The sequence below is a fragment of the Rhinichthys klamathensis genome, unplaced genomic scaffold, assembly GCF_029890125.1.
Source record: "Rhinichthys klamathensis goyatoka isolate OS25496 unplaced genomic scaffold, OSU_Roscu_1.1 h1tg000454l_1, whole genome shotgun sequence".
Taxonomy (NCBI): domain Eukaryota; kingdom Metazoa; phylum Chordata; class Actinopteri; order Cypriniformes; family Leuciscidae; genus Rhinichthys; species Rhinichthys klamathensis.
In genome coordinates this window covers 107,787-179,875 of record NW_026606946.1, presented here as the reverse complement: position 1 = coordinate 179,875, position 72,089 = coordinate 107,787, and the positions used below count along the sequence as shown (strand labels likewise).

The 72,089-nt window shown below is 40.1% G+C and overlaps 2 protein-coding genes and 2 long non-coding RNA genes across 5 annotated transcripts; 2 read left to right on the top strand and 2 right to left on the bottom strand.

Moving 5' to 3' along the window:
- The first annotated feature begins 5,398 nt into the window (after positions 1-5,398).
- On the top strand, positions 5,399-13,888 carry aimp1b (aminoacyl tRNA synthetase complex interacting multifunctional protein 1b). Of its 2 annotated transcripts, none has more exons than XM_056236592.1 (7): positions 5,399-5,428; positions 6,761-6,845; positions 7,468-7,581; positions 8,386-8,535; positions 10,570-10,781; positions 11,073-11,241; positions 13,703-13,888. In XM_056236592.1, the coding sequence occupies exons 2-7, from the start codon at positions 6,761-6,763 to the stop codon at positions 13,867-13,869; spliced, it is 897 nt and encodes a 298-aa protein (XP_056092567.1). In that variant the 5' UTR covers positions 5,399-5,428; the 3' UTR covers positions 13,870-13,888. The 2 variants fall into 2 exon arrangements, with proteins under 2 accessions (XP_056092567.1, XP_056092566.1); XM_056236591.1 differs by having other exon boundaries at positions 5,405-5,428; positions 6,756-6,845.
- A 1,172-nt stretch (positions 13,889-15,060) lies between these two features.
- sgms2b (sphingomyelin synthase 2b) lies at positions 15,061-27,890 on the top strand. Its single transcript, XM_056236610.1, has 6 exons — positions 15,061-15,140; positions 22,866-23,372; positions 25,036-25,153; positions 26,125-26,278; positions 27,030-27,202; positions 27,545-27,890. The coding sequence occupies exons 2-6, from the start codon at positions 22,876-22,878 to the stop codon at positions 27,728-27,730; spliced, it is 1,128 nt and encodes a 375-aa protein (XP_056092585.1). The 5' UTR covers positions 15,061-15,140; positions 22,866-22,875; the 3' UTR covers positions 27,731-27,890.
- Positions 27,891-38,043: 10,153 nt separating this feature from the next.
- Positions 38,044-38,605, bottom strand: LOC130071752 (uncharacterized). Its single transcript, XR_008804040.1, has 3 exons — positions 38,438-38,605; positions 38,273-38,341; positions 38,044-38,158 (listed from the first exon to the last, which is right to left on the bottom strand). It is a non-coding gene; the product is annotated as an uncharacterized LOC130071752 (long non-coding RNA).
- A 6,435-nt stretch (positions 38,606-45,040) lies between these two features.
- On the bottom strand, positions 45,041-45,602 carry LOC130071750 (uncharacterized). The gene is made up of 3 exons (XR_008804039.1): positions 45,435-45,602; positions 45,270-45,338; positions 45,041-45,155 (listed from the first exon to the last, which is right to left on the bottom strand). It is a non-coding gene; the product is annotated as an uncharacterized LOC130071750 (long non-coding RNA).
- Positions 45,603-72,089: the final 26,487 nt, after the last annotated feature.

Below are 72,089 nucleotides of genomic sequence, written 5' to 3'. Positions count from 1 at the left end.
CCGAACTACAGATGTGAAAGCACTGTTCCTCAGTACCAAGTCTTGCTGGAGGTCTTTTGCAGTCACCGAACCTGCAGTTGATCTGAACCTGCCTTCTCAGAAATCTGGTTGCGAAACCACTGTTCCTTTAACACTGAACTTGCAAACCATGTTTCCAACAGTGTCTCTAGGAACATTTAGTGCCTTCGCTATCTGTTCCTGGTTTGTGAAGAGTGATTAAACTTAACTTTTTAAGATTCTCTTAACTTTTTGGACCATTCTTTTGACATATTTCTAACATGCAGTCAAATGTGACTCCACAAACCTAGTCAGTTCCGATATTTCATGTGTTCTAGCTCAAGCACACCTGATGCAACTAATGAAGCCCTTGATGAGTTGCATCAGGTGTTTTTAAGACAATTTAGCAGATGTTTGCTGTTGTGAGGGATTCTATCCAGGGGGTTGAATCACTTTGAGACTGTGGAAGTCATTAAAAGTTGCATTTTCACTGTAATTTGGGGAAACCACTTGAAACATTTGTTGTGTTGAGCCATTTAAAAAAAAAAAAAAAAAATTGTGAATAAATAAAAATTTAAAATTTGTTCAACTGCTGAAAGTCTGTAAATTTTACCAATAAACCCAATTTGCAATGGGGTTGAATAATTTAGTCAACAACTGTATAAATATATTCTGTATATATTTTTTTATTATTAATTTTTATTTTTATTATTATAGGGAAATTGTGCTTAATTGTCTTTAAAATAATGTCACAAAATCATACATAAATTATTTTATTTGAAGGAATATTCCAAAAGACTATTTCAAAATTCAATATTTGAGGTGAAATGTGACCTGACATGTTCAGTGAGATTCAACAACATACTTACATGTGTTTGTTTCAGTGGTTTGATCAATGTTTATATTTTTATACCTCATTAGATCAGTAATAATTAGTGTTAGTAAATCTGTATTGTCAGGGGCCTTGTCATTTAAATTATTTATAAATAATAATAATAAATATTTTTCCTGTTTTTTTTTTATCTGCTTCTGTTCATGTTCAGATCTTTCTCACTCCTCACCGTGTTATTGCGATCATGAAATGTTTCTGACACTTGTGTGTTGTAAATACATTCTGTTTTTGCTACAATGTTGTGTCTGAGTTTGTATTTAAAGCTTAAAGTTCTTTATAAACTCGAATCAAAACCTCTGTTGTTGATCATTTTGATTAATCTGATCGCTACTGATTTATTAATGTGAATTAGTTGTTCTGCATTTTTAGTGCTTTTGGCAGTGTGTGTGTGTGTGTGTGTGTGTGTGTGTGTGTTTGTGTGTGATGGGTAGGTTTAGGGGTCGGGTTAGTGTGTGTGTGTGTGTGTGTGTGTGTGTGTGTGATGGGTAGGTTTAGGGGTCGGGTTAGTGTGTCTGTGAGTGTGTGTAATGGGTAGGTTTAGGGGTCGGGTTAGTGTGTGTGTGTGTGTGTGTGTGTGTGTGTGTGTGTGTGTGTGTGTGTGTGTGTGTGTGTGTGTGTTTGTGTGTGATGGGTAGGTTTAGGGGTCGGGTTAGTGTGTGTGTGTGTGTGTGTGTGTGTGTGATGGGTAGGTAGGGGTCGGGTTAGTGTGTCTGTGAGTGTGTGTAGCAGACGGGTTTCGTGGTGACGACGCAAATTATATTCTTTGAAAACTGCCACACTTTCTTTACATAAAATACAAACTGCACTTTTTTACACTGAACAAAAAATAATTGTTGGTCCACTGTTCTTTGAAAACTCTGCACTCTCTATCAACTTTTCGTTTAACACTAGCCATTTCGCTGTCCTGAACACTGACAGTACTCTGTGCGTGCGTTGTTGTCTCTGCGCGATCTCGAGCATGTCGGGTGACGAAAATTCGGCAAATATAGTTCATTTTATAACTAAATATAAATTTTTAACTGAAAAAAATCAACAAAATACCAGATGCAGACATGTTATTATTTTCCAAAAAAAAACAGAAAAAAAAGAAAAAAAAAGGGCATGACGACTTTTGGGGATTGCCGATTCAAGTATTGGGGGGCAGAGGGGTTGGGGGGCCAGTCAAAGGGGGGTGGCGGGCCTGATTCGGCCCGCGGGCCTTAGTTTGGTGACCCATGGTGTAAGAGGACAGAATATACAGTTTGTACAGTATAAAAACCATTACGTCTATGGTATGTCCCCATTTAGATAGCTAAAGTAAACGTGTGTGTGTGTGTGTGTGTGATCTGTTTAAACTGAGCGGGACAGACTGAACTAAAGGTGTGTGTGTGTAACATGAAGCAGACCATGACAACATTCATAAACAGTGAGTCTGTCATCAGTCGCGGGTTCATCTCAGTGTCTGTGTCACTCACAGGCGCCATGGAAAAGGGGGCTAGCAAACAAAAACAAACACTAGCATTAATATGGATCATGCCTTTTCTTGAAGTGAAAATGAAAGGGAAAAACCGAAGACGATGTGTCGTGTGTGGAGCAAGTGATACTCATACGCTACATCGTTCGAAAGCCGATTGCGTCTCCAAATGCGTTCTTCATTTCCCGTGACATAAAGGATACAACAGATCATGGATCCTCCATAACACACCCTACCCCAGAATGCATTGCGTGCCAGTGACGACAGGATTTTTTTTTTTTGAGAAATTGAGAAATTACTTTTTTATTGGGTATTTATTTAATGACTGGGTATTGGGTTTCAACTTACACAGATATCTAATGATTTAGATGGGTCATTCTACAGAAACGTCCACTTTTGGTATGGCAAGATGTCTTAAAATGTATTTCTTTTTCTAACATTTAAACTTACACCATATTATTAGATTACCCTTTGACTTTATGAATATGCATAAATGACAGCTTAATGATTTTTTATATTTTTTGTGCATTTATTTAAAGATCGCATGTACCATTTTTTTGTCACTGGTGTTACCTTACTTCTTTGGCAATATTAAATGTTTTTATAAAATATTATTTCAAATTTTTTTCAGCACATGTAGTCAGAGTTACCAAACAATGATAATAATGCAACAAATAAGGGGATTATGTTTTATTTTATTTTAATCAGGTTTGTTAAAAGTGTGCTTGAATGAGGTTAGTTCATTTGTGCAACCTTGTATTTGCTATAACAATGAAAATATTTGAAAACCAGTTAAAATCGAGTAATGATGCAATCCTTTAAATCTTAACTTTTGAGTGTAGCAGAATTAAATGGATGTAAAATTATTATCATGTCACATATGGCATTGTATTTAATGTGACAGAAAAAAAAGACGGTAACACCAGTGACACAATGAATCACTAATGACATGCATAAGACCAAATATCATTATTCTTCAACTATAATTAAGTAGATGAGACTAAATTGTTACATTTGGCATATAATCTAAATGAATAGCTTTGAGTAAAGTTTATCTATAAATGGGAGTCACTGGTGTTACTGGTGTTACCCATAAGAAAGGTCACACCAGTGACAATTTTCATGAAAAATTCATTTTACAAAATGGCTGCTGCAAGGTATCAAACCACATGTTGTCAATCATGGTATACTATCTAAATTAAGTAGTTTAATCCATTTGTATTCTCATTTTTTGTACAATTACCTAACAATAAATTAGGTCATACCAGTGACTTCAACTAAAAGCTTCATATGAAATCATGAGATAAATGAGAATATTTCTGATAACTGAAAAGAGACAGAGGATTTATTATGGGCTTTTCTTCATAGAAATTTAGGAAATTGGAAGAAGGAAGTCAAGTGATGTCATCAGTGTGATTTTTATTTCAAAATAAGAGATTTTTGTTTAACGGTAACACCAGTGACACAACTCAAGGGGACCACTACTTTCATTATAAATGTTATAATATTTATTCTGCATTTCATTTTTTTATGTCATTTACATAATATATTAGATAGTTATGTAAACATTATTGTATTTTAAATGGTGTAAAAACCTGTTATTGGCCTCAAAATAAAGCATTTTCTCTCTGTACATGACTGTGGGGACGAGCACTTTTGTGGTGTTTGGAATTCTATATAATTAATAAAAAATAAAATATTGCCACTTGATGGCTCAAGAAGGTGTAATTGTTCAAATAACATATTGTTTTATTTTAAAATGTAAAGAAATTGTAATTCTAAAGTGTTTTTTTAAGTGTAATATTTCTGTAAAGGCTAGGGACAGAAAAATGGACATTTCCGTAGAATGACCCAGATGTTAAAAAACAAACATACTTTAAAGCGGTTCAAATGTTGACTTATATCATGCTAAGATGCTATTATATCTAGTTATGGACATGATGGTATAAGCATATTTAGACAGTTTTGTTTTCAGAAACTTTCTGAAATGTACAAATGCTTCTGCCACTCAGGTTCTGCGCTCCTGCTGGTGTTTGATGTTAAAGTTGTCGTAGGACAGCGGGACTTCGCCTCAAAACTTCTGACATTTGATTGCGTTAGTATTAATCGCCTGTTGGCGAACATGTCAAACTAGCGAGCAAAGACTTCATTTTTGGTCTAGGATCAGAAGAATCTGTAAAGATTCTTGCGTTAAACCACCAGTGATCTGATGAGGAAAAGCTGCAGTTCTGCGGCGCCATCTAGTGGCCGAGAAGATGCACTACACAACAACAACGCGCGCGTCACATTATGTTATAGTTTCATAATGTTCTATACTGAACACACACATACAAAAAAATCTTCACTTTGGCTGTATTTGGTTTAATAAATCAAATTGGGTTAAAGTTGATATTAAATTCCATTAATAAGTCTTCAGCAAATATAGCCTAATGCATCTTTTTGGATGCATATTAAATAGGCTAATGTTCTGTATGGCATTATAAAGATATTTTATATTTTATATTTCTATTACCTTCGTTGTTGCTTGTCATCTGCTGTTAAAATTAAAACGATTTTACGTTTTTTAAATTTGATTATTATTCTGTTTTTTTGCACAACAGCACGATGTGCTCTAGTTGTGTCGTGGCGCCATCACGTGGTCAACATGTGAACTGAAGTGGGATCTTATAAGAAATGCTTAACACTTTTCCCAACTATTAAATTACATAAGGTATGGACAGTGCCAAACAAATGTGTCCGTTTAAAATTATTCATCATTACCCTTGTAATAATTTAAAATATTCCCGCCCCGCCCACCTCTTCGCCCCGCCCATCGCCCCGCCCCTCCGTCCAGCGTGAAACTCCAGAATAAACTGCAGACCTTCACACAAACAAACGCAGCCTTACACCTGTCCGAGGAGAGACACAAATGTGTACAGCTCAGGAGAATATGATACTACAAATGTGCACATGTGCCGAGAGAGAGAGAGAGAGAGAGAGAGAGAGAGAGAGAGAGAGAGAGAGAGAGAGAGAGAGAGAGACTGAGAGACACTTCAGTCCTTTCCTTCGCTTCTGACCGCCACTGAAACACAGAACTCACTGTGCAGGTGAATATTTATCTTCTTATATCATATTATAAATGACAAATGTTTATTATAGTATCCATATAACTGCTCTGGAATAATATTGTATATGTAGCCTATAAAGGCCTTTCAGTCAAGTCAAGTCACCTTCATTTATACAGCGCTTTTAGCAATATAGACTGTTTCAAAGCAGCTTTACAGTGATAATAGGAGATTACAGTAACAGAGATTGTTTGGCTTTACAGCAGCTCTAGGATAAAGTTATTGTCCAGCTAAAGTTAGTTTTTGATTGATTAATTTCCGTTGCAAAGATCATTAGTTATTAACTAACACGACACCGCTTTAACTGAACAATCATGTAACAATGAGCAATACATCTCTTTTTTAACGTTTAACAACTGTCAGCTCGGGTCCATTAAATAAAATGAACAACTAACAATATCATTGTTATTCATATTATTAATAATATTAACAATAAAATCAACTTTTGATTTAAATAATGCAGAAATTAACATAACATAACAATTTACCAGCTAAAGTCTTTCATTGTTAGTTCATGTTTACCTTCAAGGTAATAATAATGTTCCATTAAGTTATGAAAACGTTATTTATGAATGTTGTCTGAATATTACCACACAAAAAAAAATCGTTTAAAACGCCTAAACCAACGTTCCATTTTCAAACATTATGGGAACGTTACTTTTGAATGTTCTCTGAACGTTCTGAAGCAAGTAGTTACATTTAAAAAAATGTCAGATGAACGTCCAACTGAAACGTTCCTAAAGAACGATATATAAATAATATTTTGAGATCATTATTAAAGACCAGATAATTTGAACAAACATTCTATTAATGTTACCGGAAGAACGTTTGTTCACAACTTTGACATGAGGACGTTCTGTGAAAATTCTGTAACCGTAACATTTAATTGCGTGTTTCTGTTTCTACACACCCACTTTAATAATGTAATTAGTGCACATATAATACTGCATAATCATAATCAACAGCAATGTTCCAACGCTTTTATAGAAGATCTGAACATGTTCTTGCTTGTGTTGTGTGTTGTTGTGTGTCTGTGGTTTGAGAGTGTGTGTTTGTTTTGACATGAACATGACAGAAGTGTTTGGTAGCTTTAGTTTCTGTTTTTGTGTTGTGTTGTGTGTGTTGTGTTCAGTTCAGTGTCTGTACGCTCTTGTACATGTGTGTTAGCGGTAATGAGAAGAGAGAGTTGGTCTTGTGGCTTGAACAAGTGTGTGTGTATTTATAGTAGCTGGACAGTGACAGCTGCTACACACACACACACACACACACACATGAATTCATGAGCGCTGATGTGTGTTTTGTGTCTCAGTGCAGATGTCTGATAAAATATCAGATCCTCAGGATGAAGAAGAGATGGAGTTTTTCACACAGCAGCTCCTGTTACTGCAGGAGAAAGCCAGTGAGACACACACACACACACACACACACACACACACACACACACACACACACACACACACACACACACACACACACACACACGCACACACACACACTAACCTGACCCCTAAACCTACCCACCTACCCATCACACACACACACACACACACACACACACACACACACACACACACACACACACACACACACACACACGCACACACACACACTAACCTGACCCCTAAACCTACCCACCTACCCATCACACACACAGTCACGCATGCACACACACTCTCACACACACATACGCACGCACGCACACGCACACACACACACACACACTCTCACACACACACTAACCTGACCCCTAAACCTACCAACCTACCCATCACATACACACACATACGCAGAGGCACGCACGCACACACACACACTCACGCACGCACACGCACACACACACACACACTCTCACACACTCTCACACACACTAACCTGACCCCTAAACCTACCCACCTACCCATCACACACACACACACGCACGCACACGCACACACACTCTCACACACACACACTAACCTGACCCCTAAACCTATGTTTGTGTGTGTGTGTGTGTGTGTGTGTGTGTGTGTGTGTGTGTGTAGTGCTGCAGAAGTCAGTGAGGGAAGAGAAGAAACTGCTTGTTGAAAATGCCAAACTGAAGAAAGACATCAGTGATCTGAAGAATAACCTGCAGGAAACACAGAAGAGGAAAGCAGGTACTTAACACACACACAAATACATGTGTGTGTGTGTGTATAGGTTTATATTACATTGACCAAAAGGAGAGTAAAACCTGAGGTCACCGAGCCTGGTTTAAACCAGAGCATTCTCAGTTGTAACTGAGTTATGGTCTGGCAAAGCGTCATAGACGCATGACGTATGCAGAGCGGCGGAGACACATCTCCGAGTGTTGTTCTTTGCTCGGTTTTTAACTAAAAGGAAACGTTCAAATTGCTTAAAACAGATGTGATAGCTGATTGGAACGAGTGATGTTCGACGGCGGCATCCATCTTTGTAATGTAGGCTACAAAATCATGTTCAAAATCCCAGCGCTGTCGTCATCGTGTAAAGCCCGCCCCAACGCTTCTGATTGGTGCCTCGATTTCGGCGGATTGGAAATGGGCTTGAATGAGCTCTTTGCCAGACTAACTTTCAGAGCAAATCTAAATTTGCCGGAAGTTGCCTGGGTTTACCCAGGCTAGAGGTCACCTATATTGAGGAGTGTGTGTGTGTGTGTGTGTGTGATGGGTAGGTTCAGGGGTCGGGTTAGTGTGTGTGTGTGTGTGTGATGGGTAGGTTCAGGGGTCGGGTTAGTGTGTGTGTGTGTGTGTGTGTGTGTGTGTGATGGGTAGGTTAAGGGGTACGGTTAGTGTGTGTGTGTGTGTGTGTGATGGGTAGGTTAAGGGGTTTGGTTAGTGTGTGTGTGTGTGTGTGGAGAGAATATACAGTTTGTATAGTATAAAAAACATTACTACCCCACAAAGATAGCGAACCAGACTGTGTGTGTGTGTGTGTTTCAGTGAAGCTGCATCAGGAGCGAGTTCTGACGGCATCAATCGCATCTAAGTCGGCCCTGCTGGGGGAACCGGCCCCGTCGCCGCGCCTCACCGGGGCCCGATCGGACCCGAGCTCGTCTCGCCCTGAGGGCCGGCGCAGGAGAGAGCGCAGAGGTGATCAGCAGCAGCACTGAGTCCAACACTGAGTCTCTAGCATCTCTAGCATCTCTAACATCTCTAGCATCTCTAGCATCTCTAGCATCTCTAACATCTCTAGCATCTCTAGCACCTCTAACATCTCTAACATCGAGTCTCTAGCATCTCTAGCATCTCTAGCACCTCTAGCATCTCTAGCATCTCTAGCACCTCTAGCATCTCCAGCATCTCTAGCACCTCTAGCATCTCTAGCATCTCTAACATCTCTAGCACCTCTAGCATCTCTAGCATCTCTAGCATCTCTAGCATCTCTAGCATCTCTAGCATCTCTAGCACCTCTAACATCTCTAACATCGAGTCTCTAGCATCTCTAGCATCTCTAGCACCTCTAGCATCTCTAGCATCTCTAGCACCTCTAGCATCTCCAGCATCTCTAGCACCTCTAGCACCTCTAGCATCTCTAGCACCTCTAGCATCTCTAACATCTCTAGCATCTCTAGCATCTCTAGCATCTCTAGCATCTCTAGCATCTCTAGCACCTCTAGCATCTCTAACATCTCTAACATCTCTAGCATCTCTAGCATCTCTAGCATCTCTAGCATCTCTAACATCTCTAGCATCTCTAGCATCTCTAGCATCTCTAGCATCTCTAACATCTCTAACATCTCTAGCATCTCTAGCATCTCTAGCATCTCTAGCATCTCTAGCATCTCTAGCATCTCTAGCATCTCTAGCACCTCTAGCATCTCTAGCACCTCTAGCACCTCTATCATCTCTAGCACCTCTAGCATCTCTAGCATCTCTAGCACCTCTAGCATCTCTAGCATCTCTAGCACCTCTAGCATCTCTAGCATCTCTAGCATCTCCAGCATCTCTAGCACCTCTAGCATCTCTAGCATCTCTAGCATCTCTAGCACCTCTAGCACCTCTAGCATCTCTAGCATCTCTAGCATCTCCAGCATCTCTAGCACCTCTAGCATCTCTAGCATCTCTAGCATCTCCAGCATCTCTAGCACCTCTAGCATCTCTAGGGCGTCTCAAGACCTCACGCTGAACGCTTAGACGAATCATGTTTTAGGCGCTTGCAACGGCGAGGTCGTGAGTTCGATTCCCAGTGAATGCATGAGTTGATCAGATGCAAACCTTGAATGCATCGCAAGACTATGGACACAATCCAGTGACACTATTTTACAATTCTGACTTTTTCTAGAGATTTCGAGTTTATAACTCACAATTATGGCTTTTTGCTGGAAATAGACCGTTTATATCTCACAATTTTGTTACTTGCAATTGCAGGTTTATTTCTCACAATTTTTTTTCTTTTTTCTTGCAATTGTGAATATATTTTACAATTATGACTTTCTTACTTGCACTTGCAAGTTTCTCGCAATTCCCAGTTTATAACTCACAATTTTAGCTTTTTCTTGGAATTGCGAGTATATTTTACAATTCTGGGTTTTGTTTCTCACAATTGCGACAAAATTTTACAATTCAAACTTTTTTCTTGCACTTGCGAGTTTATCTCACAATAGTTTGCGCAATTTTGAGTTTATATCATAAAAAAAAATTCTTGCATTTGCGAGATCACACTATACAATTCAGAATTTTGTGTCAATTGCGAGTTTAAATTTACGCAATTGCAAGTTTATATCACAATTTTTTGCTTTTTTCACAATTATTTTTTCTCACATTTGTGAGTTTATATCTTGCAATTCTGACTTTTTTCGCAGAATCGCGAGATTTAAACGCATAATTGCAAGTTATAAGTGAGATATAAAGTTGTAATTGCGAGGAAAAAAAGTCAGAATTGTGAGATATTTTTTATTACATGGCATAAACAACCTTCCATAGCATTTCGCTTTGGACAAATCCATCTGCCAAATGTGAAGTTATGGATAAAGTTATAAAGTTATTATCCGGATCAATATCCGAGTAAACTGCGGCAGCATCTGTTCATGCTGTTTTGTTGTTGTTGACTTGCATATGTTCATTCTGTTGTGTGTGTGTGAGATTGGCTTCTAGTGAGAGATGTGTGTGGTGTGTGTGTCTCAGGTGTGGACGCGGCGCTCCTGAAGACCTCTGAGTCGGGTCTGATGCGCGAGCAGAAACCCGACGTGTCCCGTCTGGACCTGCGGGTCGCTCGGATTCTGGACGTTCGGAAACATCCGGATTCGGCGTCACTGTACGTCCAGGAGGTGGAGTTAGGAGAACCCGCCCCCAGAACCGTGGTCAGCGGACTGGCCAATCACGTGCCTCCAGAACAGGTGAACAACATCACAGTCTTACCGGTACACCCCGTCGAGGTCTAACATGAAAAAAAAAAGTATGATTAATATCAGTGTTGAAAACTGTTCATATTTCTGTGGAAACTGTCATACATTTTATTTTTCATGATTCTTTGATGAATAGAAACTTCAAAAGAACAGCATTTATTTGTAATGTTATAAATCTAATTTTGACCAATTTAATGCATCCTTGCTGAATAAAATTATTAATTTCTTTAAAATAAAAAAATAATAATAATATGGACCCAGTGTGTGTGTGTGTGTGTGCAGCTGGTGGGCTGCCTGGTGGTGTTGTTGTGTAACGTACGGCCAGTGAAGGTTCGAGGTGTTCAGTCGCAGGCCCGCCTCCTCTGCGCTGTCAATCAAGAGAGCATGGAGCCGTTGACTCCGCCCACTTCTGCTCAGCCTGGCGACAGAATCACGTTCCAGAATTACCCCGGTAAGAGCGGATCGCCATAACCCCCGCATTAACAGCCCGTGGTGGGGAAAGGTATTTTTAAAAGTAATGCATTACAATATTGCGTTACTTAGTTACTTTTTATGATAAGTTGCGTTACTTTTTCTCACCTGGGCTGGGCTTGCTTGTTTGTTTTTTTTAAACAACAACAAAAAAGTAATATTTTTGGCAAATGTTAAGGCCCTTACACACCTAAAGTGAAGTGAATAAGCCTCACGCTGAAGGAAATGCAGATTCACTCCTGTACAGGAGAGGGCGCCGCTCAAACACACCTCTCCGCAGCTGCAGATTAAAGAGCAATATACAGGAGAAGAGTTCAACACTCTTATTTCTAAATCTAATCTAAAGTCATTTTTGCGTATTAGTATGGTTTAATTAGATCATTGAAAGATGCACCGCTCTACAGTAATTTGAAAGTGATTGCAGTACCAGTTTTGTCCACAATCTTACATACAGCTCCTTTAATTATAAAAGTTTTGCGTAAAATTCTGAGATTGCATTTTACTGTTTTTATTCATTTTGAGGAATACTGAATGTTTTCGTGCAAGTGAGATGAGCAAACATGTTCACAGGGTTCTCAAGTCTTACGCATTGGCCGTGAGACACACGCAATTCAATCAGTTCACACGCTCACACGCCACACCGTGTATTTCTCACGCTGAAAAGGCAATGCCAACCAAGTTGTCCTGCAAGCTTTATATAACGTTGTATACGAGGCGCAGGCACACAAAGTGAAGTTTCCTGCCGCCAGCGCGTCCGTATCTCGGCCAGATTGCGTTCGTTACTAGGCAACATAGATTCGCGAACACACGGAAGTTGACGGAACATTCTCGGCCACCGTACGTTCGTTACTAGCAGAGGCTCTGGTTACTAGGTAACCAACAATATCGCGCGAACACACGTCGTGATGGGGAAGGTAAGTTGGAAGAAAGCTCGTCTAACATTTTTAGGCTAGAAAATTTAATATATAGCCAATCGTATACACATTATTATTGATGCAGTCAAAAACTCTACAACTACTTTGCAACCAAGCCAGAAGCTTTTGCTAAGGGAAATGTTAGTGGGTATGGGAAGTAATGAAGTTTATTGAAGAATTGAATTTTATTTTAAATTATATATTATACTGTATTAATAGTCTTTCTAGTTACATTAAGGCTACATGTATTAAGGCAGAGTGCTCTGGGTAATATCTTATATCCTGTCAAAACATACATTATAATCATTGCCATTGCATTTGTATTTTTCAAAGATGTCAGGGAAAAATGCAAAAAGATTTGTTTTTCCAAACTGTTGGGAGCAATTTGTTATATTTTAGTAATTTTGAAATATAACATTAAAGAGTATATTTGATGTGATGAATTGCTCTGTCATTTATCAGATTTACCAATTGTTATCATTTTTATTTGTGCTGGTTAATTATGAACAATGGGTAAAATTGGGGGGCAGGGGGGGGGGGGGGGGTCCCCACTGGGGCTCCTCCCCTTGGGCTCCTCCCCTAACCGCATGTGATCTCACTCCAAGCTTTTGATAAAACTTGAGAACCCTGTGTTCACATTTAGACTAGAACTACAATAACCAGCATGTTTACACACACACACACACACACACTACACACTCACACTACACACACACACTACACACTCACACTACACCCACACAGTACACACAGAACACACACACAGTACACACAGAACACACACACACACACACACACACACACACACACACACTACACACTCACACTACACACTCACACTACACACTCACACTACACCCACACAGTACACACAGAACACACACACAGAACACACACACACACACATACACACACACTACACACTCACACTACACACTCACACTACACACTCACACTACACCCACACAGTACACACAGAACACACACACACACACAGTACACACACACACACAGTACACACACAACACACACACACACACAGTACACACACACACACACACACAGTACACACACACACTACACACTCACACTACACACACTACACACTCACACTACACCTACACAGTACACACAGAACACACACACAGTACACACAGAACACACACACACACACATAGCACACACACACACACACAGTACACACACACACACACACACACACACACACATAGTACACACACACACACACACACACACACACACACACACACACACCTCCTCACTTTATTTCTCTCAACATGAGGACATGAGAGCTGTCAGTCAATAAATGTGAAACAGTAACTAGTTAAACAACTTAATTGAAAAAGTAACTTCGATATCTTGTTATAAATTGATAAAGTAATGCGTTACTTTACTAGTTACTTGAATAAGTAATCTGATCACGTAACTCAGGTTGCTTGTAATGCGTTTCCCCAACACTGTAAACAGCCATGAGAGTCGGTGACGGCCTGTGTTTGTGATGTGCAGGTGAACCAGAGAAAGAGCTGAACCCCAAGCAGCGGATCTGGGAGCGCTTGCTGCCCGACCTGTGCACAGATGCGAAGGGCGTGGCCTCCTATAGGGGCGGGGCCTTTGAAGTGCGAGGGAAGGGCCTCTGCCGGGCCCCGAACATCAGCAACGGCGGGATCAAATAACAATAACAGCTCATCAACACAGTCATCCTGTCAATCATGATCAAAATCCCACCAATAAATCAGTAAAAAACTCCAAAAGCCTCGGTGTTCTGCATTAACATGTTTAACACTCAGCTCACATTTATAAAAGATGCTGAAACTATATTTATTGTATTTATGATATAATAAATAAAACTGCAAAAAATGCTTTTCTTACTCAGTATTTTTGTCTTGTTTCCAGTCCAAATATCAAACATTTCTTAAATCAAGATGCATTTACTAGATGAGTAAAATAACATAAGATATTAAGCCCTGTTTTCTGGGGGAATTAATCAAAATTAAGTGAGTTGATGCTTAAAAAAAGCTAAATTATCCACCAATAATTCAACCTTAATTCAAACAGAAAGAAGATTATTTTTTGGCAGATAATTTTGCTTGCGAAATATGGAGATTCATATTTTTTAAATAAAGTGAAAAATGATGTTGTTTTTTCACAAAGCACTCGCATAAATAGAATAATCTATACATCAACATATCATATAATATAATGGTAACACTTTACAATAAGGTTTGTTAGTTAATGTTAATTAATGTATTAACTAACATGAACTAACAATGAGCAATACATTTGTTACTGTATTTATTCATCTTTAATAATGTTAGTTAAAATGCAGCTGTTCATGTTAGTTCACAGTGCATTCACTAATGTTAACAAACACAACCTTTGATTTTAATAACGTAACAGTAAATGTTGAAATTAATATTAACTAAGGCTAATAAATGCTAAAGAAGTATTGTTCATTCTTAGTTCATGTTAACTAATGAACCTTATTGTAAAGTGTTACAAAATTAATAAAATATGCACTATGAAAATGTATTTGCATACAAGAGTACAAGAAAACAAAGGGAGGTTAACAATAAGGTATGGTAAAAGGTAAACAATGTTCAAATAAATATTCAAATATATTCTAAAAGTTTTGAACGTTAATCACTTGTACAAGTTTACAGTTCAGTTGTTGCATTTCTGAAGGAGTTCCAGTCTCATTCCTGAGGCCAATATTGCATAACACGCATTTTTCTGTAATTTGTAAATACGCAATAATGCATGCAGTGGGCGTGGTTCTGAGCCCACGTGGGCGTGGCTGCAGGTGTGGGCGGGGTTAAAGCCCACCCTCCACAAGCGTCGCTCAGCGAGTCTTCCGGTGTTAAACAGGTAACATCACTCGGTCTCGGTGTTGGATCTAGAAACGCTGTTTTATGTGTGTGTCGCGCTGGATTTTAACTGTCATCAGGTATGTAAAGTGATTCTTGTTTGTTTCTATTGTTGCTTTGCCTTGCGTATGAACGCTCAAGTAAAAACTGCGAGGTTCGTACCTGATGTGGTTTTGAATCATAAAGAAATAGCAGAGAATGTCACAGAACCTGGTGAGTTTTCTACCTAGCCTGCATTTTGAGGTGTTTTTGGTGTCTAGTAGACAGCTATAGTGTGTTTCAGACGCATTCTCTGTGTTTGTGTTTATTTCGGGATCTTGAGATGGTTTTACCGGCAGCCACGCGCTGATCCGGATCGATCATAACTCCATTAGGATCCGGATGGTCCGGAACTTTTTTTTTTTTTTTGGCCTCCGATGATGATGATGATGATGATGATGATGCTGAAGTTCTCTGACTTCGGGGGGCGCGCCGCGTGTTGTGTGCGCGTGCACAGGTGTGAGTTCAATGACTTCTGCGGCAGCTCAGCAATGCTGTCAAATCAATCAATTACCTGTCAAACATTTACACGCAATGAGTCAAACATCCTGTGACTTTCACAAGACAGCACTGACTAAAACGTGTCATGGTTTTACCATGTTTTCGAGCATGCACCATAGTGATTCTGTGGTGTGTTTTCTTAAACCTGTTTACTGTCAACCCCTTTTTGAGAACAGATCTGAACTTAAAGGGTTAGTTCACCCAATAATTTAAATTATCCCATTATTTATACACCTTCAAGCCATCTTAGGTGTTTATGACTTTCTTCTTTCAGCCAAACACAGAGTTTAAAAAATGGCTTGGCTCTTCCCAGCTTTATAATGGGAGTAAATAGTAACTGAGATTTTGTATCCCAAAAAAGTGCATCCATCCATCATAAAAGTAATCCATACGACTCCAGGGGTCGATAAAGGCCTTCTGAAGCAAAGCGATGTGTGTTTTTTTAAGAGAAATATCCATATTTATAACTTTATAAATTATCCCAAGACTCGCGTACGGCTGTTACCAGAAGCTATAGTGATAATAGTTTATAAAGTTATAAATATGAATATCTTACAAAAACGCATGGCTTCGCTTCAGAAGGCCTTTATTAACCCCTGGAGTCGTATAGATTACTTTTATGATGGATGGATGCACTTTTTTGGGCTACAAAATCTCAGTTACTATTTACTCCCATTATAAAGCTGGGAAGAGCCAGGATATTTTTTAATATAACTCTGATTGTGTTCGACTGAAAGAAGAAAGTCATATACACCTAGTGAGTAAAATATGGGATAATTTTCATTTTTGAGTGAACTAACCCTTTAAATGTTGTAGTTCATGAATGTTTTGGAGTACAGACCTAAGCACTAGTGTAAAACGGGTATAGAAGTTATCATGAAGTGTCCAACTGAAGTGCATCATCTGTGTATTTGAAGTGCACGTCATGTTGTTGGAATTATCAGTGTGAACTCTATTTACACTACTAAACCGCATAGAATAGTGCATAAAGAATTGGGACACGCCTAAATATTGCATGTGCCTTGATGCCTTCCTACCTTCCTCATTTAGACTGATATGGATATGAAATCTGTAATTCATTTCTGGGGTTCAGCGGGGGATGATCTAGACGGGGGCTTGAGTTTGAGTTTCAAATCCGACGGCACAAACCGGTCAGACTGCTGTAGGGTCAGTCCATAGAGAGATCTGAATGAGAAACCTGAACGTGTGTCACAGGTTTCAGGGTGTGTCTTGGATTTACTCTATCACACACACACACACTGAAACGCCCAAACATCTGTGGACTGAACTAAATCAACACACTACAGCTTCTATGATATTATAACGATACGCATGGAAAGCCATGTCAGAAATTGTTGGAATGCGAGTTTGGTTCGAATACATTGACAATCTTGCTCGTATAATGTTTTTGATTGTTTGTTATTTTCATTTTACACGACTCGCTTAACTTGGTCCTAATTTGTAAGTCGCTTTGGATGAAAGCGTCTGCTAAACGACTAAATGTAAATGATTATATAGCACACACATGCAATTTTTTTTTTTTTTTACAACAGTGCTAAAATTATCCGATTTTTTGTCAGAATTTATTTGAAACAGGGCTATGTAATCAAAATGTAATCTTGACCGTCAGATTTCTGTCTTTCCCCAGTAAAGTAGCTGTACTGGACTAGTTTCCAAGATGACATGCCTTAAAATGACTTGGGGTTAAATCGAGCGAAAACAACCTGTTTGCAGTGTAGGTTTCCGTCATGTTTGCACAATGTCAATTTTACCAAGCTATTTGACTTTAAGGCACAATATGTAAGATTTTTAGATTAAAATATCCAAAAACCACTTGAACAAGGATCTATGTTGTGTTGACTTGTTTACGTACTTTATCCCAAATGTTTCCAACAATGTTTAAATCCAGAGAAATCAGCTATTTTAACCAGTGTAATAATTTTGTAATATTGTAACAATTGTAAGACTGGAAAAACTGGTTGAAGGGAGAGACCTGTCACCTGACCACTGGTCTATGAGACGAAGGACCTTGCTGCAAGTTAACATTTGAACATCTCACACACACACTTCTTCCCCGCATCCCCCACTCTTGCAGAGATCACCCAAACTCACACACGAATCTATATGGTTTTAATTTGAACAACTATCATACAGTTTAGTATTATTTGAAATGTCTCAGTGCTAGGGATGGGACGATTACCGGTTTCACGATAAACCACGATAAAATGTCCTGGCGGTTAGTATTATCGTTTAAAATTTAATTATCATAAAAACCGTGTTTGATTATCGTGATTTTGAAATCTCGCGGTAAATCCTGTCCAGCCAGAATCAGTCTGGCGCAAGCGCGAGCAGGTGCGCAGATGCAATGTTGTTTTTTTGCGCGAGAAGACATGGCGGAAGGCAGTGACAGCGCACAGGAGATTTTTCAGCCATCCAAGAGGACAAAATCGGAGGTATGGTCGTATTTTGGCTATTACAAGAGTCCCGAGGGCAATTTAATCGGGGATGGGCACCCTGTCTGCAAATCTTGCAAGAGGAAAGTCGCTGCAAAAGGGGGAAACACGTCAAATCTGCTAAGTCATCTAAGGTTACGTGACAACCACCCACTGAGTTAATTTTTACCTTAATACCACAACTAACTTGGGCAAATAATTAGACAAAAAATTATTGGAGATGAATTATTTCATTATCTCACTTGTAATTATTGCAAAGCTTCCGCGAAGAGAAAAGTTTTACAGCAAGTGGATTTGAGCCAAGACGAATGAACATATTCAAACTATTAAGGGTGACATTTAAGGGATAATGTATTGTATTCATTCATAGTAAACTTATTACAGTTTTATTTTTTACCACAGAAATAATTTCAGGGACATGAAATATTGAATTGTGATTAACTTAATGTTTTTAAATCTTACCGGTTTATAAATCCATTATACAAGTTACAGTGTCCAAATCAATCGTAAAGTAAATGTGATCACTACAACAATATTGTAGTAGTATTAATACTAAATTACTCTGATTTAATTTTCAATACAATCAAAACTGAGACGCAAGACATACACATTTGAATGAAACCAGAGATTGCGTCCGCGGTGATCCGAGACATGGATGTGCGCTGTGTAGTGCGTTGCTATTTACAACAGTCATAAGTATTCCAGTAGTTTAGTCACCCTGACCCAACCAACATATTTTTTTCATTTAAAGTGTGTGCGTGCGTGTGTGTGTGTGCGTGCGTGTGAGAGAGAGAGAGAGAGAGAGAGAGAGAGAGAGAGAGAGAGAGAGAGAGAGAGAGAGAGAGAGAGAGAGAGAGAGAGAGAGAGAGAGAGAGAGAGAGAGAGAGAGAGAGAGAGAGAGAGAGAGAGAGAGAGAGAGAGAGAGAGAGAGAGAGAGAGAGAGAGAGAGAGAGAGAGAGAGAGAGTGAGTGATTTATTATTTATTAATAATAATAATATTCAGTCATACACACATCCATAATTGTTATTATCATTATTAATGATAGGGTTTAATGACGGGTTCATTAAAACCTGCACTAGGAAAACTTATACCTCTCACTCTCAGGGCTCCATGTTAATGTTAATATAATGTTGATGCTTAAAAAAGTGCATATTACTGCTAATTGTATTTTTTGTTTGTTGATTTTCAAATGTTTTCAGGGTGAGCATCAGTTCTTTTTGAACATTTCCATCTCATGTTAACAAAACCGTGATAATATTGATAATCGTGATAACTTTGGTCACTATAATCGTGATATGAAATTTTCATACCGTCCCATCCCTACTCAGTGCGAATGGTACAAGTGCAAGTAAAACAAAAGGTAATAAGGTTTTTAAGAGTTTAGGGATAACTGGCACAGTCTTGTTGTTTGAATCCCTTGTTTTCTTGATTTAACCGCAATACACATGTTTTACCTCAGAGACAACACTATTCTGTCAAGTGTCTAACAGGATAGTGAGAGTAATAGAGAGAGCTTTATTTATAGGAACAGTAATACAGCATTTGCTCCACCATTCGATAGCCTATATGCATGCCATTTAGCAACACAAGTCATTAAAATTATATTCTCATATTGATAGCTTAATGCAATGTGTAACAAGTGTCTCATTAGCTGCTTTCCGACCAAGTAGTTACAGGAACTTAGTTATGGGAACTGTCCACTTCTAAACAGTTCTAAGAACTACTCTCCCCCAAACTCGGTTTTGCTGTTTGCGTTCGCACTGGCCAAGTGGCCATAGGAACTGGTAGGAGGGGTAAGGGAGTGACGCAAGCACGGCGGCGGCGCCACATACAACAACAACAAACCAGCATGGAGGAGGCTATCGGCAAATGTTCCTGTTCTGCCTTGCCGGGAGCTTAATAACGAGTACGAACGGCGGTGTTTAAAGACTATGCTTGAGTTCTGTACAGAGAAACACAGAAGACTAAGGCTCCAGCGTAATATGATCTTAAAGGTGACCTATAATTCAAAATTGAATTTACCTTGGTATAGTCAAATAACAAGAGTTCAGTGCATGGACATGACATAGAGTGAATCTCAAACTGGACTGTTTTCGCGTTCTCATTTAATTCACGTTTATGAAAAACACCCCTGAAAAACGGTCGGTTCTCCACACAATACCGACTGTGACGCAATAGTCGGGATCATTAATATGTACGCCTCCAAATATTTGCATAATGCCAGCCCTCAATGCCAGGCGGAACTGCGCAGCCGAAGCATGGCAGTTGCTCAGTGTGGATGTACACATGAACACAAAAGTATTTTTTAGTTCCTTCATCTGAGCCTCTGAAGAAACAATGGGTTAATTTTATTTTCTCTGGAAATTTCCAAACATTTCACCGAGTGTTTCCTCAACTTGGGCCAATACAGAGCTGGCCTCGGATCGAGCTACCAAGCAACACTTTCTGATGTGTAATTGTTCAAGTTCAGACAGGTAATCTTTCTCTCAAAATCGTTCAATACTGTTTATGCATCAGTAAGTCAAGCCAGTGACTAAAATATTAGCTTCACATCGTTTCTTTTAGTAGGATGAAAATAATCGTATTTAAATTGTGAACAAATTATATACAGAAAGCGATCAAAGAACAATCTTTCCACACAGCGCGAGTTTATCTGGACACTTGCCAAACTCGTTATGAAATCAATGACGCGCGTTACTGCACAACGAAGCTCTTACTGTATTTACATCATCGTGTTTGCATTGGTGAAAGCATTAGAGAGAGTGCAGAAACTGCTTTGCAATGATTAGATCTTCATTCTCGCGATCAACACACTGTCATCTGCTCAATGCTCATCACGGCAACATTATATGTGATGGGAATAGATCTAAATACTTTAAAAACATCTCACGATTCGTTAATCTCGATAGCTGTTATAGTAAAAACGTAAAGTATTCGGGAGAGAGTTTCACATGTAATGCGTTGCTATTTCATATGCAAGCATGTCAGCCAATCACAGCAGTGGCCGCGGTTACACTGAATCCCACAGAGACACGCCCCTTCAAACAGAGTGTTCAAATCAGAGGCTAAAAGGAGGCTAGGAAAAATGCCATTTATTTCTAAATTATGATTATTTTTTATCTAAAAAACATACTAACATTATAAGGGTAACCCAGGAAACATTATAAAATAAAAATAAAAAACATTCTAGGGCACCTTTAAGTAATATAATGGAAGAAGATAGAAGAGCAGAGTGCAGGAGGCAAACAAAACGACGGGTAAGTTTAGCAAGCATAGCAATTAGCTGGTTGAATGCGTTATGTTTGTCTTAAGTTATGAGTTAGCATAGCATACATAGGCGAATTGCAACAGACAGTGAAGAAAATGTGTTGACAGTGGGCGTGACTTATAAGTTGAACCAATCAACGTAGACCTAGGGAAAGGGAACTAAAAAAGTCCTCGCTCTAGACTAGGTACTGAAAGAGTTATAGGAACTACGGTCTGAGGAACTAAAAAATCCCCAAATTAGTCCGGTCGGAACACGCGAAAAAAAAGGGTTATAGGAACGTTAGGTTCTAGGAACTGCAAAAGTCCCTCCGGTCGGAAAGCGGCTAATATAGTAGTAACGATATAACATAACTTTCGAGTTTCAACACACTTAAAGGGGTGGTTGATTATGATTTCCCTTTTCTAACTGTATTGAGTGTGTAATGTTGCTGTTTGAGCATAAACAACATCTGCAAAGTTACAACGCTCAAAGTTCAAAGCAAAGGGAGATATTTTATTTTATAGAAATCGCTTTTTAAGGACTACAACACACGGCTGGTAGGAGTTACACGACATTCCTCCCGGGTTAGTGACATCCCAAACACTAAAATTTACATAAACCCCGCCCCCGGGAACGTGATTTCACGGGATACATAAATTCATCAACTAACCATTCAGAAATGTTGTCACTTCTTGAGTCTCTCCATCTTTGTCTGTCTCCGGTTTGAACATAAAAGGCTAAAAGTTTTTGAAATTTTCAGTGCATGTCTGTGTGAGGTAAAAGGACACAAGCTCTTGAAGCTCCGCCCCCTGCGCCGGAGCAGCAGCTCATTTGCATTTAAAGGGACAGACACAAAAACGGAGCGTTTTTGCTCACCCTCAAAAAGTGACAATTTTAACATGCTATATAAAAATATCTGTGGGGTATTTTGAGCTAAAACTTCACACACACTCTAGGGGACATCAGAGACTTATTTTACATCTTGTGAAAAGGGCATTATACCACTCCTTTAAATGTATTTTTAGTGTGATTGTTTTGACCAAGTAAAACGTTACCACACAATTTTAATTCGTCAAGTAAAGTGACCTGTATGAGTAGTAATTCAGCACTCGCAGCTGTTTTATTAGAATTAAATCGTAACGGTAACAATGTTCAAGTTCAGGGAAGGAGGCGGACGTTGAACGTAATTATAATCGTAAAATGGCTACTAGCGGCGAAACCTACCGTGCTGTTCAGCTGTCCAACACAACAAAAGCATATTTACTGTATCTGTTCTGTTACAGTCCTTAGGACTCAAATAATCCCTCCTTCTCACAAAGATTCAACATTGGTCGTTTATGGAATTCTACACACGCATGCATACTGAAAGAATTGGTGTAGAAAATGTTTTAATATTTGTTAATTACACAGAATTACACAGAAACTGCAAGCAACACATTGAATTAAATGAGTTCATATTGAGTTCATGTGACAGCAGTTTGACAAATGTTTATTGTGGCATATTGTTTTCAATATGACATGAAATACTGTATTTAATATTAAATAGTATTCCGCTCTGTTTTAGTGTATAAGCGATGGCAACATCTCAACTCCTGGACGAACAAGATGACCGAGACAACGGCGACTTCCATTTGATGGTGATGGTGGAAGATAGGACACGCCCCCAAACCGGACAGACACGCCCCTCTCCGGACACGCCCACTAGCAATCAGGTTGCCGACAGGAAAAACGACAGCAAGCCGACACGTTTGGCGCGGGGTTTCCGGAAAGCCTTGCGGAAAAACCAGGATTACATCCGCATCACCATCCCGAAGTCTGGCGTCTCTCGGCTGCCGTCGGAATGGTGGAAGACGGGAATCGCGTTCATCTGGGCTGGTTTTAACCTCATCCTTACGACCGTCCTGATCACCGTCATCCACGAGAGAGTCCCGGATAAGTCCGTCAGCCCGCCGTTACCGGACAAGTTCTTTGATTACGTGCCGCGTGCGGAGTGGGCGTTTTCCGTCACAGAGGTGAACGGAATGATCCTGGTGGCTCTGTGGTTCATCCAATGGCTCTTCCTCAAGCACAGGTGAGCGTTTGTGAAAGAACTGCTCGTTTTATCGGAATAAAACCAAAACTCTGTGAACTTAACAGCTTTAGTGATGGAGAGAACTACAGTCCCATGAAGCGTTGCGAACCGCATAATCAAATTATGAGAAATATGAACCTACTGTTTTATATAACTACAAAATATTTTACGTTTATTGTACAAAATGTATACAAATATTTTGAGAGTGTAGAGAGATTGACTCGGTTACATCCTTCGCAGTGCTTCATGGGAGGGGGCGGAGCTAAAGAGCTCTTTTGGCACGATTTGCTTGCCGCCACTCTGATTGGTGGGATTTCTGTACAGCATCGTGGTTAATGAAGTTTTTCGCTACGACTTAAGCTGTTAAACATGATTAATTTAAAAACAAGTTGAAATAATACAAACGGATGGCTTCAACCATACACCATTGATTAACAACCTCGTCGCTCACAGCAGGGCTGTTTTTCACAGGTTTAGATAAGTTAGTATTCAAAATCAATTTCCATATGGAGATAATGAGATTTTTAATTCCGGAACTGTTGCTGTATATTAGGATTGTAATTTTAAAGTACTGTGAAAAAATAATATTACTATTTTACTTAAATACAATTGTTCTAACTTTAGGGTGAAATATTACAATAGTAATATTTCTTAACAATAATTATTATTTTATAGTCGTATTTATTTAATTTTCCTTTTTTTTTTATGCAGCTTTACAATACGTTCCTTGATGTGAAAATATTGTAGCATCCACGTCCGCTGGTGTGGATGCTAATATAGTTATCCTTATAGTTAAATTTAAGGCTAAAGTTAACTATAACGATAACTACAGTATATGAGCATCCACACCGGCAGATGATATCGTTCTCTACGCACTGCAGTTTTGTCGCCTGTTGCTTTAAATGCTCTTTAAAGCAGAATGGATTCTGATTGGCTATCAATGTTTTTATCATTCATCAAATGAAAGTGATTCCAGTGATATAATTTCTCTGTGCCGTTATCGTTCTTGTTGTTGTATGGACTCTATTTTTTTTTTTATATTTAGAACGATTTTTAGAACTTTTAAGTTATTGTGCATGGTGTGAACGGGTCTTAAAGTCCCCCTGTAGTCAATAATTTTATCCCTTAAAAATCACCTTTAATCACCAAAATGACATTTAAACGTTTTTGCCTTTAAAATAAAATGCCTTAAAATAGCTTGAATGTAACTCGACACCCTTGCCTCATTTAGTATACATTTAGTATATGAATTTGCAAATGAGCCCCGCCTCCACTCACTCGCTCAGCTCAGAGATCCACTGGTTGACGATCACACGTTGATCTGATTGGTTACAAGGTCGTTTGTGACGTCAGAAACACCAGCGATTTCAAACCGTGTTTTTGAGACTGTCTTTGGTTCACTGCAGTTTTAAAGAGAAAATACTCAGCAATGGTGTTGACTTATGCTTTAAGACAAACCATGTGCAAATTCATATTAAAAACACCATATAGACATATAAACAACATTAAAGGCTAGATTTTCACCACAGGAGGACATTAAGGGGTTAAGGTTAGGTTAAGTTTGCCCTTAGCAGCATTGCTACTTTTATTTAGTATGCTATGCAGTAGTAAATACAAACTCAACTCAGTCCCATAATCCCTCCTTGTCCCGTTGTGTTGACAGAGCCATTGTGGGCCGAAGATTTTTCTTCCTGCAGGGAATGTTGTATTTGTACCGTATGGTGACCATGTACATCACAACTCTTCCAGTTCCCAGCATGCACATGGAGTGCGCCCCGAAGGTGAGTGCTGCTCAACCAACAGAATAATTAGTACAGTCTCTGGATCAAGACACAAGAATCGAGAGATAAAAGCATAAATGCACGTTGTAGTCTTTGAATAAAATGTGATTTTATCAGCTTTTTGTTTAAAATGTTGCTTTTTTATGAAACTTATCCACATTCAAGTGTTGATAAAAAAAGAATGCATGAAGCTAGAATAAAAAGTCTTTTGTTGTTTACAAGCAGAGGCGCCTTTCTTCGTTTGCAATATTGCATGTTCAGATATTCATACAAAACAAAATATTATAGGGCCATGAAAGTTTTGTGAAAATGATCAAAAATACTGGCAGTGGCTGGTAACTTTAACTTTTTCCCCATCAGCATTTTTTTTTTTTTTATTGTAGGAGAAAACTGGTTAATTGTGAGATTTTTGGCTTATATAAACAACACTAAATACGTCTTAACTTATAAAATGCAACAGCGCATTCTTACATATATATCTCGATGCAAAGTTAAAACCCAACTAATGAAATGTATAATCTAAGAATATTTTGCCAATGTTCCCATTAACTTATGGAAACAATTATTCCTGAATGTTCCTGAACATCCAACATAAAAAAAAAATCTTGAACATTCCATTTTATCATTCTTCAAACATTATGTTAACGTTACTTTTGAATATTCTCTGAAGATTCTGAAACAAGTTTCCAACTAAAATGTTTCATAAACAATGTATAAAAATCATTTTGAGAACATTATTAATTAGACCAGATAACTTTGAACAAGCGTTCTATTAATGTTACTGGAAGAACGTTTGTTCACAACTTTGAGAGAACCTTGGCAGAACTGTTAGCTTGTTACTGTTAGCTTGGAAAGCAGACGACTGTGCATTTATTTGTGTGTTAAATTATATGTTTAATGTCTCATTATATGTAATGGTGAAGTGTAGCTTTGATGCTTTTACCTCATATCCGGTCTTCTTCTCTCTGTAGCTCCATGGTGATTCTCACGGCAAAATCAAGCGAGTTTTGCAGCTGGTGTCTGGAGGAGGTTTGTCCATCACAGGCTCCCATATCATGTGTGGAGACTTTCTGTACAGCGGCCACACGGTCATGCTGACCCTCACCTTCCTCTTCGTCCAGGAATGTGAGTACGAGGAAACCATTACTGTCTTTTTTTCTTCTTCTTTTTTACCACAAAAACTGGTAAATGCTCAATTTTACCAGCCTTATTAAGTTTATGACAACTTAATGGCAAAGAACAGTTCTCTTGTACACGGTCCTTCGAAAGTGGTGTTTTTGTCTGCTTTAGTTGTGATCGGGTCTTTACTTTTACACTGTAGTTCTTGATCAAATGAATGGCAACATCCCAGCTAACAGGGGACGTTTCCATAACTTTTCAATAACGTTCTTCAGTAATAACAATAGAATGTTCTCATAACATTTTCAAAATACTAGAATGGAATGTTCCTCTAACGTTCACATAACTAAAAAGAAACGTTCTTTATATGTAAAAAAAAACTGGCGAGCCAGCATGGAGCCATCATCAGACGATTGATGATCTCATGTGTTTATTTTAAATGATTTAAAATAAAAAATAAAAAGTTGTATTTTCTTTTGTGGATGTCCCAGTGAGATTAAATGTTATATTTTTGTTGCATTTGTGGGTTAATACAAATTTACAAGTTGTGTAGAATAGGCAAATATGATAATATTCAAGCCACTGAAACTAATCAAATCAACAATCACATCGCATCGTGTTTTGACGTATCAGCAATTATTGTATGATTAAATATTGAGTGTTCATAAGCCCAAATGTTTGCTCTGAGAGCCTCTACTTGCTAGTTCTTTTTGTTTTTGTGTGACTACATTTGTAAGTTTGTTGTATTGTGTCGTAGACTCGCCCCGCACGCCGCTCTGGCGTTGCTATCACGTGATCTGCTGGTTGTTAAGTGCAGTGGGTGTGGTCTGTATCCTGATAGCGCACGAGCATTACAGCGTGGATGTAGTGGTGGCGTATTTTATCACCTCGCGCCTCTTCTACTGGTACCACACCATGGCCAACAACCAGGTAAAAGCTTGCATAAACTACAGATCCTACAAAAGCAACATTCAACTTCCACTCTTCTTACTTGGGAAGATGCAGAAGATTGAATTTGAGGTTGGATTTCCAGCATGGAAAACTACTATTTGCTGAGATGCACAATTTTGTTGACAATTAATGATAAATAATAACTTTACTGTTTCAAGCAAATGTTTTTTTGGAAATGTTTCTCGAGCAGCAAATCAGTTGCTAACAAAAGCTCATATTCTACAGGTTCATGCTGACAAATGGGTTATTGTTTTGTTCGTGCTAAATGGCTAATTGGACCCAAATAACCACCACATTTTGGATTCTCTCCTGATTTTGTAGGCCTTGAAAGGGTCTCCTTGCAACTACCTGAACCGAACGTGGTGGAGCCTGCTGTTTAACTTCCTGGAGAAGAACGTTAGAACAACGGTTCCCTGCACGTTCTCATGGCCCGTGTCGCTTCCACCCGCGTGCTTCAAGAACCCGTGCAAGAGCTACTCAAAAGTGCAGAGCACAAGAGATGAATGACAAGCTCAAGTGGCAGACTGTGCGTTTGTTGGGTAACAAACACTATCTGTGTGAATTTAGATCCTGTTTACTTGAAGTGCAGCACCTCAGACCTGTCTGGGAGCTTTACATGCTTTTGATGAAAGAAAGTGTGTGGTTCCTGGTGAAGTATATATATCTGTATAAACGTGCTGTTGTGCAGCGCTCCGCTCATCTGAAGGGAACAGAGCGTTCAGTTCCTGATGGTATTTTTTTTCACACACAAACATAATTAAGATGTTTATTTTAACGGTGTTTCTCAATGAAGAATTGATAAGTTGTTGTATAGTTTATATTTTATGTTCATTACCTTGTGAAAAATGTTTTATGCAAAATAAATACTATTTTCTTAAGTTCTAGAACTCAGTCTTATTTCACAGATTACACTTTCTATAGTTTGTTTACTTGTTGTTCTTATGGATCTTTATTCTTATACTCATTTTTTTTTTAGTTTAGTGCAGTTTAAATTAAGTCATGCTGATTGCCTATGCAGTAGATGAATGTGTAGCCTTATGTGACCAATAAACAAGTTCAGGGTCTGAACATTTGTGCACATTGCATAGTGTGATTTGCTAAAATGCAAATACTTTTTGTACAGGTGAAGCTTGCTGGGATTTGTTTTTTTTAAAATGCATAACTGAACACTAGACTTAAAGGGATAGTTCACTTTGAAATTAATTTTTGATATGTTTTAGCCTACCTCAAGGGCATCCAAGATGTAGGTGTCTTTGTGTCCACAGTATTTTTTAATTTTGTTATTTTTAGGTCAAACCGTTCTTGTCTGTGAGTCATATAATGCAGGCCTATGGGGTCCACCTCAAAGAGCATACACAGAGAAGTCCAAATTAAACATGATTTAATGACTCGTAAATGTAAGTACACATTGATGGCCTAAGACACGAAACGAGCGGTTTGTGTGAGAAAACGAACAGTATTTATATCGTTTTTACCTCTTGTATCACAGTCACGTCCAAGTACTCTGATGGCGCAGCCTCTGCCTGCGCAAGCGCCGGCAAGCGCCGGAAGTGATCTCTCGCGTGTGTACGTCACTCATTGTGTACACAGAGATTTCAGACGTTTTACCTTTCACTGTGAAGATCTAAACATATTTAGATATACAGGAAATCGCAATGGAAGACGATTTCGGTATATCAACAGACAACGTAGAATTTATTTCAAAACCATATTTATTTGAACCCGAATACACCGGGGCTTTCCGGCGCTTGCGCAGACAGAGGCTCCCACGCCATCAGAGTACTTGGACGTGACTGTGGTTACAATAGGTAAAAACGATATAAATACTGTTCGTTTTCTCACACAAACCGCTCGTTTCGTGTCTTAGGCCATCAATGTGTACTTACATTTACGAGTCATTAAATCATGTTTAATTTGGACTTCTCTGTGCATGCTCTTTGAGGTGGTGACCATAGACCTGCATTATATGACTGACAGACAAGAATGGTTTGACCTAAAAATAACAAAATTGAAAATACTGTGGACACAAAGACACCTACATCTTGGATGCCCTTGAGGTAAGCTAAAACATATCAAAAAATAATTTCAAAGTGAACTATCCCTTTAATGCCAAAAAACTGGTTGATAAACACATCTCGTGTTTTTAATTACCCGTTTTGGCAGTAGAGCATCTTCATTGAGGTCACAGCAAGATGTTATCAAGTGAATATCGTTTATCAGATTAGCCTCATTTAAACCGATTTCTCCACCTCTGACCTGCAATCCTGTGAATCTCTTCTTTGATTCTCTCACAGGTTTTTGCCCAGGAAACAACACAATAATTCTAAGAATGAGCGTGAGAGCGAGGCTCACTTTCCTTCCCGATCTGCATACAGCATCCTTACTAATGTGCTCTGCATATACAGTGTATATATATATATATATATATATGCATATATAGAAAAATACGCAATGAATGAACACTGCACTGCAAAAAATGCTTTTCTTACTTAGAATTTTTGTCTTGTTTCCAGTCAAAATATCTAATGATTCAATTAAATCAAGATGCATTTTCTACATAATAAAAATTAAATACGGTATGTCTTTCCTGGGGGGGGGGGGGAACTAATTTAAGTACTTTTTTCATGTTTTGCAATTATCTGCCAATGGGGTAAGAAAAATAATCTTGTTTCCGTTTGCATTAAGTTTATTTTTGCAGCGTGAATGAATGAAGTATTTAAACATTGCTCACACTTTAAAAAGGGGGAGGAGACTGAAAGAAACTCTGGGTTTACCGAAGAAAACCTGCTCCCGACCAGGTTAGGTTCAGAGTATACAGTAAGTTACCTCTCTTTCAGAAACGGACTTGACTTACCCTGCTCTCTCGGGTTTGACATACCTCTCATTCTGAAACGGAAAACCCAGAGTTTCCCTCATTTCAGGGTCAACATACTCAGAGTTTTCACTTAACCTTAACCTCCTTTCTGAAACGGGCCTCAGGGGTTGTAGATAAAAGATCATCAGAGGATGGTATTGACCTGGCTTCCCAGAAATCCTCACCAAAGTCTAGGTCTTCTTTTAAGAGCAAAAATCGAAAAGGGCATAATGAGAAAAAATGTGTGATGCCAAGTAAAGAGAAACGACTGAAGGAACTGTCTGAGTTATTGGATGTAATGGACAGGTTGAATATATGAAAAAACTATACTGTGTTTGAAATTCTATTTCAGGGTTAAAAGGTTATAACCGACAGTTGAACGATGATTTGAAGAAACTTGATGTGTTAGGTAAGAAGTGATAACCATCTCTGAATAGATATGATTTCTGCAAGCATAAAGCAAGCATTAGTTGTCTTTAACCCTCTGGGGTCTGAGGTGTTTTTGGGGCCCTTGAGATGTTTTGACATGCCCTGACATTTGTGCTTATTTCAGCTACTTAAAACATACCATTTGCCAACATATAAATTTGCTGTATTCAGCACAAACTCTGCTACAATAATATGTGAGCAAAATGGATGTACATGTTTGCATTTTATAGAAAAAAAATATTATGCGTGGTTAGTACGTTTTGGGGAAAAAAATGTCACCGCAATAAGGCCATTTAACACATACTGAATAGTTGTCCACAAGACTTTTGTGTTACTATTCTTGTAGGCTAGAATTTTTACTTCAAAATGAAGTGAAAATCATTCTGACCACTCTTTGACAAACAACAATATAATGATTTAAATTTCTTACGTCAGTTTTTGGTCAGCACTGCTGTATGCGTGGGAGTGTGAATGGCCATGAATATTAATGTGATTTACACCTGGGTGGGAAGACTAAAGACACTCCCCCAATGGCCCATCAAGGTGCTGTGAGGCAGCCTGAACTAAGAATGATTCACTGATGAATAAAAAGTTAAAAAGAACAGCATTTATTCAAAATAGAAATCTTTCCTAAGAACGTAAAGACTTAAAGTCATTACTATCACTTAATACATCCTTTAAAAAAAAAAAACATAAAAAGACCAAAGTTGTTTTTTTATATATATATATAAAAAAAGTGGACTGCCTGTTGCTTGCCTGCTTGTTTGCCTTGGCTCTCTTCGGAACTGGTGGATGGACGTGTTCATTGTCACATCTGTTATAAAAAAGAAAAAAGCATGAGCATGCTGATAACACAATCAAATAAACTGTATTATTTTCATAATCAATCACTAATTGCCATGGATATATTTTTTTTTGTAATTTCACACAAGAATAGGTAGCCTACATTATGACGATGTAAACACAATTAGGCTAAATTTCATCTGTAAAATATTACGTCTGTGCACTTACTCAGTATGATTCTCGATCGCACTGAGAACTGAACAACACCTGCGTGTCCCTCTGCGAGGTGCTGGCGAAGGAGAGCATGATGCAGACACATTCCTAATTCCTAAAAAAAAAAACTGTTAGCATACATTATCCAAAGTAAACTGATGGACAATTAATGGGTATGGATGCACAATGTATGTATAGGTTGATAGGCCATGGGACGGAGAAATATCTGTTGATGGCCCATATAGACCGCACGCATTTAGTGATAGGACTACACGCAATGAACGGATGTTCGCGAACGACACGACACATCACTACATTTCAAACATTTACACCTGTATTCAGTTATTTACGTATATAGTGTCATAACCAAAACTTAACATTTAATTATATAAAAAATATATTGTATTTAGACCTCTTTTACCGGAGCCTGAAATATATTTCTCGTTATATAACCTAAGCAGTTATTCGCAAACAACTACATTACGCATAAGGCACTATTTTAGCATAAGTAGTGTCATAGGCTAACCAAAACATTTTTATAAAAAAAATATATTGTATTTAGACAGTATCACATATTTTACCGGAGGCTGAAATATATTTCACTAAATCAATAGGCTATACCTAAACATGCAGTTATTCGCAAACAAAATACATAACGCATAAGGCAGTATTTTAGCATGATAATCAGTGTCATAAGCTAATCAAAACTATATATTTAATATACAAATATGTTTAGAGAGTAATATCACATTTAAAAAGTTTACACGAGCGAATGTTAGGGATATTGTGAGGCAATCTTTTCTGTAAGATGTCAAAAGCTAGGCAAAATATAGTCTGAAAATTCAGTTGAGCTCTATACGATCAGAAAAGAAATTATAAAACACTAAACAACTTACTCCGAACTTGTAGGCCTATCCTCGGCGCGGGATCAATTCGTTCTTCAAAATGCAGCCGTTCCTCGTCCGAGTTATAGGCTAATCTTCCTCTGAGGAAAAGTGAATTCTTCCTCGCTGTCCAGAATCATCTAAAGGGCCTCTTTGTCTGAGTACCGTGCCATCCTCAAAACACAATGAATCTATCAGTGAAGAAACTTCGTGTTTTTATGCCATTGATCGCTGGGCGTGTGCTATGCATAACGTTAGATCACCTATTTACCATGTGAAAAGCGCTAGGGGCGTGGCGGCCTCGGCTCATTAAAAATAATGAAGGGAGAACGAAAAAACTGTACCTCTCCTCGGTTTCAAACGGATTACATAAACTGGAAATATTTATTTATTTAATAAATTACTTCATTTAAAAGAAGAGAATACAAGCTTTAAAAAGACACATCTCTCGTGTCTCTGTAGCAAGTATTGACTTAGTTACAGTTCATTTTTCGGACGCGTTTCAGAATGGACTTCACTGACAGAGAGAACGCAGAACGCGCATCATGTTTATTTTTCTTTATTAGGCGAAAAGCACAACACTTTGTTTTTATTGTGAGGTTCCACAAAAAAAAATACAAACTTAACAAAAAAAGCACAAATGTCAGTGCATGTCAAAACATCTCAAGGACCCCATAAACACCTTGGTCCCCAGAGGGTTAATGACAAGCATGTGGAAGATTAGCCGTTAGGCTGTCGATTCATAAAATAAGCTGTTTTCCCACAAAAGCAGTTTATTCACCGTAGTGAAGCCTATCCTCTATTGACATTCATTCAAAAAATGGCCTCTGGTCTCCTTTCCTGCGAACTGCAGCAGTACGCTTTTTTTGCCAACCTTGGAGACTTGCCTTAAGGCAACTTTGGTAGTGTGGTATCGCCGGCGATACCGCGGACCCCAGAGGGTTAACCTACAGTGAAACTCTTTCATGTGTGGCCTTAAAAGGAAAATATGAGCTGCTTCTAAGCAACAGCGATGCTTTTTATGTATGTGTTAATTCTGCAAATATGAACTGTATAAAAGAAGGGGACGAAGAAGAGATCCTTGCTCTTCCTCGCAACCACCACTTTGACACGCCAGCAGTTGTCAGAGGCGAGAAGCTTCAAGCCTAGCTAGTATCTATCTGTTAGTTAATACTCATTTATGATCTGTAACAAGAATTCATTTTCATTTGATCATTGTAATAAATTTGGTAACATTTATTATAATCATCTGACTGGACCTTGGATCATTGAGTGTTAGTCACACTCTTCTAATTGGGCCGGGAGGACCCTTCCTGAAGAGAACGACATCAGAGGGTGAGAATTCTTTTGAGATAAGAATAACCCATATGAGATTTGATTGATCAAAATAGCCTAGCCAAAGAGGCAGCATATAACAAGTGTATATGTATAAAGATATACGTATGACTAATTGTTATGATGTAAACAAGGTTGAAGAGTACCACAAAAGGGAGACTTATAATATAAAGGGGAAATCTATTATTTCAATAATAGAATATGAATTTATATAGACTAATCACCTAACTCTTGAGGACACGACTAAAGGATGGGCTCTTTAGTTACCGCGAGATTATATTAATATCAGGGACGGGATATTGTATAATTAGGAACGGTATTAATCGTGAGATTCCATCACAGGGTGTATTCCAGACAGCAAGGTTATCTCACCGTCAAACATACCCTGAACTCTCGGTTGATTAAACCAAACCTTGCTTACTCAATGTATGCTGGTTCCAAAAACACGTCTGGGAATAAGTTCATCCAAATTAGAGTATGTTACATGAGTATGTTAGTGTACGTACATTACGGTTTATTAAGCAAGTTTTTTATACACCACTGAAAGCATAGTTATGGATGTCATATTGCATTTCTGTTAATAGATACTCAATTATTACACATTGCACCTTTAAGTCTCCCTTTTTAGGAAAAAAAAAACCTCATGTAAATTCACCCTTGGAATAGAGATTAAGGAATACAAAAGTAAACTTTTAAAGTGGCATGAATCACTTTGTTGGAATTGTTTTGAACAGCTGATTTGCATAACACGTTCTAAAGCAGATTAATAAAAAAAGCAGCACTTTGAGAAAGATAACTGGTTTTATTGACTAAAAACAAGATCAGAAAGTGGCATATTTAGATATTTACTAGATTTGTTAGAGACTTTAGAGCATATGCACACTGTCATCTTCCCATCAACCTCAGTGGGGACATGGTTGCACTCTTCAGCTGGGACAGGGCTGGACTCCGTCAACTTCCCATCAACCTCAGCTGGGACAGAGCTGGACTCCAACTTCCCATCAACCTCAGTGGACACATAACTGGACTCTTTAGCTGGGACAGGGCTGGACTCCGTCAACTTCCCATCAACCTCAGCTGGGACAGAGCTGGACTCAAACTTCCCATCAACCTCAGTGGACACATGACTGGACTCTTTAGCTGGGACAGGGCTGGACTCCAACTTCCCATTAACCTCAGCTGGGACAGAGCTGGACTCCAACTTCCCATCAACCTCATTGGACACATGACTGGACTCTTTAGCTGGGACAGGGCTGGACTCCGTCAACTTCCCATCAACCTCAGTGGACACAAGACTGGACTCTTTAGCTGGGACAGGGCTGGACTCCGTCAACTTCCCATCAACCTCAGTGGACACATGACTGGACTCTTTAGCTGGGACTGAGCTGGACTCCAACTTCCCATCAACCTCAGTGGACACATAACTGGACTCTTTAGCTGGGACAGAGCTGGACTCCTTAGCTGGGACAGAGCTGGACTCCTTAGCTGGGACAGAGCTGGACTCCAACTTCCCATCAACCTCAGTGGACACATGACTGGACTCTTTAGCTTGGACAGAGCTGGACTCCAACTTCCCATCAACCTCAGTGGACACATGACTGGACTCTTTAGCTGGGACAGGGCTGGACGCCGTCAACTTCCCATCAACCTCAGTGGACACATGACTGGACTCTTTAGCTGGGACAGGGCTGGACTCCTTAGCTGGGACTGAGCTGAACTCCAACTTCCCATCAACCTCAGCTGGGACAGAGCTGGACTCCAACTTCCCATCAACCTCAGTGGACACATGACTGGACTCTTTAGCTGGGACTGAGCTGGACTCCAACTTCCCATCAACCTCAGCTGGGACAGAGCTGGACTCCAACTTCCCATCAACCTCAGTGGACACAAGACTGGACTCTTTAGCTGGGACAGGGCTGGACTCCTTAGCTGGGACTGAGCTGGACTCCAACTTCCCATCAACCTCAGCTGGGACAGAGCTGGACTCCAACTTCCCATCAACCTCAGTGGACACAAGACTGGACTCTTTAGCTGGGACAGGGCTGGACTCCATCAACTTCCCATCAACCTCAGTGGACACATGACTGGACTCCTTAGCTGGGACAGAGCTGGACTCCTTAGCTGGGACAGAGCTGGACTCCTTAGCTGGGACAGAGCTGGACTCCTTAGCTGGGACAGAGCTGGACTCCTTAGCTGGGACAGAGCTGGACTCCTTAGCTGGGACAGAGCTGGACTCCTTAGCTGGGACAGAGCTGGACTCCTTAGCTGGGACAGAGCTGGACTCCTTAGCTGGGACAGAGCTGGACTCCAACTTCCCATCAACCTCAGTGGACACATGACTGGACTCTTTAGCTTGGACAGAGCTGGACTCCAACTTCCCATCAACCTCAGTGGACACATGACTGGACTCTTTAGCTGGGACAGGGCTGGACGCCGTCAACTTCCCATCAACCTCAGTGGACACATGACTGGACTCTTTAGCTGGGACAGGGCTGGACTCCTTAGCTGGGACTGAGCTGAACTGCAACTTCCCATCAACCTCAGCTGGGACAGAGCTGGACTCCAACTTCCCATCAACCTCAGTGGACACATGACTGGACTCTTTAGCTTGGACAGAGCTGGACTCCAACTTCCCATCAACCTCAGTGGACACATGACTGGACTCTTTAGCTGGGACAGGGCTGGACGCCGTCAACTTCCCATCAACCTCAGTGGACACATGACTGGACTCTTTAGCTGGGACAGGGCTGGACTCCTTAGCTGGGACTGAGCTGAACTGCAACTTCCCATCAACCTCAGCTGGGACAGAGCTGGACTCCAACTTCCCATCAACCTCAGCTGGGACAGAGCTGGACTCCAACTTCCCATCAACCTCAGTGGACACATGACTGGACTCTTTAGCTGGGACTGAGCTGGACTCCAACTTCCCATCAACCTCAGCTGGGACAGAGCTGGACTCCAACTTCCCATCAACCTCAGTGGACACAAGACTGGACTCTTTAGCTGGGACAGGGCTGGACTCCATCAACTTGCCATCAACCTCAGTGGACACATGACTACACTCTTTAGCTTGGACAGAGCTGGACTCCGTCAACTTCCCATCAACCTCAGTGGACACATGACTGGACTCTTTAGCTGGGACAGAGCTGGATGCCGTCAACTTCCCATCAACCTCAGCTGGGACAGGGCTGGACTCAAACTTCCCATCAACCTCAGTGGACACATGACTGGACTCTTTAGCTGGGACAGAGCTGGACTCCAACTTCCCATCAACCTCAGCTGGGACAGAGCTGGACTCCAACTTCCCATCAACCTCAGTGGACACATAACTGGACTCTTTAGCTGGGACAGGGCTGGACTCCGTCAACTTCCCCTCAACCTCAGTGGACAAATGACTGGACTCTTTAGCTTGGACAGAGCTGGACTCCGTCAACTTCCCATCAACCTCAGTGGACACATGACTGGACTCTTTAGCTGGGACAGGGCTGGACTCCGTCAACTTCCCATCAACCTCAGTGGACACATGACTGGACTCTTTAGCTGGGACAGAGCTGGACGCCGTCAACTTCCCATCAACCTCAGTGGACACATGACTGGACTCTTTAGCTGGGACTGAGCTGGACTCCAACTTCCCATCAACCTCAGTGGACACATGACTGGACTCTTTAGCTGGGACAGGGCTGGACTCCGTCAACTTCCCATCAACCTCAGTGGACACATGACTGGACTCTTTAGCTGGGACAGAGCTGGACGCCGTCAACTTCCCATCAACCTCAGTGGACACATGACTGGACTCTTTAGCTGGGACTGAGCTGGACTCCAACTTCCCATCAACCTCAGTGGACACATGACTGGACTCTTTAGCTGGGACTGAGCTGGACGCCGTCAACTTCCCACCAACCTCAGTGGACACATGACTGGACTCTTTAGCTGGGACTGAGCTGGACTCCGTCAACTTCCCATCAACCTCAGTGGACACATGACTGGACTCTTTAGCTTGGACAGTGCTGGACTCCAACTTCCCATCAACCTCAGCTGGGACAGGGCTGGACTCTTTAGCTGGGACTGAGCTGGACTCCGTCAACTTCCCATCAATCTCAGTGGATACATGACTGGACTCTTTAGCTGGGACAGGGCTGGACGCCGTCAACTTCCCATCAACCTTTTCGGGAAGAGAGCTGGATTCCGTCAAGTTCCCATCAACCTTGGTGGTGGAGAGAGAGCTGGATTGCGGCAACTTCCCTTCAATGCCTAAAAAAAAAAAAGAGCTGTAGTTATCTTCCCTCATGGTCAAGATCAACATCAGCACAAAAGTACCTTTTTGGAGAGTTAGCCCAGATGCATTCTGCAAAGAAAGCACAACTGCCATATCAGAATTCGCTACCACTGGCCATGTTGGATTTTTTTTGATCACACAAGGAAAAGACAAGGGGCCACCTGCAAAACAAAAGGCATTATTAACTTTAATACCAGAAGTCATCAGGCCTCAAACTTAAGTACACAGGGCAAACAAAAAGGCATAATGTTAACACTCACATAAGAATTACAAACCTTTGCTCTTCAAACATAATTGCTTAATACCAGGCTGGTATAAATGACGCCCAACTGGAGAAGCAAAACCTGAAAACAAGATGTAAAGTTAAAAATAATAATAAATAAAGTTACATATGCATTTAACTTTTGAAACATTACACTAGGGAGAAAAAAAAACTTTACCATTGAGCACCAGTTGGTGACACATAAATACTAAAAACATAAAGTTTGAAACAGCCATCTTGATTACAGATTAAACAATCACCATTACTTTCTAAAACAGGCCTCAAGCCAGGGCTTTTAAAACAACACAGATTTTCATCACCTGAGGCTGATTTCATAAAAGATGCTAAGAAAAGCAGGTAATAAACTCCAACACCTGACTTGAATGAACCTAACAAAAAAGTTGGGCTAAAGTGGTTTCATAAAAGGTAATTGAAGTCCCACTAATTTGATCCAGGTTTATCTAGTCTGGATAATTGCGTGTGCAATTTTCTACAGGTCATCATTTATTAAATTGATCCATCACAGCTAATAGCATATTTTGTGCTGTTTTATGTGTTTGAAGCCCCGTTTACATGAAGGGAAGACGCAGATATTTCCCTGTGGTTTGGCCTCTCATTTATACGAAAACTCTGTTTTTATCACAGAAAACGATTATTTCTAAAAACTCTGGCAAAGTGGAGATTTCTGATAACACCGGTTATGTGTTGCCGTGTCAAGTCTGGGAGAAACGGGGTTTTAGGTTCTCAAAATATTCGTTTTTCTAAATGCCCGACTATGTGTAAATGTGGCCTGAGACATGGTGTTTTCCTCAGTGCAAAACTTACATTTCACAGGTGTATTCTCCATCTGTAAATGTTAGAAAGTCATGCAAATATTTCCATTTTGCTGCTTAACTTCACATTGAATGAGAGTTGCTGCGTGCATGTGCCCCAAATGATGATAATTCAGACTAAAATATACAGTTTGCTTGGAAAATAATATGCAATATTTTATAACACCAGGGGCCGTATTCACAAAGAATTTTAAGGCTAAAAGTAGCTCCTAACTGGCAAATTTAGGAGCAAATCCTAAAAATAATGGGCGTGTCACTCCTAACTTTAGGACTCCTAATTTTTTTCACTAAGAGTAATTCACGAAGCATTTTAGCCCTAAAAGTAGCACCTAAGTCTGGGACAGCTTAAAAGAAGTCGAGAGGACTCGTAACTCACTAAGACCTATTCACAAAGGATTGTAGCGCATACCACCGCCTCTCGCAGTCGTCCGGGGTCCGCGACACAAGCGGGAATGCTGCATTGATCTGCAAACAAATCCTCTCCCATTCTCACGCTTAGTTTTGCTTGATATCCCAGTGCCGAATTTCACTTTTATTATGTTTTTGGGCCAGCAGCAGTAACTGATCCTGCGTCCAGTTGGGCTTTCTTTTCCATTTTGGCGAGTTCATAATCCACCGTCATTCAACTATTATGGTGTGTTCACACCGAACGCGAATTTAATTATTTGCGCGAGTAGATTACATACAAAGTCAATGCAAAGACGCGAATAGGCGCATCATTCGCGCCGGGCGTTGCAAATGACGCGAATTGGGCGACGCGTTTGCCGCGAATGTCTTCCGCGCAAGTTGAAAAATTTGAACTCGAGCGAATGTTCAAGCGATAGACGCGTATTTGACGCTTTATTCGCGTTCGGTGTGAACACACCATTACATTACTTCAATAGGAGTAACATTTCCTTGCTTTAAGTAGTCTATTTAGGCTAATAGGATGTCAATTAACCAAGCAAGTGTTAATGCAAGTGTCGTTTTTTCATTATTAGGCAAGTGGCGGTTTTCATTGTAGGCTACCTTGATTTAATTTAATTTAATTCACGACTTCTCTCTCTCTCTGCCTTGTTAGAATTACACTTCACTGGGGCCTGCACAAACATTTCGATGACATTAGGCCTACTATTATTATTTTGTGTAGGACACAGACATATTTAGATGTCCTAAATCCATGATTTGTTGCGTCTGTGTTATGTTCCGCATGATGGCCCTGTCATCTAACAACCAATCACCGTGATCATTGCGAGGAGGCTCGTGCATGAGAAGTGACGTCATCCATAGCAACGAAGACTCACTCTTAGTTTAGGAGTTGTCATTTTTCCTTACTAAGAGTAGGTCTGAAAGGCGTTGTGAATAACTTTTAAGAGAAAACTCCTAGCTAAAATATTTTAGTGCGATTTAGGAGTACTCCTAGTGGTAAGATAAAATTCTTTGTGAATACGGCCCCAGATATATCTTCTAACTATAATAATTTACCTTTAGGATGTTGGATAAGTTGCGGTGAACTTATAGCTCATTACACTCATTTATTTTTATACTTGTAAAATAAAAATAAAATTTGAACAGAAGTACTTCAGGGAAGATATTTTTAAGAAACCAAATATAATAAAGATACAAAATATAGTTTTGGGTATAGGAACTATGCTACTTAATAAAGATGAGTTATACATATTTAGAATACTGAGAATTACAGCTTTTAAAGAAATAACACAATTTTGGAGAAAGCAAGAATTGACCGTTTTAAATGATTGGTTAGATTTAGTTTCTAAAGTTCATTATGGAGAGGAAACATGAATTTAAGAGCATAAGTATACATTTTGAAAATATATGGGCAACTCAAATCAAACATTCTATAAAATAAAGGAATACATATTAATTACCTTTTTATATAACCCTTCCTCCCTTTTAATTGTAGATATTTATTATTTATTTAAATAAAAGATTAAAAGATAAAAAAATATATTATGTCTTTAAAGGAAATGTCCATTTCCAATTTCAAGCAAATGTCCATGTCCAAACAGCTTCCCTGTAGCTCAAACAATAGAGCGTTGGTCCTTGCAACACCAAGGTCATGGGTTTAATTCCCAGAGAAAGCAAGAATTGTTAAGAATGTGAATGTGTGAACCTTGAAATGCAATGTAAATCGCTTTGGATAAAAGCGTCTGTCAAATGAGTAATTGTAATGTAAAATGTCCATTTGTACAATTGGGTTTGAAAGACGTAATAAAATACAAATGGAAATTTAACACAATTGTACAAATGGACATTTCCTTAAAGATAATATTTTTTTTAAATCTTTTATCTAAATATCAAGTTTAACCAATTGTACAATTGTGTTAAATGTGTTTGAAAGACGTAATAAAGTACAGTAAAGGACAGTATCTTTATATAAACATTTGTTGGAATTGTTTTGAACAGATGATTTGCATAACATGTTCTAAAGCAGATTAATAAAAAAGCAGCACTTTGAGAAAGATAACTGGTTTTATTGACTAAAAACAAGATCAGAAAGTGGCATATTTAGATATTTACTAGATTTGTTAGAGACTTTAGAGCATATGCACACTGTCATCTTCCCATCAACCTCAGTGGGGACATGGTTGCACTCTTTAGCTGGGACTGAGCTGGACTCCGTCAACTTCCCATCAACCTCAGTTGACACATGACTGGACTCTTTAGCTGGGACTGAGCTGGACTCCAACTTCCCATCAACCTCAGTGGACACATGACTGGACTCTTTAGCTGGGACAGGGCTGGACTCCGTCAACTTCCCATCAACCTCAGTTGACACATGACTGGACTCTTTAGCTGGGACTGAGCTGGACTCCAACTTCCCATCAACCTCAGCTGGGACAGAGCTGGACTCCAACTTCCCATCAACCTCAGTGGACACATGACTGGACTCTTTAGCTGGGACAGGGCTGGACTCCATCAACTTGCCATCAACCTCAGTGGACACATGACTACACTCTTTAGCTTGGACAGAGCTGGACTCCGTCAACTTCCCATCAACCTCAGTGGACACATGACTGGACTCTTTAGCTGGGACAGAGCTGGACTCCAACTTCCCATCAACCTCAGCTGGGACAGAGCTGGACTCCAACTTCCCATCAACCTCAGCTGGGACAGAGCTGGACTCCAACTTCCCATCAACCTCAGTGGACACATGACTGGACTCTTTAGCTGGGACTGAGCTGGACTCCAACTTCCCATCAACCTCAGCTGGGACAGAGCTGGACTCCAACTTCCCATCAACCTCGGTGGACACATGACTGGACTCTTTAGCTGGGACTGAGCTGGACTCCAACTTCCCATCAACCTCAGTGGACACATGACTGGACTCTTTAGCTGGGACTGAGCTGGACTCCAACTTCCCATCAACCTCAGCTGGGACAGAGCTGGACTCCAATTTCCTATCAACCTCAGTGGACACAAGACTGGACTCTTTAGCTGGGAGAGGGCTGGACTCCAACTTGCCATCAACCTCAGTGGACACATGACTACACTCTTTAGCTTGGACAGAGCTGGACTCCGTCAACTTCCCATCAACCTCAGTGGACACATGACTGGACTCTTTAGCTGGGACAGAGCTGGACTCCAACTTCCCATCAACCTCAGTGGACACAAGACTGGACTCTTTAGCTGGGAGAGGGCTGGACTCCAACTTGCCATCAACCTCAGTGGACACATGACTGGACTCTTTAGCTGGGACAGAGCTGGACGCCGTCAACTTCCCATCAACCTCAGTGGACACATGACTGGACTCTTTAGCTGGGACAGAGCTGGACTCCAACTTCCCATCAACCTCAGTGGACACAAGACTGGACTCTTTAGCTGGGAGAGGGCTGGACTCCAACTTGCCATCAACCTCAGTGGACACATGACTGGACTCTTTAGCTGGGACAGAGCTGGACGCCGTCAACTTCCCATCAACCTCAGTGGACACATGACTGGACTCTTTAGCTGGGACTGAGCTGGACTCCAACTTCCCATCAACCTCAGCTGGGACAGGGCTGGACTCAAACTTCCCATCAACCTCAGTGGACACATGACTGGACTCTTTAGCTGGGACACAGCTGGACGCCGTCAACTTCCCATCAACCTCAGTGGACACACGACTGGACTCTTTAGCTGGGACTGAGCTGGACTCCAACTTCCCATCAACCTCAGTGGACACATGACTGGACTCTTTAGCTGGGACAGGGCTGGACTCAAACTTCCCATCAACCTCAGTGGACACATGACTGGACTCTTTAGCTGGGACAGGGCTGGACGCCGTCAACTTCCCATCAACCTCAGTGGACACATGACTGGACTCTTTAGCTGGGAATGAGCTGGACTCCAACTTCCCATCAACCTCAGTGGACACATGACTGGACTCTTTAGCTGGGACTGAGCTGGACTCAAACTTCCCATCAACCTCAGTGGACACATGACTGGACTCTTTAGCTGGGACTGAGCTGGACTCAAACTTCCCATCAACCTCAGCTGGGACAGAGCTGGACTCCAACTTCCCATCAACCTCAGTGGACACATGACTGGACTCTTTAGCTGGGACTGAGCTGGACTCAAACTTCCCATCAACCTCAGTGGACACATGACTGGACTCTTTAGCTGGGACTGAGCTGGACTCCAACTTCCCATCAACCTCAGCTGGGACAGAGCTGGACTCCAACTTCCCATCAACCTCAGCTGGGACAGAGCTGGACTCAAACTTCCCATCAACCTCAGTGGACACATGACTGGACTCTTTAGCTGGGACAGAGCTGGACTCCAACTTCCCATCAACCTCAGCTGGGACAGAGCTGGACTCCAACTTCCCATCAACCTCAGTGGACACATAACTGGACTCTTTAGCTGGGACAGGGCTGGACTCCGTCAACTTCCCCTCAACCTCAGTGGACAAATGACTGGACTCTTTAGCTTGGACAGAGCTGGACTCCGTCAACTTCCCATCAACCTCAGTGGACACATGACTGGACTCTTTAGCTGGGACAGGGCTGGACGCCGTCAACTTCCCATCAACCTCAGTGGACACATGACTGGACTCTTTAGCTGGGACTGAGCTGGACTCCAACTTCCCATCAACCTCAGTGGACACATGACTGGACTCTTTAGCTGGGACAGGGCTGGACTCCGTCAACTTCCCATCAACCTCAGTGGACACATGACTGGACTCTTTAGCTGGGACAGAGCTGGACGCCGTCAACTTCCCATCAACCTCAGTGGACACATGACTGGACTCTTTAGCTGGGACTGAGCTGGACTCCAACTTCCCATCAACCTCAGTGGACACATGACTGGACTCTTTAGCTGGGACTGAGCTGGACGCCGTCAACTTCCCATCAACCTCAGTGGACACATGACTGGACTCTTTAGCTGGGACTGAGCTGGACTCCGTCAACTTCCCATCAACCTCAGTGGACACATGACTGGACTCTTTAGCTTGGACAGTGCTGGACTCCAACTTCCCATCAACCTCAGCTGGGACAGGGCTGGACTCTTTAGCTGGGACTGAGCTGGACTCCAACTTCCCATCAACCTCAGTGGACACATGACTGGACTCTTTAGCTGGGACTGAGCTGGACACCGTCAACTTCCCATCAACCTCAGTGGACACATGACTGGACTCTTTAGCTTGGACAGTGCTGGACTCCAACTTCCCATCAACCTCAGCTGGGACAGGGCTGGACTCTTTAGCTGGGACTGAGCTGGACTCCGTCAACTTCCCATCAATCTCAGTGGATACATGACTGGACTCTTTAGCTGGGACAGGGCTGGACGCCGTCAACTTCCCATCAACCTTTTCGGGAAGAGAGCTGGATTCCGTCAAGTTCCCATCAACCTTGGTGGTGGAGAGAGAGCTGGATTGCGGCAACTTCCCTTCAATGCCTAAAAAAAAAGAGCTGTAGTTATCTTCCCTCATGGTCAAGATCAACATCAGCACAAAAGTACCTTTTTGGAGAGTTAGCCCAGATGCATTCTGCAAAGAAAGCACAACTGCCATATCAGAATTCGCTACCACTGGCCATGTTGGATTTTTTTTGATCACACAAGGAAAAGACAAGGGGCCACCTGCAAAACAAAAGGCATTATTAACTTTAATACCAGAAGTCATCAGGCCTCAAACTTAAGTACACAGGGCAAACAAAAAGGCATAATGTTAACACTCACATAAGAATTACAAACCTTTGCTCTTCAAACATAATTGCTTAATACCAGGCTGGTATAAATGACGCCCAACTGGAGAAGCAAAACCTGAAAACAAGATGTAAAGTTAAAAAAAATAATAAATAAAGTTACATATGCATTTAACTTTTGAAACATTACACTAGGGAGAAAAAAAAACTTTACCATTGAGCACCAGTTGGTGACACATAAATACTAAAAACATAAAGTTTGAAACAGCCATCTTGATTACAGATTAAACAATCACCATTACTTTCTAAAACAGGCCTCAAGCCAGGGCTTTTAAAACAACACAGATTTTCATCACCTGAGGCTGATTTCATAAAAGATGCTAAGAAAAGCAGGTAATAAACTCCAACACCTGACTTGAATGAACCTAACAAAAAAGTTGGGCTAAAGTGGTTTCATAAAAGGTAATTGAAGTCCCACTAATTTGATCCAGGTTTATCTAGTCTGGATAATTGCGTGTGCAATTTTCTACAGGTCATCATTTATTAAATTGATCCATCACAGCTAATAGCATATTTTGTGCTGTTTTATGTGTTTGAAGCCCCGTTTACATGAAGGGAAGACGCAGATATTTCCCTGTGGTTTGGCCTCTCATTTATACGAAAACTCTGTTTTTATCACAGAAAACGATTATTTCTAAAAACTCTGGCAAAGTGGAGATTTCTGATAACACCGGTTATGTGTTGCCGTGTCAAGTCTGGGAGAAACGGGGTTTTAGGTTCTCAAAATATTCGTTTTTCTAAATGCCCGACTATGTGTAAATGTGGCCTGAGACATGGTGTTTTCCTCAGTGCAAAACTTACATTTCACAGGTGTATTCTCCATCTGTAAATGTTAGAAAGTCATGCAAATATTTCCATTTTGCTGCTTAACTTCACATTGAATGAGAGTTGCTGCGTGCATGTGCCCCAAATGATGATAATTCAGACTAAAATATACAGTTTGCTTGGAAAATAATATGCAATATTTTATAACACCAGGGGCCGTATTCACAAAGAATTTTAAGGCTAAAAGTAGCTCCTAACTGGCAAATTTAGGAGCAACTCCTAAAAATAATGGGCGTGTCACTCCTAACTTTAGGACTCCTAATTTTTTTCACTAAGAGTAATTCACGAAGCATTTTAGCCCTAAAAGTAGCACCTAAGTCTGGGACAGCTTAAAAGAAGTCGAGAGGACTCCTAACTCACTAAGACCTATTCACAAAGGATTGTAGCGCATACCACCGCCTCTCGCAGTCGTCCGGGGTCCGCGACACAAGCGGGAATGCTGCATTGATCTGCAAACAAATCCTCTCCCATTCTCACGCTTAGTTTTGCTTGATATCCCAGTGCCGAATTTCACTTTTATTATGTTTTTGGGCCAGCAGCAGTAACTGATCCTGCGTCCAGTTGGGCTTTCTTTTCCGTTTTGGCGAGTTCATAATCCACCGTCATTCAACTATTATGGTGTGTTCACACCGAACGCGAATTTAATTATTTGCGCGAGTAGATTACATACAAAGTCAATGCAAAGACGCGAATAGGCGCATCATTCGCGCCGGGCGTTGCAAATGACGCGAATTGGGCGACGCGTTTGCCGCGAATGTCTTCCGCGCAAGTTGAAAAATTTGAACTCGAGCGAATGTTCAAGCGATAGACGCGTATTTGACGCTTTATTCGCGTTCGGTGTGAACACACCATTACATTACTTCAATAGGAGTAACATTTCCTTGCTTTAAGTAGTCTATTTAGGCTAATAGGATGTCAATTAACCCAGCAAGTGTTAATGCAAGTGTCGTTTTTTCATTATTAGGCAAGTGGCGGTTTTCATTGTAGGCTACCTTGATTTAATTTAATTTAATTCACGACTTCTCTCTCTCTCTGCCTTGTTAGAATTACACTTCACTGGGGCCTGCACAAACATTTCGATGACATTAGGCCTACTATTATTATTTTGTGTAGGACACAGACATATTTAGATGTCCTAAATCCATGATTTGTTGCGTCTGTGTTATGTTCCGCATGATGGCCCTGTCATCTAACAACCAATCACCGTGATCATTGCGAGGAGGCTCGTGCATGAGAAGTGACGTCATCCATAGCAACGAAGACTCACTCTTAGTTTAGGAGTTGTCATTTTTCCTTACTAAGAGTAGGTCTGAAAGGCGTTGTGAATAACTTTTAAGAGAAAACTCCTAGCTAAAATATTTTAGTGCGATTTAGGAGTACTCCTAGTGGTAAGATAAAATTCTTTGTGAATACGGCCCCAGATATATCTTCTAACTATAATAATTTACCTTTAGGATGTTGGATAAGTTGCGGTGAACTTATAGCTCATTACACTCATTTATTTTTATACTTGTAAAATAAAAATAAAATTTGGTTTCCGGTGGCGCAAGAGAGCGAGATGGACGTGTAACGGTTTGCTCCCCACAGTCGTTTAAAAAAATACCTCCTAGCACTAGAAAAAGCAGTGAAATAAACTAAACTCGAGTATGAAAGGAGGAAGAATGCAAAGAAGTCATAAGATCGACAAGAAGATGAGCAAAAATCAAGTAAACTCGGATGTGGATGTGGATACCGGGCCTGACGAAGATGGCGGTGAAGGAACAGCCTCAGGTAACGCTTCTGAAGCTAAAGTTACTGTTAACCAAAACACTCTGCTCGAAAGCCTGGCGCTTCTATCCAAAGAACTGAAGGACTTCAAGCAAGTTGTGAGACAGGACCTGAGTGATTTTAAAAATGATGTCATGAAAACTATGAAGGATGACCTCGTTGAATTCAAAACCGAAGTTTTGCGAGAGGTGCAGAGCCAAAACGCCAATATCATAGAGGCTCAAACACGAATAGCGGACCTGGAATTAGCCTGCTTAGAAATGAAAGATACGCTGATAACAGTCGTGAAACAAAACTCGGAGATGCAGGACAAGGTAGTGGATTTGGAGAGTCGCTCTAGAAGAAATAATATTCGAATTTATGGAGTACCGGAAGAAAAAGAAGGCAAATCGGTCACTGACTTTGTAAGTGAACTATTCAAAACCCACCTCGAACTGCCAGCTGAAGTTGAGCTCCAAGTCCAACGGGCACATAGAGCGCTCGTTTCGAAACCGGCAACAACCGCACCACCGCGATCAATAATAGTGAACTTTTTACAATTCTGTACCAAAGAGATGGTTCTTCAGAAAGCATGGCAGAAGAAGGTTGAAATCGATGGCAAGGGAGTTTACTTTGACAACGACTATGCAGCTGATATCGTCGAAAAACGCAAAGCATATGGGCCAATCAAAGCTGCCCTGAAGGAGAGGGGGATCCGATTCCAGACACCCTACACGAGGATGCGAGTACACTGGGACTCCGGGCTACGGATCTACGGGAGTGCGGATGAAGCAGCTCAGGATTTGATTAAACGTGGATTTCAGATAAAGATTACCGCATCGAAGAGGAACGCTGCAAGAGCTGTTGAGGAACGTCTGAATGAACTGTTGCCATGGAAACGCATCAACACTTCGGACAGAGCAGCTCAACGTGCAAGAGAGAGGCTTACAGAGTTTAGAAGAGACCTGCCACTACATAGTTAATGAGATAACTATGGCCCAGAGGAAGAATAAATGAGGCTAACTTTACAAGTATTAGTAGCAAAATAGCCTACGCATTTAATTTTTTTTTTGATTCACGACAGGTTTCTCAGGCAGGCTAGCATGGGCCTACCTATGGATACTCCCTTCTGTTTATTTTCGACTCTATTTCCATTTTAACAGTCCGCAATAAAAAATTAATAAATAAGAATAGGCTAATAATAATAATAAAATTAAAAAAAGTCTTGTGACTTAATCCAAATAGTTCATGAAACTGACTGAGGAGCTTTCTTAAACGCTTAATGTTGGACATTTCTAGTGAAAATGAGTATTTCCTCATTACTAGGGAGGGCCCCTACGAAAATGAGGCACCTTTCCCTCCTCCCACCAACAGGGACCATGAAGGATGGGGAAATCCATCCTTGTTTTCGGAAGGCACAAAGTTCTATGTTCAATTGATGTTCAATGTTTTTTTTACTTTTGTTATGTTGAACTCTGGATTACAACTTTTCATCCATGGGAATGATATTACGTGAATGAATAACATAAAGATACTGTCGTGGAATGTTAATGGTCTTAATAATCCCATTAAAAGACGGAAGGTAATGACCAGGTTAAAACAGCACAAATCTCAAATTATATATCTACAAGAAACACATTTGTCTGGGCAGGAATGCGAGAAACTTAAGAGGTTTGGTTATAACAATACATTTTATAGTTATTTCCGTCATGGGTGTAGAAGAGGGGTGACTATACTAATTTCAGATTCAGTTAAATTTGAATGTTCTAAAGTGATTAACGATAAGGAAGGAAGATTTATTATTGTAAAAGGAAAGTTAGAAAATGAAAAAGTGACACTGGTTAATGTTTATGCCCCTCCCAACAGTGGAAAACATTTCATCAAAATTCTGCTCGACAACATTATTCTGGAAACAGATGGCATTTTGATATGTGGGGGCGATTTTAATATTGTGTTGAATGATAAACTAGATACAACAAACAAAAACAAAAAATGCAACCACATTACTAAAATAATCAAAACTACATTTAAAGAATTTGGTATAGTGGACCTTTGGAGGGAATTTCACCCCCTTAAAAAGGATTACACGCATTACTCGGCCCCTAATGATAGCTACTCCAGAATTGACTATCTATTTATGAATAAAAATGAGTTGTACCGAGTACAGGAGTGTGAAATTGAAGGTGCAGACATATCAGATCACTGTGCAGTTTACCTAAAACTCCAGTTGAAAACACAAGAGAAAAGTAAATTATGGAGACTAAATGTTGGAATTCTGAATCATAAAAAAATAGCTGAAGAGATTAAAGAGGAGATTAAACTATATCTAGCTGTAAATGACAATGGAGAGGTTAGCCCTGTCATTCTGTGGGATGCCCTTAAAGCAGTCCTGAGAGGGAAAATTATAGCTAAGACAGTGTCTATTAAAAAAGCTAGAGAAGAAGCATTTAAGAGAGAAAAGGAGAAACTATCTGAAATTGAACAGCTACATAAGAGCACACGCGATTCCTCATTATTACCTCAAATTAAAGAAGCTAGGGATAATATTGATAAAATGTTAAGTATAGAAACTGAAAAGAAGATTCGATTTTTAAAACAATCATATTATGAAGTGGGACCAAGGGCTACCAGATTACTAGCAAAAAGATTAAAAAAGCAACAGGCTGATAGAACAATTCACAAAATACGAGATGTAGACACAAACCAGATGACATATGAACCCAAAGAGATTGAATCTAATTTTAGGAACTACTATAAAAATCTGTACAGCCAACCTCCATCACCCACTACTGACCAAATGAGAATGTTTCTAGAGAATCTTGACTTACCAGCAATTGGGAAAAAACAAAATGACCTTTTGACCTCACCCATTACAGTATCAGAAATAGAGAAAGCAGTCAGTAGATTAAAAGCGAAAAAATCCCCGGGTAGTGATGGCCTACCAGCTGAATGGTACAAAACATTCAGGGAGCAACTTATACCATTACTTATGTCATCATTTAATTATACACTTGACCATGGCAAACTACCACCATCCTGGAAGGAAGCAGTAATAACAGTGATCCCTAAGGGGATTAACAAGGATACCTGCTCAGGCTACAGACCGATTTCTATACTTAATGTAGATTATAAATTATACACCTCAATTTTGAACAAGAGATTTGAACAATTTATGAACGACATCATAGATGAGGATCAAACGGGTTTTATTAAGGGACGCCAAACCCATGACAATATAAGGAGAACCCTACATATTATTGAACACGTTAAGCAAAACAATACCAGTGCAGCCTTGATAAGTCTTGATGCAGAGAAGGCATTTGACTGTGTTAATTGGGCATTTCTATATCAGACACTTGAAAAATTTGGATTGAACAAGAAGGCTGTTCAATGTATTAAGACACTTTATCAAAAGCCGACTGCTAGGATAAAAATTAATGGGAGTCTAACTGAGAGTATACAGTTAGAAAGATCTACCAGACAAGGTTGCTGCCTATCACCAACACTGTTCGCATGTTTTATAGAGCCCCTGGCGCAAGCAATTAGGCAGAATACAGATTTGAGAGGGATAAGGGTTGGGGATGAAGACCACATCATTGGTCTTTTTGCTGATGATGTGATCTGCTATTTAGGAGACCCAGACGCATGCCTTCCAATATTAATTAATCAACTCGAGGCGTTCGGTGTCTATTCAGGTTATAAGTTAAACTTTGCCAAAACACAGATCTTAACATTGAACTATCTACCATCCAAAAATATACAACAAAAATACAATCTCAATTGGAATGCAAATACAATGAAATACCTTGGGGTTACCTTAACAAGAGGAATGGATGATCTATATGAGACCAACTATGTTAAAGTGGATAAATCCATTAGAAATGATGTAGAGAGGTGGAATGTCCTTTCTCTGGACTTTAGTTCCCGGATAGAGACTATAAAAATGAGCTTCCTCCCTCGACTCCTCTACCTCTTCCAATCACTCCCTATTGAGATACCGGAGAATCAATTTAGAACGTGGGATAAAGTTATCTCTAGGTTTATATGGAATGGTCAAAGGCCAAGAATCAAATATGAAACTTTACAGCTTGGAAAACATGAAGGAGGTATGGCGCTCCCAAATCTTAAGGAATATTTTCATGCAGCACAACTTAGACCTTTAGTCTGCTGGTGTGCTAAGGATTACGAGGCTAAATGGAAAAACCTAGAGCAGTATGTACAAGGGAGGGAAATTCAAAGTCTTATTGGGGATGAAGGGGAAGCTAAGGATTTATTTAAACAGATAGATGCTATCACCCAGTTTTCATTAAAATTGTGGTTCAGCATAATACGAAAATATAAATTAGAGGCGGATCTCCCTCTACTTAGATGGATAGCTTATGACAGACACTTCACCCCGAATACTCTTGACCAGAGATTCCAGCAATGGAGACTGAATGGAATAACAGCACTGTGTACAGTAATGAAGGACGGGAATTTTATGAGTTTTGAAGAGATGAAACAAAACTTTACATTATACAATCAGGATCATTTCAGATACTTACAATTAAGGGATTTTTATATGAAGGAAGTAAAACCAAAAGTAAATCTGGGGGAAAACGGTATAATTAGAACTATAATAGGAATATACAACTCAAGGAAATACAGAATAATATCTACATTATACCAGCAACTGATGGAGAGGAAGGGAAATACAACGTCATATGTCAAGCAGAAGTGGGAAAAAGAGCTAGGTATGAATATATCTGAAGAAGACTGGTTACATATATGGAATACACAACAATCTACCACATCGTCTCGTATATGGAGGGAATTCTGTTGGAAAAATCTAATACGATTTTTCATTACACCTAAAATTAAGAGCAAATTTTTGTCAGTACCACAACCATGTTGGAGACAGTGTGGAGCGGTAAATGTAAACCATTCACATGTCTTTTGGCTCTGTCCTGTTATTACACAGTTTTGGGAGGATGTCCACTTGGTTATTGTTGAAATCTTGGGTTATGATATACCCAAGTCATGTTCAGTGCTGTATTTTGGTAATATGGAAAGAAACATTGTGTCAAGAGAAGATCGATACCTGTTTAAAATTTTGTTAGCAGCATGTAAAAAGGCCATTACGAAAAGATGGTACAAGCCGGACCCCCCAACACGAGATGAATGGCTGAAACTAGTGTCTGAAATAAGTGTAATGGAATGGTTGACTCATAAGATAAGAGTTCAAGAGGATCAATGCGCAAATAATTGGGGAAAATGGACTGTATTTACATCCCAACGACAAGAAGAGGTCTGAAGTTGATGTATCTCATTCACTAAATTGTAATGTTTAGGTGATCCAGATTGTTCCCTTTTTTTTTTTTTTTTTTTTTTTTGGTTTGTGTTTGTTTGTTTTACTAATTATAATTTTTGTATATATGTGATGAAACTATAAAAAATAAAGTATAAAAAATAAAATAAAAAAAATAAAAAATTTGAACAGAAGTACTTCAGGGAAGATATTTTTAAGAAACCAAATATAATAAAGATACAAAATATAGTTTTGGGTATAGGAACTATGCTACTTAATAAAGATGAGTTATACATATTTAGAATACTGAGAATTACAGCTTTTAAAGAAATAACACAATTTTGGAGAAAGCAAGAATTGACCGTTTTAAATGATTGGTTAGATTTAGTTTCTAAAGTTCATTATGGAGAGGAAACATGAATTTAAGAGCATAAGTATACATTTTGAAAATATATGGGCAACTCAAATCAAACATTCTATAAAATAAAGGAATACATATTAATTACCTTTTTATATAACCCTTCCTCCCTTTTAATTGTAGATATTTATTATTTATTTAAATAAAAGATTAAAAGATAAAAAAATATATTATGTCTTTAAAGGAAATGTCCATTTCCAATTTCAAGCAAATGTCCATGTCCAAACAGCTTCCCTGTAGCTCAAACAATAGAGCGTTGGTCCTTGCAACACCAAGGTCATGGGTTTAATTCCCAGAGAAAGCAAGAATTGTTAAGAATGTGAATGTGTGAACCTTGAAATGCAATGTAAATCGCTTTGGATAAAAGCGTCTGTCAAATGAGTAATTGTAATGTAAAATGTCCATTTGTACAATTGGGTTTGAAAGACGTAATAAAATACAAATGGAAATTTAACAATTGTACAAATGGACATTTCCTTAAAGATAATATTTTTTTAAAATCTTTTATCTAAATATCAAGTTTAACCAATTGTACAATTGTGTTAAATGTGTTTGAAAGACGTAATAAAGTACAGTAAAGGACAGTATCTTTATATAAACATTTGTTGGAATTGTTTTGAACAGATGATTTGCATAACATGTTCTAAAGCAGATTAATAAAAAAGCAGCACTTTGAGAAAGATAACTGGTTTTATTGACTAAAAACAAGATCAGAAAGTGGCATATTTAGATATTTACTAGATTTGTTAGAGACTTTAGAGCATATGCACACTGTCATCTTCCCATCAACCTCAGTGGGGACATGGTTGCACTCTTTAGCTGGGACTGAGCTGGACTCCAACTTCCCATCAACCTCAGCTGGGACAGAGCTGGACTCCAACTTCCCATCAACCTCAGTGGACACATGACTGGACTCTTTAGCTGGGACAGGGCTGGACTCCATCAACTTGCCATCAACCTCAGTGGACACATGACTGGACTCTTTAGCTGGGACAGAGCTGGACTCCGTCAACTTCCCATCAACCTCAGTGGACACATGACTGGACTCTTTAGCTGGGACAGAGCTGGACTCCAACTTCCCATCAACCTCAGCTGGGACAGAGCTGGACTCCAACTTCCCATCAACCTCAGCTGGGACAGAGCTGGACTCCAACTTCCCATCAACCTCAGTGGACACATGACTGGACTCTTTAGCTGGGACTGAGCTGGACTCCAACTTCCCATCAACCTCAGCTGGGACAGAGCTGGACTCCAACTTCCCATCAACCTCAGTGGACACATGACTGGACTCTTTAGCTGGGACTGAGCTGGACTCCAACTTCCCATCAACCTCAGTGGACACATGACTGGACTCTTTAGCTGGGACTGAGCTGGACTCCAACTTTCCATCAACCTCAGCTGGGACAGAGCTGGACTCCAATTTCCTATCAACCTCAGTGGACACAAGACTGGACTCTTTAGCTGGGAGAGGGCTGGACTCCAACTTGCCATCAACCTCAGTGGACACATGACTACACTCTTTAGCTTGGACAGAGCTGGACTCCGTCAACTTCCCATCAACCTCAGTGGACACATGACTGGACTCTTTAGCTGGGACAGAGCTGGACTCCAACTTCCCATCAACCTCAGTGGACACAAGACTGGACTCTTTAGCTGGGAGAGGGCTGGACTCCAACTTGCCATCAACCTCAGTGGACACATGACTACACTCTTTAGCTTGGACAGAGCTGGACTCCGTCAACTTCCCATCAACCTCAGTGGACACATGACTGGACTCTTTAGCTGGGACAGAGCTGGACTCCAACTTCCCATCAACCTCAGTGGACACAAGACTGGACTCTTTAGCTGGGAGAGGGCTGGACTCCAACTTGCCATCAACCTCAGTGGACACATGACTGGACTCTTTAGCTGGGACAGAGCTGGACGCCGTCAACTTCCCATCAACCTCAGTGGACACATGACTGGACTCTTTAGCTGGGACTGAGCTGGACTCCAACTTCCCATCAACCTCAGCTGGGACAGGGCTGGACTCAAACTTCCCATCAACCTCAGTGGATACATGACTGGACTCTTTAGCTGGGACACAGCTGGACGCCGTCAACTTCCCATCAACCTCAGTGGACACACGACTGGACTCTTTAGCTGGGACTGAGCTGGACTCCAACTTCCCATCAACCTCAGTGGACACATGACTGGACTCTTTAGCTGGGACAGGGCTGGACTCAAACTTCCCATCAACCTCAGTGGACACATGACTGGACTCTTTAGCTGGGACAGGGCTGGACGCCGTCAACTTCCCATCAACCTCAGTGGACACATGACTGGACTCTTTAGCTGGGAATGAGCTGGACTCCAACTTCCCATCAACCTCAGTGGACACATGACTGGACTCTTTAGCTGGGACTGAGCTGGACTCAAACTTCCCATCAACCTCAGCTGGGACAGAGCTGGACTCCAACTTCCCATCAACCTCAGTGGACACATGACTGGACTCTTTAGCTGGGACTGAGCTGGACTCAAACTTCCCATCAACCTCAGTGGACACATGACTGGACTCTTTAGCTGGGACTGAGCTGGACTCCAACTTCCCATCAACCTCAGCTGGGACAGAGCTGGACTCCAACTTCCCATCAACCTCAGTGGACACATGACTGGACTCTTTAGCTGGGACTGAGCTGGACTCCAACTTCCCATCAACCTCAGCTGGGACAGAGCTGGACTCCAACTTCCCATCAACCTCAGTGGACACAAGACTGGACTCTTTAGCTGGGACAGGGCTGGACGCCGTCAACTTCCCATCAACCTCAGTGGACACATGACTGGACTCTTTAGCTGGGAGAGGGCTGGACTCCAACTTGCCATCAACCTCAGTGGACACATGACTGGACTCTTTAGCTTGGACAGAGCTGGACTCCAACTTCCCATCAACCTCAGCTGGGACAGGGCTGGACTCAAACTTCCCATCAACCTCAGTGGACACATGACTGGACTCTTTAGCTGGGACACAGCTGGACGCCGTCAACTTCCCATCAACCTCAGTGGACACACGACTGGACTCTTTAGCTGGGACTGAGCTGGACTCCAACTTGCCATCAACCTCAGCTGGGACAGGGCTGGACTCAAACTTCCCATCAACCTCAGTGGACACATGACTGGACTCTTTAGCTGGGACAGGGCTGGACGCCGTCAACTTCCCATCAACCTCAGTGGACACATGACTGGACTCTTTAGCTGGGACTGAGCTGGACTCCGTCAACCTCCCATCAACCTCAGTGGACACATGACTGGACTCTTTAGCTTGGACAGTGCTGGACTCCAACTTCCCATCAACCTCAGCTGGGACAGGGCTGGACTCTTTAGCTGGGACTGAGCTGGACTCCGTCAACTTCCCATCAATCTCAGTGGATACATGACTGGACTCTTTAGCTGGGACAGGGCTGGACGCCGTCAACTTCCCATCAACCTTTTCGGGAAGAGAGCTGGATTCCGTCAAGTTCCCATCAACCTTGGTGGTGGAGAGAGAGCTGGATTCCGGCAACTTCCCTTCAATGCCTAAAAAAAAAAAAAGAAAAAAAAAAGAAAAGAAGAGCTGTAGTTATCTTCCCTCATGGTCAAGATCAACTTTAGCACAAAAGTACCTTTTTGGAGAGTTAGCCCAGATGCATTCTGCAAAGAAAGCACAACTGCCATATCAGAATTCGCTACAACTGGCCATGTTGGATTTTTTTTGATCACACAAGGAAAAGACAAGGGGCCACCTGCAAAACAAAAGGCATTATTAACTTTAATACCAGAAGTCATCAGGCCTCAAACTTAAGTACACAGGGCAAACAAAAAGGCATAATGTTAACACCCACATAAGAATTACAAACCTTTGCTCTTCAAACATAATTGCTTAATACCAGGCTGGTATAAATGACGCCCAACTGGAGAAGCAAAACCTGAAAACAAGATGTAAAGTTAAAAATAAATAAAAATAAAGTTACATATGCATTTAACTTTTGAAACATTACACTAGGGAGAAAAAAAAAACTTTACCATTGAGCACCAGTTGGTGACACATAAATACTAAAAACATAAAGTTTGAAACAGCCATCTTGATGACAGATTAAACAATCACCATTACTTTCTAAAACAGGCCTCAAGCCAGGGCTTTTAAAACAACACAGATTTTCATCACCTGAGGCTGATTTCATAAAAGACGCTAACAAAAGCAGGTAATAAACTCCAACACCTGACTTGAATGAACCTAACAAAAAAGTTGGGCTAAAGTGGTTTCATAAAAGGTAATTGAAGTCCCACTAATTTGATCCAGGTTTATCTAGTCTGGATAATTGCGTGTGCAATTTTCTACAGGTCATCATTTATTAAATTGATCCATCACAGCTAATAGCATATTTTGTGCTGTTTTATGTGTTTGAAGCCCCGTTTACATGAAGGGAGGACGCAGATATTTCCCTGTGGTTTGGCCTCTCATTTATGTGAAAACTCTGTTTTTATCACAGAAAACAATTATTTCTAAAAACTCTGGCCCAAGTGGAGATTTCTGATAACACCAGTTATGTGTTGCCGTGTCAAGTCTGGGAGAAACAGGGTTTTAGAGAAATATTCGTTTCTCTAAATGCCCGGCTATGTGTAAATGTGGCCTGAGACATGGTGTTTTCCTCAGTGCAAAACTTACATTTCACAGGTGTATTCTCCATCTGTAAATGTTAGAAAGTCATGCAAATATTTCCATTTTGCTGCTTAACTTCACATTGAATGAGAGTTGCTGCGCGCATGTGCCCCAAATGACGATAATTCGGACTAAAATATACAGTTTGCTTGAAAAATTAATATTCAATATTTCCTCCCTTTTAATTGTAGTTATTTATTATTTGATATTTAAATAAAAGATTAATTAATAAAATTAATAGATTTAATAAAAAGGTCTTTAAAGGAAATGTCCATTTCCAATGTTCCAATTCCAATTCCAAGCAAATGTCCATGTCCAAACAGCTTCCCTGTAGCTCAAACAGTAGAGCGTTGGCGCTTGCAACGCCAAGGTCATGGGTTTAATTCCCAGGGAAAGTAAGAATTGTTAAGAATGTCAATGTGTTAAAAAACCGTCTGTCAAATGAGTAAATGTAATGTAAAATGTCCATTTGTACAATTGTGTTTGAAAGACGTAATTAAATACAAATGGAAATTTAACACAATTGTACAAATGGACATTTCCTTAAAGATATAATATTTTTTTAATCTTTTATTTAAATATCTAATTTTACAAATTTTTTACAATTGTACAATTGTGTTAAATGTGTTTGAAAGACGTAATAAGTACAGTAAAAAACAGTATCTTTATATAAACATCAGATTATACGTTTTTTCCATTAAACCAGAGGTCAGTTTCAATAAGGAGGTTCAACAACTCTGAGTTAAAACTTGAATTTGAAACTTGAGATGGGAAACTCAGTTTTCGGTTTCAGTACAGCTGAATTGAGTTAGTTCAATCAACTCTGAGTAGAGTTAAGCGTGTGTACCATAGAAATACATAATAAAGGCTAGATGTCTCGTCCGCGCTGCTGGCCAATGGAGGTCGACATCCGCACCTGGCGGCCATCTTGCCACAGGCAGCTCGCTCACTCGTAACATTGTGTTTTAATGGTGCATGTACTTTTTAAATAACCATAACTTGCTCAATTTTCTACCGATTTTCAAACGGTTTGGTTTGTTATAAACGTCAGAGATGTAGTTATGACATTGCACACTTATGAATAATAAGTCTATCAATAAATAATCATCCAGAATTATAGCCACGTTAATAACGTTTGTAAGAAACCAAACCGTTTGTAAATCCGTCAAGATTTCATTGAGATAAGAGTATTTGTGTTCGTGCGGATCACTCATCTTACATCAGGCACCACAGAGCCCTCCAGAAAGCTTGCCTGTGACAAGATGGCTGCCGGTGATGATGATACTGCTACTTGGGCGGAGTGATTTGCTCGCAGTACCTGAAAAGCCCCGTGGTGAGGAGCAGAGAGTTCGCTCAGAGTATTGCGCTAATCACTCCGCCCAAGTAGCAGTGCTTCGCCTTCTGAGTATATAATTCCCAGTATGTATATGGTTAAAAGATGGCTGTGTCTCATATTTACATATTTCTCATGCTTACACTTTAAAAAGGGGGAGGAGACCGAAAGAAACTCTGGATTTACCGAAGAAAACTTGCTCCAGACCAGGTTAGGTTCAGAGTATGTTTCCTCTCTTTCAGAAACGGACTTGACTTACCCTGCTCTCTCGAGTTTGACATACCTCTCATTCTGAAACGGAAAACCCAAGAGTTTCCCTCATTTCAAGATTAACATACTCAGAGTTTTCACTTAACCTTAAAAGAGAGCCAATGGAGTGTTGACCAAACCAATATGGCTAATATGGTCATACTTCCTGGTTCTAGTAAGAACTCGAGCTGCTGCGTTTTGGACCAGCTGTAGTTCGTTTATTAAGCCTGCAGGGCAACCACCCAGTAGAGCATTACAATAATCTAGACTTGATGTCATGAACGCATTAACTAATTGTTCCACATTTGTCATTGAAAGTATATGTCATAATTAAGATATATTTTTAAGATGTAAGAATGCGGTTTTACAGATACTAGACACGTGACTTTCAAAGTAAAGATTGGTATCAAAGAGCAAACCCCGGTTCCTAAACCGACGAAGAAGACTTGACAGAGCAGCCATCAAGTGTTAGACAGTATTCTAGGTTATTACGTGAGGATGCTTTTTGTCCAATTATTAGAATCTCTGGTTGTTTTTTTAGAATTTAGTAGTAGGAAATTACTAGTCATCCAGTTTTTTATATCACCTATGCATTCCGTTAATTTTGTGAATTGGTATGTTTCGTCAGGGCGTGAAAAAATATAGAGCTGAGTATCATCAGCATAACAGTGAAAACTAATGCCATGCTTCCTAATGACATCTTCTAAGGGTCGCATGTATAGAGTGAACAGTAACGGTCCTAGTACTGAGCCTTGTGGTACGCCATACTGAACTTGTGATCGATAAGACATCTCTTCATTTACTGCTACAAACTGATAACGGTCAGTTAAGTATGATTTGAAACCATGCTAGTGCAATTTTACTAATGCCAACAGAATTGTTGAGTCTATTTAAAAGATTGTTGTGGTCAATGGTATCAAATGCAGCACTAAGATCAAGTAACACTAATGCCGAGTTCAGACTGCACGATTTTCAAAATAATCGGGTCACTGTTGTTTTCACACTGCATGACTATCTGGGGTAACATTCAGTTGCTGCTGTGTTCACACTGCACGATGGATCGGCGACAGGAGGTTTCACACTGCATGACTTTACAATAGAAAGAATCGCCGACAACTTCTGCCTGGTCCACAAACTACGTTTCACAACCAACCAAACGCGAGAAGTGATAAGGAAATAACGGAAGATCACGCGTGCGTGAGACCGGAGTTCTCGCGCGACACTGAATTTGTTATTAAAAATGATAGCCTACAAATTGTCTGTGCACTGATTTGTAGCGAAAATGAATTTTTTTTTATAATAAACAGTTTATGCAGGAAATGGTTGGGAAGACGAGCGGAGCAAGGACTGTGTTTTGCAAAGAGAGTTGGGGGTAAATAAATAATTTTGCAAATGTCCTGCTGTTGCTGCTGGTCATGCAAATGTTTGTGCTTTGTTTCCGTTTGATATAATTGTAAATATAGGCCTATCTATTAAAATACTTATATTCTGGTCTATAACTCCTCCTCCTCCTCCTCCTCCTCCCTGTATCTTGCTCTCTCATTGGCTGTCGGTCATCGCCGATGTAGTTTTCAGTCAGAACACATTCAGACAGCAGGATTGTGAATCGCCGACAGGTCCAGATATTTAGCATGCCAAATATCTCACGGGCGTCGGCGACTCGTCGGCGATTCCCTCAGATCGCGTCTTTGCTCATTCACACTGCGTGATTGTCACTCGCGTGAACGAGCACAGATTTGCCTGTGATTTCGGGCATTTGTCGGCGATTTCTCAAAACCTGTCGGCGAGCCAAAATCGGGGCTAAAATCGTGCAGTCTGAACTCGGCATAATAGAGAGATACAACCACGATCGGATGATAAGAGCAAATCATTTGTGACTCTGATGAGAGCTGTCTCAGTGCTATGTTACGGTCTAAATCCTGACTGGAAATCCTCGCAGATATAATTTCTTTCTAGAAAGGAACATAGTTGTGAGGATAGTGCCTTTTCTAGTATCTTTGACAGAAAAGGTAGATTTAAGATCGGCCTGTAATTGACTAATTCTGTAGGAAGTTGCGGTTTGTAGTATCACTGTGACTATCACACTCACAAGTGTCTAGCATTCAATACAGAAATGTTTCTGGAACTTTACTAAGTACATACATAAGTACTTTTAACCATGAGTTTAAAGGTTCTCTAAGCGATCCTGGGTGACGTCACTTCTTGTTGACGTTCGAACTATTGTCAAACAAAACGGAGGCTAGCTAGACCCTCCCTCCTCCTCATCCGCACACTAACCCCCCAAACCACACCCCCAAACCCTTCTTGTCGGTCATTGGCTGGAACAGTTTGTTATGTTTTGGGGAGCGGGTCGCTGCAGTTTGTTTTTGGTGCTGTTTGTGAAGCATGGGCTGTCTACAGAGATCGCGTTTCTTTACAGTGTGTTCAGGGGACAGGCAGCCAGCGGATAGTGAGGAGATGTTTGCTGTATGTGACAAAAAATGTTTTGGCCTAAAAAACACATGACATCGCTTAGAGCACCTTTAAACAGTAGCTTTGAAACTTTTATTTTTGTTGCATTTGTGGGTTAATAAAATGTAACTAGTAACAAAATATTTTTTGTTAACTGGTAGTGTAAAATAGGCATAATCTCTTAATATTTAGGACACTGAACTTAATCAAAATCGCATCAATCATATGACGTAATCGGCTAGTTTCTAAGCGCAGTGGGTGGGTCTTGAAGAAAAAATCCCACTGAATTAAATGCGAACCTTGAAATGTATTTTGTTTTTCTTCCCATTTTATTCAACCCAATATTATCACTATGCTGCTGACTGCAATCATTACACACATGACTGGCAGTTTTCTGTAATAAAGGCAGGCAGGCAATTTTTGTAGCTATTTTTAAAATCAAAAACAAAAATCTAATTACAAACAAGACAAATACAATAGAAAAAAAATTAAATAAGCTTTTTCAGGTAGCCTATGTTTATTTAACATGCTAACAGTGCTAATAGTAAGAAATACTACAGACATTTCCAAATGAAATGTAAAAAAAAAAAAACACTGTATAGTCTTAATTGTATGAATTAAATGTAAATTGATTCACATTAAAGTTACAAAAGTGATGTCAAAAGCAGTACGTGATTTTTTTTAACGTTCATTAAACAGACAGCGGCAGCTTATGAGGCTGCTGTCCCTTTAAGAGTGAATACGCTGATCTAATATACCATTGCACATCCTATTCTCTCCTAAAGGTTTACGACATAACAGGCAGTTTACATCAATACTCCACACGAATGAATACTCCCGATGTCACTTTGTGAAGAAATACTACATGCCTGCACACATACACATTCTTTTACACACTGAACAATGCATTTCCATTGGTTGCAGTAGTGGTGCAATAAATCTACACTTTGATGGAGAAGCGTTAATAAACTTAAACGTCACCATTTTCACAAATTTGCCTTACACATTTGATAACGTTTCTTTTTTCAAAACGTTCTGAACAGATGATTAGGACACATTATGCAAAAGAAGAATTTTTGGTAACATTTTACAATAAGGTTCATTAGTTAACATGAACAATACTTCTACAGCATTTATTTTAATATTGATTTAAAAATGTACTAATACCTTATTAAAATTAGAGGTTTTATTTGTTAACATTAGTTAAGGCACTGAACTAACATGAAGAGCTGGATATTTATTATTAACTAACTTTAACAAAGATTAATAAATACTGTAACAAATGGATTTATTAGTTTATGCATGTTATTGCAATGCAATATTTAATGAACCTTTTTTTTTTTAAATCAGCACTTTTCCAGAGAGATGACTGGTTTTATTGACTAAAAATGATATCTGAAAGTGGCATATGTGGAGACGGACAGATCTACTATGAGACTTTAGAGCACAAGCATTCAGTCAACATCAACCTCAGTGGGGACATGGTGGGACTCTTCACCTGGGACATGGCTGGATTCTGTCAACTTCCAATCCAACTCAGCAGGGACTTGGCAAGACTCTTCACCTGGGACATGGTTGGATTCTGTCAACTTCCAATCCAACTCAGAAGGAACTTGGCAGGACTCTTCACCTGGGACATGGCTGGATTCTGTCAACTTCCAATCCAATTTAGCGGGGACTTGGCTGGACTCTTCACCTGGGACATGGCTGGATTCTGTCAACTTCCAATCCAACTCAGCGGGGACTTGGCTGGACTCTTCACCTGGGACATGGCTGGATTCTGTCAACTTCCAATCCAATTTAGCGGGGACTTGGCTGGACTCTTCACCTGGGACATGGCTGGATTCTGTCAACTTCCAATCCAACTCAGCGGGCACTTGGCTGGACTCTTCACCTGGGACATGGCTGGATTCTGTCAACTTCCAATCCAACTCAGCGGGGACTTGGCTGGACTCTTCACCTGGGACATGGCTGGATTCTGTCAACTTCCAATCCAATTTAGCGGGGACTTGGCTGGACTCTTCACCTGGGACATGGCTGGATTCTGTCAACTTCCAATCCAACTCAGCGGGGACTTGGCTGGACTCTTCACCTGGGACATGGCCAGACTCTTCAGCTGGGACATGGCCGGTCCCAATCAACTTCCCATCAACCTCAGCGGGGACTTGACTGGGCTCTTCGGCGGGGACACGGCAGGGCTCTTTGGCTGGGACAGGGCTGGATTCTGTCAACTTCCCATCAACCTCAGTTGGGACATGTCGGGACTTCCCATCAACCTTAGGGGGGACACGGCAGGGCTCTTCGGCGGGGACACGGTGGGGCTCTTCGCCTAAAGAAAATTGGTGTGAAAAAAAGCTGAGATGATCTTTCCTCGTGGTCAATATCAACCTTATAGCGTCAGTAGTAAAATAATTTTTAAAAAAGTAACCTTTTTGGTCAGTTAGATCAGATGCATTCTGCAAAGACGTCAGAACAGCCACATTACACTTCACTACCACTGGCCATGTTTGATTTTGTTTGTTCACACGAAGAAAACACAAGGGGTCATCTGGAAACCAAAAGGTATTATTAACTTTAATACAAGAAGTCATTAGGCCTTGTTAAAGTGAACTATGCATAGTGTAAAGAAAAGCATTATGTTAACCACTATATAAGGGTTACAAACCTTTGCTCAATGAATTATGCCCAACTGGAAAAGCAAATCCTGAAAAAAAGATGTAAGGTTAAAAAAAGAGAAAAAGTAACATACATATTTAGCATATTTGAAACATTGCGTTAAGGTGAAAACAACATTACCATTGAGCACCAGTTGGTGACACACAAATACTAAAAACATAAAGTTTGAAACTGCCATCTTGATTGCAGATGAAACAATCACCAATCTATCTCTGCTTTCTAGAACAGGCTTCAAGCCAGGGCTTTTAAAATAACAGATTTTCATCACCTGGGTTTCTAGTTACAGTGAAATTGGTGACAGAGGACCTGCTCGTTAACATTCCTGTGCACCCATTGGTTGGTTGTGATTTTCAAAATGTTCAAAGAGGTTTTGACTTTATTTAGTTAGAAAAAGGGGCAGTGTCTTTAAAAAACATATCAGATTATATGACTTTTCCATTAAACCAGACAAGTATTGATCAGACACTAAAAACAAAGAAGATGAATAAGGGTGTTATCACACTGGGCACATTTGGTGCGGTCTGATTCCGGTTAAAAAATCACTATTGTTATTTTTAAAATGTTCAAATAGGTATTGAATTTATTTAGTTTCTACAAGAAAAGGGGGTAGTATCTTTATGAACACATCAGATTGTATGATTTTTCCATTAAACCAGACCAGTATTTATCAGACACTAAAACAAAGAAGTTTTGTTCACACCGGGCACATTTGGTCCGATTCCGAGCGTGATTGTTCCTGGGTGCCCCCTGCAGCATTGGGCTGGTTTACACTCAACTTAAGTCTATCAAAACCTTGTGCATTTGCATTCATTTTATGAGTAGGAGCATTAATTCTTTGTTATTTCTTATTGGTTATTCTGATCACTTCCTTTTCCTTTATTATTTCCTTTGGCGGATTGTTTGAGCTAGTGTTGGAAGGGGCGAGTAGCGGGAGCAACTACAACTTTCTGTTGTATTGTATTGCATCAATTTAATCATCTCTGTACATGCTTTGTTAAAATCAAATCAAAAGCAAGCTAAGATCGCCAGTCTTACTTTTGTTGAAAATTATGTCTGAGTGTAAACAAAGCATTAGCCATCCCATTACCTAGCCTCTATGTAGCTATCGGAATGCCGCTAATATAAGTCAAGAGAAAACGGCGCTTTGTTTTCAAGGATATTCCATTCATGCCCTGCACTGGAACACGGTATGTGAATCCGATTATTATTTATCTGCTTGCTGCTTGTCTGTTGGAGACACTATGGTTGGTTGTGCTTGATGTGGAGTGGGGATCCGTTTGTTTGGATAAACTATGGTGGACTGGAAGTGTGATAGTTTCTGTCATGTGTGTTACATGCAGCGCTGGGATTTGTACAATCTTTGTGTTTGATTAAAACACGTTTCAAAGTTGTATGTGCCGCTGAGGTTGATTGATGAGAGAAAATGGATGAAGACGAGGCTGATGCGGTTATGGAGAGCAAAAGTGTCAACAGAGTAATGAATATCATCTCATTCTTGGATCGATGGAATACAGACAATGACTATGGCTGTTCAAGGGCAATCTCCTTTAAATCATCTGTTGTCTGCTGCTGTTCCCTCTGATGTAAATGCAAATGTACAAAAGACTCTGAATGAAGGTGGGGAATGCAATACATTGACTTGTGAGCATTTCATGGATGAGATCAAACCAACCGATAGTATCTCAAATGTTTACAGCAAAAAAATCTAGTAAAAAGAGCACTTCTTCTGGTTCACGATCTAGTCTTCAAGCTGAAGCTGAAGTGGTGGCTTTATTAGCCAGTCAACAAATGTTGCATCAGAAGCATGCTGTGGAAGAAGAAAAGGAGCGTTTAAGAAAAAAACGAACAAAACTTCAAACTTAAATAGCTGTGTCTATAGCTAAAGTTAATGTGCACAGGTCTGCTGTATCAGAACAACGTAGACATTTGGAAGTAAGAAAATCAAGAAAGGAAAGCGGATGAAATTATCTCCTCCACTTCAATGACAGTGCCATCAGTTCAAGTTGACACACAGTTGAGTCACAGTTTCTGTCTGTTAATAATAATTCAACAAGAGGTGCAAGAAATAAGGAAAGAACTTCTCAGCTTCACTCTTTGCTTCAACCGAGGTCCATGACACCATTACAGTCAACTGTATCAGTGAATGGTTAGCTACTCTGTAAACGTGGTAGCGGTGTACCTGTTTCAAGACAATCATTAACTGATGGAGAACAAGGAAATATGTTGCGTCTTATGGAAAACAAATGAAATCACTGCCATGTTGGTACAACATGCTTCCTCACAGAGATATTCAATCCTTTGATGGAGATCTTTTGCAATATAAATGCTTCATAAGTTCATATGAGGAGGTTGTGGAAAAAAGGGGAAACAACTATGGTGACTGTTTCTATTTTCTTGAGCAGTACACCCAAGGTCAACCTAGATAACTTGTCAGAAGATGTCAACACATGACTTACACATAGGGTTACTTGAAAGCGAAGGCCTTACTTAAGGAACATTTTGGAAACAAACTCAAAATATCTTCAGTATACATGGACAAAGTGCTCTCTTGGAAGTCCATAAAGCCTTTACAAGAATATCATCTTTTTCTAAAGGTGATGATACATGGGGCAACTTATTTGAGCAATGTTGCTTGGGCACTTTCCCATTGAGAATGGGCAACAAATTTCTATCTGGATACTTTAGATCGGTCATGGGCCCTGTGTCTCACCTGGTTGCCCCGTTGACGACAACATTGCCTAGCAACATTGCTCAAAAAGTTTCCCTGTGTATTATCATCACCTATAGCACTTGATGTAATGCCATGGAGGATGTTCGTTATATGAAAGTTAAACTTGGCTACCAACATGCAAATTATTCTTTTTAAAGCCCTATTCACACTGGATTAGTATTACCTGGTGACCTCTAGTCATTTGTAATATACAACTACACAATTATACAATTTGCAGAAAGATGCGGTAAGGAACATTCTTCTGTTTATGATATATCATTCAGATAGACCTATAACAACAATACATTTCCAAGCAATAGCCTATTGACATCATATCCTGGATATAAGTCTGTAAATTCGAGTAAAATCACAGGCTTCGCTTATCCCATGCGAATGCGCCACACGAAATTCAGATGTGGGGGGGGTAATTTCTAAATCACACGAGGTCCCCAGATAATACTTATCCAGTACGAATAGGGCTAAAGTTGCCTTTTTAGCTCAGAGACAAATTAAGAGCAGTGGCGTGTGATTTGCAGGAAAACCGTAATGAACCAGTAGCATTAAAGACATTGTTGATTTTGTAGAGTAGCAAGTAAAAATTGCAACAGATCCTGTGTTTGGAAACATTTTTGAGGCTCCTTTAGGTGGTGGTCGAAGAATGATTCTTTCTAAGACTAAGGGAAGTAGTTTCGCTACCACTGTCACTGTACCAGGTATGGAAGACATTAGGAAAACAAATAAAGGAACAGTCTTGCTTTTAAAGGAGCAGTCTTGCTACTGTGCTTGCCAATTGCAGATATATGTATTCATGCAACATAATCACTATATATAGACAACAATATATAGAGAAAAATATAATTCAATACATTTCTTAAAGCTGCAGTCCGCAGTTTTTCCTCTTTGTCGCCATCTCTGTTCGAAATCTGCAATTGCTGTATATACATGACATCCGATCAAATTACCTCATCTTTTGCGCTCAAAACTGACTGCATTCACACAAGCAGCGTGTATAGTTGCGTGCAGATTATGCTGCCTTGGCAAATCGCGCTATACTGCCGTTCTCGACAATGTACCTTTGTAAAAGTGGGGATTTATCACTTACTAGCATTAAGAACAAGATTATTATATAGACACAGATTATGCATAGAGATCGTTTTAAGATTCAAACTCTCTTCGATACAAAAACATACCCTGTGTGAGTTCCTGTTTTTAATGTTGATCACATTATACAAATATCCACACGATTGCAAATGTGACATTGATTTTATACAACAGTTCAACAAATGAAAAGGTATTAATATTAAGTGATGTTCATTTTAAACTTAGTATTGTCAGTATTTTTTTGCAAAAATCATTGATGGTTGACTTCTGGTTTATAAGTGTGAAGCTACTTTGAAACGATCTGTATTATAAGGGGCTGTAGAAATGACTGCTGAGTTAAAGGGATACTCCACTTTTTTTGGAAATAGGCTCATTTTACAACTCCCCCAGAGTTAAACTGTTGAGTTTTACCGTTTTTGAATCCATTCAGCCGATCTCCGGTTCTGGCTGTACCACTTTCAGCATAGCTTAGCATACACCATTGAAGTGGACAAGACCATTAGCATTTCTCAAAAAAAAAATTACCAAAGAGTTTCGATATTTTTCCTATTTAAAACTTGACTCTTCCGTAGTTACATCGTGCACTAAGACCGACGGAAAATGTAAAGTTGCGATTTTCTAGGCTGATATGGCTAGGAACTATACTTTCATTCCTGCGTAATAATCAAGAAACTTCACTGCCGTACCATGAGAGCAGCAGGCGTAATGATATGACGCAGCGCCTGAAAATAGGCTACCTTCCGTCAACACAACGGAACTATTTTCAGGCGCTGCGTCATATCATTACGCCTGATGCTCTCATGGTACGGCAGTGAAGTTTCTTGATTATTACGCAGGAATGAGAGTATAGTTCCTAGCCATATCAGCCTAGAAAATCGCAACTTTACATTTTCCGTCGGTCTTAGTCCACGATGTAACTACAGAAGAGTCAAGTTTTAAATAGGAAAAATATCGAAACTCTTTGGTAATTTTTTTTTTGAGAAATGCTAATGGTCTTGTCCACTTCAATGGTGTATGCTAAGCTATGCTAAAAGTGGTACCGCCAGAACCGGAGATCGGCTGAATGGATTCAAAAACGGTAAAACTCAACAGTTTAACTCTGGGGGAGTTGTAAAATGAGCCTATTTCCAAAAAGTAGAGTATCCCTTTAAAATAGCTCAGAATCCTCAAATCCAGTAAAACACTTAAACCGCATTAAGTATTTGGAGTATGAAAACCTAAACTTTACATGGTGCCTTGAGACTCTGGGTGCATGAACTTTGTACTGTTGTGATGTTCTTGCAAATGTGGAAGTTGGTCAGTTTGTGTATCTCCCCAGAAGGTGGCGATGTTAACACCACAAATAAAAAAACAACCCTGAAAGGCAAAACCTGCATTCCTCAGAGAATTCCCCAGCATGTTAAAACAGGTCAGCAGATCGATATGCAGAAGTGAGTGTTGGCGTTTGTCTTTCTGTGACATCTATTTGGCAACATGCAGTTTCCCGTCGGTTAGTACTAAAGGTTAGTACAATCTTTAAATTACTAAGCTACCTAAAAAAAAGACACGTGTGCACTTGAATGTGATGTGACCTGCATTTAGACTTTCACTTTCTCACTGACACTTTTTCATGATCTCCCCCACATTCTCTCACTTCCTAGTTTGCCTAAAAAGGGCATTTTATACTGAGGGAAGTGTGTGTGTGTGCAGGTTTGGCTATACTTGTGAGGGCCAAAATCCTCACTTGTAGAGAGACAACCAACAAGTGAGGACATTTTACTAGATGTCACTAGTTAAAAAAGGCTTATAAATCGGCCAAAACGTTTATATTTAAATCTAGTGTTTTGCACATGTTTCTGTGAGGGTTGTGTTTAGGGCTTGATTTGAGCCATAGAGAAAATAGAAAATTAACCTTATATAAAATCAATAGGCAATGTCCTCACCAAAATTGTGAAATGTGTATGTGCAATCAAACAGAGGTTATATGAGAGGAAGAGGTTGTGAGAAGAAAACAGGATGAGTGGAAATGAGAAAGAAACTCAGAGGAGGGTTTTTAAGATCAGATGAGAATCCTCACATGCATAACAGACAGTTTCTCCACTTCCTGTCAGAGACAGGAAGTCACTGAGTCAGTGCAGCACTGAAGCTGTGTGTGTGTGTGTTCCTTTTTTGCATCTTTATTATTGGGTTATATTTGATGCAGTTTATGACTGGTTGTCTGCTGCTCAACATCTCACCTTAACACCCTAGCAATGGACTGTTTCACACTATAACTTTATCAGTGCAATTGAACCCTGTGAATGTGGTGCTAACCCTGATCTGGAGCAGAATTTTGACATTTTAAAAGTGGTTGACTTACAAAATCTAGAAGTCACAGTGATGTGATAAAAACCTTAACACTAAGTAAAAGGATTTATTGTTAAAATCATGTGTTTTGTTTGGTTGCTTTACCTTCGTGGCAGTATGTCGTGTGGCATTTCGGGTGCTTTGTCATAATAAAGCACACAATTGTTCTCAAAGCTCATTACATTTGCAGAATGGATATTTTCTTCCATGTTTGACTGGCAAATTAGTTTCCTCTTTACACACAAGGCTTTTTCTTAGCCAACCACAAACTCCACCCAGAAATACAAGCCGACATCGACAGCGTGTTGTTAGACTGGAGAATTTCCATCTAGCTTCCACTCAACCTATAAAACAGAAATTAGCATGGCTGTGAATGTATACCTCAGACAAACAAAAAATAAATAAAAATAATTTATAACACACAAACCTTTCAGGACAGACTCACCGAGTTTAAGTGTCGTCATAAGCTTCTGTAGTCGACGCCAGTCAATGTGATTTTAACTTTAAGTTTACAAAACGGCGTTTAAAATTTGAGGAGGACTTCACTACCCATAATTCCACAGTCAGAGAAGGCTTTGTTACAATGGAACCAACACAGACCTTCATCAGCCACAGCCCACTTCCACAAACCACTGCGAAACAGTTTCTATGAACTCAATCTACTTATATATGTGGATTTATCAAGCAATGAGCGTCAATAATCAGTAATCATTTACTCATAATCAGTGACTATAAGTCAGTAGTTTTATCAGTAGTTTTATTTAGGTTTGTGGATCTAATCAAGTTTTTTTTTTTTTGGTGAAATGTCACAGACCCTTATAATTTCCCATATGTGTCTAAGTAATCCATTAAAAAAAAAAGATAAGTGTTACATAAAGCCCCGTAACTGTCATTTTCCTAAGTACAGCATAAGTTTGGGAAAACTTCACTAGTAATGGGTCGATCATGTGTTTGACTTGCGAGTGATGCAGCTTCCGTTAACCGTATTTTTAATGTGTGCTATGTATGTAATT

Bases quoted from the DNA above. Each gene is read 5' to 3' on its own strand.
- aimp1b (XM_056236592.1), top strand. From the start codon at position 6,761: ATGTCTGATAAAATATCAGATCCTCAGGATGAAGAAGAGATGGAGTTT. The intron at 6,846-7,467 runs GTGAGACACACA...GTGTGTGTGTAG, and splicing joins GTTACTGCAGGAGAAAGCCA to TGCTGCAGAAGTCAGTGAGG. The intron at 11,242-13,702 runs GTAAGAGCGGAT...TGTGATGTGCAG, and splicing joins CACGTTCCAGAATTACCCCG to GTGAACCAGAGAAAGAGCTG.
- sgms2b (XM_056236610.1), top strand. From the start codon at position 22,876: ATGGCAACATCTCAACTCCTGGACGAACAAGATGACCGAGACAACGGC. The intron at 26,279-27,029 runs GTGAGTACGAGG...ATTGTGTCGTAG, and splicing joins CTTCCTCTTCGTCCAGGAAT to ACTCGCCCCGCACGCCGCTC. The intron at 27,203-27,544 runs GTAAAAGCTTGC...CTGATTTTGTAG, and splicing joins ACACCATGGCCAACAACCAG to GCCTTGAAAGGGTCTCCTTG.